Below are 70,352 nucleotides of genomic sequence, written 5' to 3'. Positions count from 1 at the left end.
CTCAAAGATGAAAGTCAAAGTTTAGACTATTGGATGGCCTACGTAAGTGTAAAATTTTCTTTCTGCCAAAGACGTGGATTGCCGGAGACTGGTCTCCGACGCGGGTGCAGAGTTGTCGTACAAGTCGGCAACCCTCGAGTCGTTGGAGTTGGCCGACAACGTCGAAACGAAACCGTCTCAGAAGCCAAGATGACACGGCACCACGTGAGAAGGACAGTCGAAACCCTCCGCCCAATTTGGCTCGTCCACAAAGGGAACATACATTGCCTCAACTTCGGCGAAAGTGACTTTGGCATTTGCGGCCGGGTTGTCCGACTCGTTGTTGGACTATTCAAAACTCATTCATGACTGGGCCGGGTCAACTGCTCCAAAAGCCGAATCTTGAATCCACTCCAATGTCAGAGAGGCGGCAGAACCGTCAACCTCTTGCAATACAACGCTTGACGAAACACAATCCCGAGATGAGTCACCGCCACCAGCCTCGTCGTTGACATCAATCAGCCGCGGCAGTTGGTCAGCGTTGCCGCAGACCGCCAACGGCGTGATCCAAGGGGGAACGAGGGGCGCTTGTGGACCACCAGCCAGACGCAAAGCCTTCCTAGCCAAATAAATTGCTTCAATAACGGTGACGTCCACCAAGAAACATGTTCGCGGAAGTCTGGGGAACATGATCTTACAATGGACGCAAGTCAGGCAGTCATCACACATTAATGTCTTTGTAGATTCGAAAATGCGACAATAGTCAAGCGCGGTGGCTCAAACAGTAGGTGAACGTAAAAAAAAATAAGAAAAAAAATGAAAATGAAAATAAACATATGCATTGGTATTGCAGAGAATGTGAGGAGAAAGATCAACTGAGTGACGGAGAAAACGGTGCCATTTGTGTGTGGTTGGACGTGCCCCGTCCGGAAATCGCCGCTTGGATGGCGAAACACCATTTCCCGCAAGACGAAAGCCTTGCAGCCAAGAACGAAATTGTTGTCGAGGACATCCATCGCCATTTGTAACTCACTGCAAAATGAGAACAAGTGTCAACCAAGTTTGCAGTTATGAGCGACCTAATGTGCAATGCAATGAAATGAAATGACATTACGCTTCATCGGCGAAGGACGCGAAGGCCAGCGCAATGTGATTGCGAGAATCCCCCTGCATCTTGCTGCCGTCGATGTCTGGGGACGTTTGCTACTTGTCCAGTTCGTTTTTTTAAAGTTATTCTCAATACTCATTATTGGCCTTTTTCCCAGGTCATTTTCGATTGGAAAAAAATTTAGATTCCGTATCGGCTGAAGGATTTGCATTGGTCCAAAAAATGCTGAAAGTGGCCCCTTTAGAAAGAGCTACAATAGAGGACATTCTGGAAGACCCTTGGATGCAAGACACCACAGTGGTCAACAAGATGAAGCTAATTGCCTTTGCAGATTACAATGCCATCGATAATCCACCCTTTTCTTTACACAGTAACATCAATGAAAACGAGTCTGTTAAAGAATCGGTGCCAAAACGTCAACGGTTATCTTCCTGCTAGAAAAAAAAGGTTTATTATTTTTTATTTGAGAGATCGATTGTTGTCTCAACAGTTAGATATTTTTGTCATCTCGTTACCCGTAAGTTCTCTTCTTTAAGCAACTCTTTATTTCAAACCTAGTTCCTCATGTTCTCCAACCCACCCTGGTTTACTAATTGGACGTAGCGTTTTGGAAGTTTTCATTGTTGACAATGCACTAAGTTTGATATTTTGCTGCCAGAAGTGAAAGAAGAATTTCAAAATAAGGGAAATAAATAAAACTTGTTTGAAAACAAATTTATTCTCCCATCATGTCATGAAATACTCAATAACAATTAAGAAAACGTAGTGCGTACAAGAAAAGGCTTCAATACATTGAATTTGGTAGTGTTTTGAAATTCATTCAACGTTCAACTTCAACAGACTGTCTTTTATTTAGTTTACTCTTTCGCCTCGTACTACTTTTCCAAATTTTTAAGCAAATCGTTAAAATTTGTTCTGTACTAATCTGGTACATATTGCTGGCGGCTAATGGCAGCTCACACTCCTTGTGGAAAAATAAACTTTGGGTAAACGACGTCCTTCTTACTTTCCCACCTCATCATTTCTGCAGTTGTTTTCTTTCCACACAACGACTTCTAGCTGGTTAAACTACACGAATTCCTCAGAGACATCGTCGACTGGCTCATTGGGTAGTCAATGTTTTATTTATGATTCATTGTTGGCTATGTGTAACTCAATCGCGGCTCACACCGCTCCTATGGCTTTTCATTGTCTTCCTCCCTGTGCCAAGAAACGGTGACAATTTCCCATATGAAGGCCTTTCTGTCCTTCGTCGTGTTCAACTGTTCTTCTACAATCATATTCTGAGTGTGTTTACTATTGGCAAAACTGGGTCTCTCTGCAGTTTTTCTTACACACAACTTATGCATTGGATATGTTTTGTTGTTTTTTAGATATTGCTTTCACCATTAGCGCTGTCTAACCCGTTCCGCAATTTCCTCTCTCTTTCTATTGCCCGCGCTTTCATACGTGCGCGCTTTTCTTCACTGGGAATATATGTGTGTGTGTGTGTGCGTAGTGTAGCGTTTACATTCCGTTCTTACCGTACATTTTGAATAATTATATTTTTAGAATTTATAAACTTAATACTCACTTTTTTGGCATGGGCACTTGCAAGTCTTAAAAACAGAGATCTCCTGCCAGTGTCAGTCTGTCAGTCAGCCAGTTCTATTGTTATTCAAAACATGTAAAAAAACGGGAAACACAAAAACGGAAACGTGTTTGAATAAGCCGTTGTATTTTCATGGGCGTGTTGCTGATTGCCTGTCAGCAATAATAAATGCGAACGGCACACAAAAAACCCACAGAATGAATCGGTTGGGGGGACAAACAATGGCCGCCGAACACGCGACTTTTGCGAGAGAGTTGGGTGGTATCCAGAAAGGAGATCCGGTGACGGGCTCCGAAATCCAGGACTCACAAAACACGAAACACACGCATACACACACACACTCACACACACACACACAATTTACATAAAGACCAGAGTACATACCAATCTCGTCGGAAATTAGCAGAAAAATGGAGGAGACACGGGTAGAGATGTGTGTGGCACGACGCTTAATTGGCGCGAGCCAAATTATATCGGACGCTCTTGGCGGGCTCAGGAACGCCAACATAAGCTATTTGTCTTAGGCATTGTTGACATGACATGGAAAAGTTGACCCTTCCCTCCTAGAGTGAGTAGTGCAGTTCTCGAACGGTTGGCGCAATACCCAACGTAATTTGCTCTAGAATACTGTCTTATCTATATGTTTTAAGGGAATAGTTGGGACGGCAATAGTACGGATATTTTAGGGAATAATTATATGCTTTAAATTCATTCATTCCTTCATCATAATGATGGTGTCAACAAATAGTTGATCGACCAAATCGTAAAGCCTACTACCTTGCATCATAAATGCCACAAGGAATGGATTTCCATACATGCGTTTCTAAGAGTGACTGAATGAATTGTATGTGGCTCTAGTCCACTGAGTTCCAAATTTAGGTACCCATGGTCTGCATCGTTTTCTAGTAAAGTCAACACTCCTCAATTGATTTAGAGGGATTGGGTTTATTTTCCCATTTTGATACAGAATACTTTAACTATTCCCTTGGTCAGTATTGGTTCAGTGACTCTTGCTCGACTTGTCGTTTAACGTGGTTCTATTGCCAAGACTCAAAACCGATAAGAGTAAATGTGAGAGTACTTAACCTAAGATTCCAAGTTCAGGTGATTTAATTATCTTACTATTGTATTTACATTCCTGTCAGTGGATATCGTACAGGTTTACCTACATTGGGCAGCAGCTGACTACGTAACATTGCTAAACTCATCATAGTTAATTCCTTATATTGATTTCACATGTAGTAATTGTTACCTGAAGTATTCCAAGTTCAGCTGTAAAAATAATGTTGCAATATTTTGGAACATTTATGAATGGTTATAATAGACATTAGTGTCAGTGAAGGTTCCCCGTTCCTTACCTGGGAAATTTTAGCACAAGTATTGTAGGTTTTTTGTATTGTTTCTTTCAAAAGATGAGAAGCATCAATAAGTTCAAGCATTAAAATTTTAAGTTTATTCATGCTGTCGGTTGAGGTATTCCAATTTAAAGTTCAGACAAACATGAAATATACAATTTGTCACGTAACACTGCTCAGCTGCTATTTTGTCTTTTATTATCCTTTCATATTCCAAAATTTCAAACTTTAGCATAATGTTTCTAAGGGTATAATCTTCTCGTGGGAAAGTAATTTCTGGGTTAACTTGACGTCGTCGCATAGTTGTTCATAGTTGCACGCAAATAGTTTGCACCATGGTCATTCTGTAAAATGGCAGATTAGGTCTAACCGCCAACTGTTAGAAATTAACCATTAGTAAAAATAGTTTTTTCGTATATGTTAAATAAAACGTTACCTTATTCCAATCGTTGTGCAGGCCTTCGCATTCGTCATTTGTACGTAAAAGCAGGTTGTAGCGCGACCAGTGAGCCGGAGTCCAGAATCGACCTCGATTCCAGTTTCGCTCCATGTAGTCCAGTAGCCTACCCAGTTCTGGTGGTGCCGTAGTCCGCAAGGAGTCGAAAACCGATGGTATCTTCTCAGCTAAGTAATAATAACAAATTCAGAATTATAATCGTGAAAATGTAACTAATTAAATGTTACCTGGAAGATAGGCGAGCCAGAGTAAATGAAATACAAAGTCCCGAACTGGATTAGGGCCTTTTTTTTGTATTCCACTGAAAGTTTGAAGTCGCGGATTTTTTTCATGATTGATTGACACCAATAAAAATTGCATCCCAAGTGGACACAATGGGCGAAAAATTTTCTGAAGCAACAAAGATGGCTCTTCCGAAGTCGGTGACGATGCGTTGAATCCTAGGAAGGGGCATGGTTTCCTAAAACATACGGTAATAACATAGTAGAAGGTTATTAAGAAATTTTTAGGCCTAATGCTTGTTTAATACATTCAGTTTGTCGAACATTGCAACGTAATCAACTGCCCGTCGTCGTGTCATGCAGAAAAACAGCAATGCTTCAAATCGCCTTTTTCATTATTGATCATCCCGTTTATGGAGATCAACTAGGAAAAATTATTGTTAGTAGATACATGGGAAAAATAATTAGATTCTACCTGTTTGATGGGATCACGAATGAAGTGGAAAGGTCCAGAACCCACATTTTGTATTCCTCCATCTGCGTCTTCATTATAGATGTGAACAAAAGCAAGCGGAATGTCCTATTGTTTCCCGTTCCAGAAAATACAGCTCCTTGCAAAAATCAGCAAGGAAGAAGGATACGTCGATATTTAAAAATGGCTCATCGGTCCTTGGGTTTAGGAGGCAAGCGTTTGGATCTTATGTATCTGAAGTAAGTAAACGAGTATTAGACGGATTTAATTTGATTGTTTTAAAAATTAAAAAAAAAACGAGTTACCTTAAACGTCGAGTAACGTTTTCGATGTTCGGCATGTGTCTCCCTGCCAGCTCCTTGTTCTTCTTGATTTCGTCGAATATGATGCGTGTAGGTGGCTTAAAATTTTCCTTCTCTTTTCACACGTCTTTTTTGCGTTCTTGAAGATTGGAATCTACATACAATATTTAATTATTTATTAATTGATTTTCCATTAAATATGCAGATTTACCCGGTGAAGATTCCCGTGGTCTGGCGGATGGTTTTGCTGAACTTCGATGATTGCTTTGTGGGTGTTTTCTGTAAGCTGGTGACATATCAAACCATTTGCGGAAATATCCGAAAAAAATACAAATTAGAATTTTGAATGTTGTGGTCGATACTTACGAACTACTTTTCCGTCTTTTAGAGGTCTCCCTCATCTCCGCCCGGGGCACCAGTTGGTGGGTGTTTGTTAGCACCATGTGGGACAAGCTGGTGGTCGTCAATATCGGGTGTTCTCTGCGTTAAATTCAACATTTCCTGCATGATATTCAGCAGCTTCTCCACATTTATTACGGTGTCCGGTAGAGCTTCTAAAGGTGCTGAAGATTTTGGTGCTGTAGGACCGGTGCTGGTTCCTGTATCCGATGGTGCATCTGCTGAAAAACAGCCCAAAATGGTAAACGTTGGTCTTCTTCCCCAAATAGTAAGTTACCTGAAACTTACCATTTGGACGAGGATGCCAAATATATTTCTTTATGGTTGGCCAAATTAAGTATTTTGCAACAATAATCAGCAAAAGGCCGAATGTGCCTTGCTGATGCATGGGCGTATTATAATTTCTTCTCTCATGCTACATAAAACATACAATGATATTCTCCATTCCTTTTTCTCTAACTCCAAAACACTGGTCTGGGTCGTAATCTTCTTTTTAGAGCAGATTTTAGACGGCCCTTCGGCTTCTAACTGGCTGGGCGGCCCCAGGATCTCATAGGCTGTATCTGAAGTTTAAGTCTCCTCTGATATTGACGTTCCTGCTTACGGTTTTGAGTAGCGGTGATAAAGAACATCAAATTGGTGTCCGTTTTGAATGTAGACTGTGATTAATCTAGCATTTCTTTTCTTTCTTCTTTTTCAGTTACAATCAATACTCCTAATAATTCTATTGTTTGACAAAAAATCCAGAAATATTGACTTATTATAAGTTTTTCCTCGTCTTCTTCCCCGTCTAACCGGCGATTCAGCCTTCGGTTGACGTTCTCGTCTTTTTGTTTCTTCCCGCATTTTGCTAGCTCTTCCTCTTCCTCACTTCTTTTTCGTATTGATCCTCGTCCATCCTCCACTATCCATTCTTCATTAGGCATTCGTCTCCTATTTTTTCATTTCCTTCCTTTTGTCCTTTTGCTGTCTCTTCCTTCTTCCTTCTTCCTCGTACTCTCACTTTTTGCTCCAGTTCCCTTGGAATCTTCCTCTTCTTCTTCCTTGCCCTTCTTTCTTGGTTTCTTCCCTGTCTTCTCCTTTTCTGCTAGTTCTTCTTGGTATCTCGCTCTTCTTATTTCTCGTACTCGTCCTACTTCCACAACCCAGTTTTCCGTAGGACTTTGCCATTTTTTAACCGATGGTCCATCCTCCTAATGACCGTCTTCTCCTTCCTCTAAGAAATACATGTTTACTGGCAGTAAACTTGTGTTTAGCTATAGCTAAACAATTTCGTTATAGAATCCCATTGTATATATACATAAAATAATTGGCGGTAGATAAACTCATTTGTTTACTAAAATCATCTGTTGTCTCTTTCTGGAGTGATTTCATTCCTTTCATTTTGGTTCATATTACACAATCTAAGGTCCGATTACGCCCCTCAAAATGTTTTATAGGTCCTATTGTTCTAACGTTATGTAATAAGAAAACATTACTGCAAATCACGGTTATCATTACTTATCTCTTAGTAAAAACAAAATCACTTTAGATTTAAATAACGTTTACGAGTGAACTCATTCATTTTAATGTCATTAGCTTCATGGTCATGAAGAAATCCGGTTTTGCACCTTTCTGGTAGTACCATTTATATTTTTCACCCATTATCTGTTTTCGTCCATAATAGGAAACACAAACTAAAATTATGAAGTGCAGAAAAAAATTTATATGTGCAACTTCAATTGTATTATTCATTTTCACTGAAGATTTCATTATCACCCAAATATACAATGGAAAACAGTACACGGCCATCTTTAGATGAAACCAACGCCACGAGATTAAAGAGTTTTTCGAAGAAGAGAAAAACGAGGTTCAGAGAATCAGGATACATAGTAATACATAGTGAGATAAGCAAATACCTCCGTCATTGAGGTAACATATATGTGGAGGTAGTTGAATTGCAGTGTCGCCGACTTTGAGAAAATATTACCCGTTAATATCTATAATACTGGAAAGAAGCGTCTTTTCTGCCTCAGCTGCTGCAACTGCTGGCAAGACTACCCTCTGAAATAAAATAAAAATACTATATAATTCAAAAAAATATCGACTTATTAATATGGCAAATATTATAGCAAACTAACATCGTTAAATGAAACAACACTGGTCACGATTCAGATGTCGGGGTTCTAGACTTTCTGTTCTTTTCTTGTCTTATTGAGTAGCAAGTTGTGTAACAACAGTTGGAACTCAAGGGAGGTGACTTTCTTTGTATCTGAAAGTAGATATTTCAAAAAAAAATTTCAAAACTATGAATGAAAATAGAAACTCTTCTAAATCTAAATTTTCCTCTGCCTTGACAAGTTTTTCTAAAGTAATTTTTCCCTCGTGCTTTTTTGTAACTTCTTTCCCCCGAGCTACACTTGTTCTTCAACATTTTTCCACGATTTTCCGGGCAATTGTCAATTGTCTTGGGCGAAGAATTGCTCAAAAACTTAAACTCATCTTCAATCTAAACGAAAAATGATCAATTATAGATGTGTTGTCAAGACTGCTAAAAACTTACAGGTCCATTCATTACAGTAATGAATATTTGTTTAATACTGTAGTTGCTTTGACCTTGCCTTTAGCTATAAACTTCCTATGGCTTTTACGAGTCATAGCCAACTTTTCCAACATCTCTTCTCGGTAGTTTTTCCGTTTAATTGGGGAACCGAGCACCTGCTCACGCAGGAATTTTTCAGCACCAAGAATGTCTTCAAGTGAAACCAGTGTTCCATAGCTAAACAATTGCGTTTTAGAATCCCGTCTGAAACATAGTGCTCAGGTATTTTATACAGACATAAAATGTTTGGCGGTAGAAATACTCATTTGTTTACTGACATAACTGTTTACTGACTTTACTAACATCATCTGTTTTCTCCTGCTAGAGGGATTCCATACCTTGGAAGAAATGCGTTTAACTCGTCTGCAAAGGAAATAAAAACAAAAGATATTTCCAACATTTTTTAAATAGCACAATTTGCTGCTTTTTAAAATTAGGTTAATGAGTACTATTGTTTGAAGGTTTGGCGCTAAATCTTTTCCCACGAACAAAGTAATCCAGTGAACCCTTGATATGTCTGTCCATCAAAAAACGAATCCTGTGCATATACAACAACAAGTTCTATTATAAAATTGAGGGACACCAAAATTATAGTTATATACCCATGGACTTTTTGACGATGTGTTTTCTGTTGAGGGGTACAAATTTTCGATGGACTTGTCCATCTTTAAAAACTCCTGTGTTGTAGGAAATTTTTTTCGAACCTCACATAAACTTACGAGAATCTGCAATTGTACGACAAGATAATTCTAGACTAAAAATTGTGTTGAACATTATGTTCATGAAGAACTTGCCGAAAAAGCAACAAATTCCGTTATATTTAAAGGTATAGCTAGGAAAATTTATATGTTGTAAACAAGAAAAGAATTCCAATTGAAAGAGGAATTTAAAAAATTTGACAGTATAAAGTAACGCCGAAAGGTGTAAAAATATCAGTAAATGAAGAAGCCGACTCAATTAAAATAGAAGATACAAGTCTAGAGATACACAGAGAAAAACAACTAAACTGATAACGCCCACATAACGCTCGCATCCACCTTGCTAAAAACAAAGGAGGAGGACACCGATTTTGTATGGATTTTTGCCAATTAAATCTTTAACGACAAAAGATAAATTCCACTTCCAAGATCTGACGAGACGATTAACTACTATATGGATCACAATTTTTCTCAACACTCGACCTGATAAGAATCCAGATTTCAATAGTTATTTCATCCAAATAGTTATTTTCATGAAGTTTATTCTTATTCAGTTTGGATAAGTTCGTTGACTTTGTTTTCTGGATCAATGAAATTACAAGTCAGCAGTAGTCAGTGTGGGAAACACAGTTGACCTTGAAATGATTCAGCAGATTTTTGGACAAAATTAAATCCATTGTGCAAGTTATTAGCATTTACAAGGGAAAAAAAACATTTAGTCCATTCTTCTTAAAAAAAGTTCAGTCCAATTTTTTCATCTATGCCATTTTGTTTATTTTCATGCCTTTTCATAGCTTTCCATTTCATCTAATAATGTTTAAATTGTTTATGTTTAAATTTTTTTTTAGGAATGGCTTTTATCACTGAAGAGTCAGATAAAGAATTTTATCACCAAATAGCAAACTTAGCCCTTCTTATGGCCGAAGGAATATTTAGAGTTGCGGTTATTGGTGTCGGAAAGATCATACTCTGGCCTCCAATGCAGTTCTACTTACGAGAGCGTTGGAATTGGACTTCCAACGGTAAGTCTCCCCATTTTTTGTTTTAAATTTAAAAAAAATGCTTAAATTTTTTATTTTTTCCTTAAGTAGGGTCACATGATGACACAAAGTCGTCTACCAGTAGTCCACTTGATGAGGACGAGTCCCCTGACGATCCCAGTCCTCCGGACGCGGCTGCTACTGCTAAAGGTTGTGACCACTGTCGCTACCACAGTCACACTACTGAAGCATCCGTGCCAGCCACAAACCAATTAACACCAAGAAACTCTCGGCGAGATCATCATTACGAAGAAAACAGCCCCCACTACAAGGCCAATAGTGTGTCGGGAGAAGGTCGATTGACGACCAATTTCCGCCAATGGATCTCGCGCCGCAGGTGCAGGAGGATAATTCACAATGGGGCAAGAAAATTATCGCCTTCCTAATCCCCCCCTCCCCGAAAAAATTGATTTTCAATTCAAAATTCGATTGATTCATGCAACAGATGGTTTTTCTTGAAGTAGCCGAAAAAATCCGGAATCAACAAGAACAACTGGCCGGCAGTCATTGCTAAAAATTTGTCGTTAATGGATCAGCAAGAAGGATTCTAGAAGAGAAATCCGATTCTCTTCTTGGCAAATTCCTCCGAAATTCTCTTCGTCTCTCTTCTTTAATCCAGTTACGTTCCACTACCCTAATACTATGTAAATTGAATTCATTTCAAATACAATTCAATATTCGCTGTTTCAAGCTGCCGAACAACTGCAGAAACAACAGAGTCATCAGTCGTTTCGTCTAACCTAACTTACTTTAGCCATGCTAAAAATTCGTCCAGTTCGTCGTTAATGGATCCCCAATAAGCAGTCCTACTACCAGACTTGAAATATCAATTTGCTTGATAATCTGGACCACATTCTCAGAATCGACATCTTCTGATCTGGAAGCGGGTATTGGCAAATTGAGATCGAAAAAGCTAGACGACAAACCTAAAACAGCCTTCTCAACAGAAAAGATGGATATTATTAATTTAATAGAATGCCATTCAGTCTAACAAACGCTCCTGCTACTTTCCAGCGTTTTATTAAAGAAATCTTGAAATCAGTAATTGGGAAATTTGCGTTAGTAATACCTTGACGACGTAATCATATATTCAACCACTCTAGAGAAGTGAAGCATGTTAAACATATAGACCAAGTATTAGCAGGGTGTCCTCTCATAACATGTCTTGCTTTTTCAAGAGTTTCAGACTAAAAAAATGAATTCCCTGACTTTGGCTAACGCAGAATATCACAAAATAATTAAGTGACCAGCAATTTCTGTATTGCACTTTAAAACATGAACTTAACTAGGTTAAAGGGTCTGTATTTCCACTTTAATTTTTAATGATTTCGGAGAAATTGAGACAGGTGACTCGATTAGTTTTGGGATGAATCAAGAAGGCTGAAATAAAATCTACATGTGCGATAACTGCGTTTCAAGTAGTCTTCTTTCCATTGATAATTGTTCCAAGTCTAGCTCCGTGAATTTCTGTTTCTTTTTTAATTTCTTTTAACTTTGCAACCAACGACTTTCTTTTCCGCTATTTTTTAGAATAACTGGCATCTTGCCTCTTCTTGTTCTCTTCAAAAGCCTACCGATAGCGGAAAGTAGACATGCCGTCATCATCTTCTTTGAAACCGGAACGTCCAGTACTCTACCATAAAAATTGTTGGTGTCGCTAATTTTTGCTAATTTTTTGCTGCCTTCTTTTGCTGCCTTTTGCAGCTGCCAGGCCAATTGGTAATGGTAAGTCATGCGTGTTTTAAATAAAAAATAAATGTTTATGGGTTTTTTTTATTTAGGAGAGCCAAGATGGGTGGCAATTGATGTGGATGGGTTTGCCGCAGAAGTTGGGGACATTGTGTTGGAAAAGGAACTCCCATTCCTTCAAGGCACGTTCGGCCTTTTGTTTGTGATCGTGGCCAAGTATTGGATATTGCCCTTATTGGGTATTTTGCTGTTTTTTTTTCAGGGAATGGTCGGAATGCCGCTGCCCTCCCCTCTCCCGCAACAGCTTCAGCTCCACCCAACAACTTGGAGCAGCTGCTCATGCAGCAAGTGACGCTGTTGCGGGAAATAAAGGAGTTGTTGGAAGTGGAACCTCCATGTGCAGCCTCCGTCTCAATCAATTTAATCAACTTGCAAGCCGGAAGTCCCAAAATGGCTGGTTGACCCGGTTCATTCACAATGACAAATCTGAGTGCATAAGTAACTCCTTTTCGCACCACCCGGCCTCTGTAAACTCCAAGTACGTCTAAATATCCACGCACCGCCGGCCGATAACGCAGCAAAAGCAGGAGCGGCCCCATTCTTGGTTTGGTTGCTATTTTTTTAGCTGCCTCGTCATTCGGCTAAGGCAAAGATTATCTACGCTACGGTCCCCTCTTGTCATCCGCCCGATTTCGAATTCATCCGCTCTTACCAAAGGAAATTGACAACTTTCTCCAAGTTTCAAGCTTCGAGCTTCTTTTCTTCTTTCAAAATATCATGCTTTGCACTGCAAACATTTCCTTCGATTCCTTCATTCACGACCTTCATATCATTCGCATGAATTGCTGTCACCTTCGATCAAACGTCACGTCCCATGACATGGGGTCCGGTGAGCCAACCGGTTCAACCACCCGGCCTCTGTAAACTCCAAGTACGTCTAAATATCCACGCACCGCCGGCCGATAACGCAGCAAAAGCAGGAGCGGCCCCATTCTTGGTTTGGTTGCTATTTTTTTAGTTGCCTCGTCATTCGGCTAAGGCAAAGATTATCTACGCTACGGTCCCCTCTTGTCATCCGCCCGATTTGGAATTCCTCCGTTCTTACCAAAGGAAATTGTCCAAGTTTCAAGCTTCGAGCTTCTTTTCTTCTTTCAAAATATCATGCTTTGCACTGCAAACATTTCCTTCGATTCCTTCATTCACGACCTTCATATCATTCGCATGAATTGCTGTCACCTTCGATCAAACGTCACGTCCCATGACAAGGGGTCCGGTGAGCCAACCGGTTCAACCACCCGGCCTCTGTAAACTCCAAGTACGTCTAGATATCCACGCACCGCCAGACGATAACGCAGCAAAAGCAGGAGCGGCCTGCTTGTAGCTTCTTATAGCTGCTCTGGCTTCAGGAGCGCAACCAGCTCCGGCAGCGATTGACTTGAAAAGTCTACAGGAATTATTGAAGAAGTTGAATAAAAAAGGAACTCACGTTGAGATGGAGACGGAGTTTTAGAAGTCACCTCGCCTGTTTTTAAGACTTGCAATAGTCTATGCCAAACTAGTAAGTATTAAGTTTAAAAATTCTAAAAATCTAATTATTAATTTTATTTTCCTCAGAGGATCCAGCCGTGGAGAACGCCCAATATATCAAAAGAACCATGCCTTTGGTATGTTTACTGTCATTTCGTTTTTTTATGCCATTTTCTCGTCCCACTAACCCCTAGCCTTGTTTTTGTTGTTAGTTGTTGTTACAAACTATAAGTTAAAAAAGTCTTTTTAAAGGAGAAAGGGCCAAGTAAACTACTTCATCGTCGGATTCAGAAAAAAGAGCGACTTAAAAACCATATCATAGTAGTATGATATCTGGTACGGTACCCGTATGATATCCGTACGTCAAAAATTACACATGCACGGACATGAAAGAGAACCTCTCTAGATGCCGGAGCTAGCCGGAATGAGGTTTGCTTCCTTCGCCTTTGGCGGCCCTCTACCAGACATTTCTACCCATCACTTAACCGTGAAGTGAAAGACAGGAGAAACAACGACGTACTAAGAGTTTGATATCATACTGAAGCCTAGCTGGAACTTATCCGCTTGGCGGTGCTGTGCGGTGTGGTAGGGCAGTTTAATTTTTTGTGTTTTCAACATTTGCAGAAGTTAGCTACTGTAGCAAAGTTTTATTGTGTTTTCAACATAGCTTAAGTGAATTCCTTTCATGAAGCAGTGAATTTATGTTCTCGAAATTCCTATTTTAATCTTTGTTTCCCTTCCCAGTTCCCACTGCTTTGCAAAACTGCCAACCACCGCACAGCGCCACCAAGCGGTTTAGTTCTAGCCAGGCTTTAGCAAGATATCAGATTTTGGTCTGTTAGTCTATTCCGTTGTTTTTCCTAACATTCTTCTTCATGACTTAACACAAACAAACTAAGCACACATGTCAGAGTTGCCAGATTGCAAAATACCCAAAGAGGCTCTTCACATCGTATTTCCTTGACATTTCATTGATAATACTAGACGAATTAGCTTTAAAGCTTATGGGTGTGTTTAAAAGCTTTACAGCTAATAGGATCTTCATCATCATAAAAAATGATAGACTTGTGCCTATGGTTTTGAGATACCATCTTTTGCACCTCTGCTTCAAATATCTGGTCTGAAGACAAAAGTAACTGATTTGCAAGACGAATCAGTTCACGAACTGTATGCATTTGATGTACATGCCGTTAAATTGGAGTATTTTGTACAATAGGATTTTCTGTTTCAATGACGCCATTGCATTTGTTGCTTGAAGTTGTAGTTAAAACTGAAATAATATAAGTCATCAATTTATTAATCAGACTGAGTTTGTAAATTTTTAACAATACATGATCGACTTATCTATAAATACTGTTCAAAGAAAAAGATCCATTGACATCCGGGGTTTTGGAAAATGTTGCAACAACTGACGGTTGAAGTGGTCTTCCGTTCTTGGCTTTTTTTTACCAGCATTCGTCGTGGACTTTTAAAGGCTATCATACTCATGCTACCAAACTGTAAATGTGGTTGTGGCTTTTCGCCAACCCTCTAGCTTTAAAATTTATAAGTATTTATAAAGATAAAGGTTAAAAGTAAAGATTAAAAGTAAAATTAAGACAAATAAAACTTAGTTGTCGTCTGCTGAAGGAGTGCTTAAACAGATGAGAAAATACTAAACACAATTCGACCTCTGAGGTTGTCGTTGTTTTAGTTAACACGGTGAAGAAAATCTCTGCAGTAGTCTCAAATTCCGTGACTCTCCGGTTAATTCATCGAATAACCCTTACATTTAGGGGAGAGGGGTGTTGTGTATTTGTGTTGATCATGTCTGTCAAGTGTGTATGAGTGATTGTGCTGGCGCAAAGAAACGCCGCTAGAGGAGTGGCGAGCGTGGTGGCTGAGGCGGGCATTCGGGCTCGCGTTCTGATGCGAACAAGTTACACTTTCATGTCCGTCTCGTTTACATTCTCGTGTTGATTCTCCGTGTGTCGTTTAATACAGTGGCGATCCTTAAATCGCACCAAGACACAACATGGCGCACTTGGCATAACCTTTTCCTTAGTTTCGGCTTTGTGATTTTTCGTTTGCTGGCGTCCCATCGTTGGCCCTCACGTGTTCAGTGTGTCGGTGGGCGCCGCCATTTTGGTTTTGTGTTCCGTTTCCCCGAGGCATACGTGTGATTGGGCGCATCTCAGTGGCTCTCTGGCAATCGAATAGAAGTCGTGCAGACATTTTTTGTGTGAGAGATTTTCGGCATCTCAGCTCATATATACTGTCGTTTTTCAGTGGCACGCGGTTCATGAGCATTCCCTTTTGACTTGTTAACTTGATGCACACTCCATATTTTCTTCGCTCATCCAGACATCGGCTTTCCCCTACTTCCCCCCGCATTTCTATCCCGGTCAGCATGACGACGGCAGCTGATGCGTTGGCTGCGGCCAATGCGGCGACGGCCGCCATTACGGCCAACGATGCTCGCATGGACACCATGGAACAAGGGCAGACGACCATCGCTAATCAGCTGGCGGCCTTGACGGCGCAACTTCAAGCTCTTTTTGTGGCCGGTGGTGGCGCTGGTGGCGGTGCTGGTGGAGGTGGTGGCGGTGGCGCTGGTGGCGGCGGCGTTGGTGGAGGCGGTGGCGCTGGTGGAGGCGGCGGTGGTGCCGGTGGAGGAGGTGTTGCTGGCGGCGTTATTGGGCATGCTGTTCCACATCAGAGGCGGCGGCTCGATCCATCGGGCATGGATAAACTTCACGGCGACATCACTACTTCGTTACTGCGTTCTTGGAGAAATCGGTGGAACGATTTTGCGGAGTTGAACCAGCTTTTCACCTATCCGGTCACGGAACAGATGGCTGCTTTTCGCATGGCCCTCGACTCCACGATGCAACAGGTGGTAGAAGTGGCACTGGGGATCACACCCGCAACCGTTACGACCCCCGACCAAGTGCTCGACCTCATCGCGGATTATATCCGTGCGAAACGCAATGTGGCACTAGACCGAGTGGCGTTTGAAGAACGTCGTCAAGGTCCGTCTGAATCATTCGATGATTTTTACATCGGCCTGCGTCGTCTAGCAGAAGCCGCAGATTTAAGTGGTGCGTGTTCCGAAACGAGATTGGTGACTCGTATCATTGCCGGGACGCGCGACGCTGAGACGAAGAAGAAACTATTGGCCATCAGTCCTTTCCCCAGTTTGCAGGTGGCGGTCAACATCTGCCGCAGTGAAGAGTCGGCCCGTGCGAACGAGCGCATTCTTAGTGGGCAATCAGGTGTTGCAGCTATTCATCCCAAGAATGGCAAGGTTGACAATCGGTCATCGAACGAGTGCGGCGCGTGTGGCCGCTCGGCTCATGTGAATGGTGCGACATGTCCGGCGGTGGGCAGAAATTGCCATGCGTGTGGAAAACCAGATCATTTCTCTCCCAGATGCCCCAATCGTGACAAAGGGAAGTTCGGCGCAAACGGAGGAATGGGCGGCGGAGCTAAATCCAAAATGGCTCACATCACCATCGGAAATGTCCAGGATACTCATCGACGGCGCTGTTCTCCGACTATATTGTTGGACGTGGTTTGTGACGATGGCAGTGTCGGTACTCAAATCAGTGACGTTATTCCCGATCCAGGCGCTGAGGTCAGTGTCGGCGGCCGTGATGTTATGGCATCTTTAGGCCTCTCTGAAAAGGATCTGGCAGCTTCGTCTTTTGACTTAGTGATGGCCGACAGATCCTCTCCGTTGTTATCCATTGGACAGCACGACATTCACGTCCGGTATGGAGATCGGAGCGCTCATATCACGATTGTGTTCTGCCCGGAGATTCGTGGCATGCTCTTGTGCCGGTTGGATTGCGTTGAATTAAATATTTTGCATCGACAATACCCGAAGCCGCTGTCTCGAGTGCATTCGGTAACATTTTCATCGCCGGATGAAAGTCTACCACGTGATTCAACTTCACCTTCATCGGGCGAGACATTTCTAAAGGATATTTACATCCCTCTGGAGCCTACCGCGGAGCAGATTTCGGCCATCGAGGCGGCTATCAGCGCCGAGTTTGAAGTGGTTTTTGACCAGGAAGAGGGGTTACGCCAAATGACAGGCCCGGACATGTTAATTCAGCTCCGCGACGATGCAGTCCCATTTTACGTCAATGGTGCGCGACCTATTGCTTTCGGGGATCGCGCTGACGTGAAACGTGTGCTCGATGACCTAGTGGCGAAAAACGTGATCGTTCCAGTCAGTGAGGCGTCGGAGTGGGCCGCTCCATTAGTCGTCATTCGGAATGCAAAAACTGGAAAAATTCGTATATACGTGGATCATACACGTCTAAACAAGTTCGTGTTACGCCCTACCCATCCAACGCGTACACCACGCGACGCGGTAGCGGAAGTGGATAGTGAAAGCCGATACTTCACCAGCTTCGATGCGGCCAACGGGTATTATCAGATACCCCTCCATCCCTCCTGCCAACATCTCACTACGTTTATGACCCCCTGGGGTCGCTACAAATTCCTTCGCGCGTCCATGGGATTATGTTGTTCCGGGGACGAGTACAATCGGCGAGCGGATGTCGCGTTTGCAGCGTTGTCTAACACCGTGAGAGTGGTGGACGACTTGCTGCGATTTGACCGGACATTCCCAGCTCACGTCGCGGGAGTATGTGCAGTATTGCAGGCAGCGCGGACGGCAGGAATCACCTTCAGCAAGGAGAAATTTCGGTTTGCTCAACCCCGCATTTCTTGGGTCGGATATGACATCCGGCACGGCGGCATCACCATTGAGGAAGAAAAATTAAAAGCGCTATCGCATTTTCCCAAGCCAACCAACGTATCTGAGCTGCGGTCTTTCATGGGATTGGTCGAGCAATTGGCCGGCTTTTCTACCGAAGTGGCGGCGGCAAAGAGTCCTCTTCGTCCCCTGCTCAGCACGCGCAACCCTTTCGTATGGACCGAGGATCATGATCGGTCTTTCGAGGCTGTAAAGCTGGCCCTTGTCTCTCCGCCAGTGTTGGTGCATTTCGATCCTATGCGTGAGACAACAATCCAGGTCGATGCATCGCGCAAACACGGCATGGGATATGCGCTTCTACAACGCCATGGCGATTCCTGGAAGCTGGTGGATGCTAACTCACGCTGGTGCTCGGATACGGAGTCGAGATATGCAGTGGTGGAACTCGAGTTGGCGGCGGTGGAATGGGCAATCCGGAAGTTCCGACTTTATTTATCCGGATTGCCCAATTTTACATTGGTGGTTGATCATCAAGCATTGGTGGCTATATTGGATCGATACACATTGGACGCTATCGACAATCCCAAGATCCAGCGCCTGAAGGAGCGTCTCTCCCCATACGCATTCACTACGGTATGGCGAAAGGGGAAGGACCACGCTATTCCTGATGCGTTATCGCGGGCGCCGGTGAATGATCCGGCGGCGGACGATGAATGCGTCGGAGCGGAGTTGGCGTATTCTGTGCGTCGCATCACTCTTCAAGGCATCAGCAGCATTTGCAGCCCACCTGACGAGTCGGATTTATCGAGCCATTTGACGGATAGTTTATGTGAAAAATTGCGAGCGACGGCGTCAGCGGACCCCCATTACGTCGATCTTGTGGCCGCCGTGGAATCCGGATTTGCTGTCGACCGTGCGCGCACCCCCGATCACATTCGGCAATTCTGGTCGATTCGAAACCATTTGTCGGTGGATAACGGAATCGTCCTATACGGCTCAAGAATCGTCGTACCTATGGCGGCACGCAAGGACATGTTGAACAGGCTGCATGCGGCTCACCAGGGCATTGTCAGGACAAAGAGGCGTGCCCAGCAGACTATCTACTGGCCTGGGATCACCAATGACGTGACCATGCTCATCGAGCGATGCGCTATATGCCAGGAGCGTTTGCCGAGTCATTGCCAGGAGCCGATGATGTCCGACCCGCCACCAACGTACGTTTTCCAAGACGTGTCGGCAGATCTATTTCAGCACGGGTCGCTGCATGTGTTGGTGTACGCCGACAGGCTATCCGGTTGGCCGGTGGTTCATCAGTGGCGACGCGATCCGACTGCACGTGAAGTGGTGCAAGCCGTCGTAAGTAATTTCGTGGAACTGGGTGTGCCGATGCGCTTCCGATCGGATGGTGGTCCCCAATTCAGCGCCGGAATTTTCCAGGAGGCTCTGAAGCGGTGGGGGGTCGAATGGGGCAATTCGTCGCCACATTATCCCCAAAGCAACGGGCACGCGGAGGCGGCGGTGAAGGCCGTAAAGGAGTTGGTGGCAAAGCTCGCACCGTCCGGCGACTTATCATCGGAAGCCTTCCTCACCGGCCTCCTAGAGTTCCGTAATATGCCGCATGAAAGTGGTTTATAACCGGCTCAAATAGTATTTGGTCATCAACTTCGTTCCATCCTACCAGCGCACCGGTCATCGTACGCGAGTCAATGGAAAGAAGCGATAGCAGCACGGGAGATCCAGGCAGCAGCTGATGCCGCGGTCCGATTTCGTTACGACGCCCGGACGCGCCCTCTCCATCCGCTATCCATCGGTGCGTCGGTGAGAGTGCAAGACCCGGACACAAAATTATGGGACCGTGTTGGCGTAATAGTGGCGATCGGGAGATACCGCTCGTATCGCATAAAATTTGCGAGCGGCAGCGTTTTATGGAGAAACAGGCGATTCCTCCGCTTGTTGGTTCCAGCGACATCGCCGGAGGAGGCGGAATCATCTTCCCCGGGCAATGACGGAGGCGAAACGGCGGCAGGCGATCCCGATTCTACGTCTACTGGGCAGCGACCATTACCGGACCCATCGGCAGCGACGCCTCGCAGAAGCACCCGCACACGCAAGCCACGAGTTATTATTTCTGTTTAATTTGTCATGTGAAGAATGTATTCTTCCCCGCTATTATCTCCATGTTATGTTCCCACTATCCTCCAATCCCGTCGGCGTAAGCGACATTATCCATGTATCTTTGTCGCCTTCATTTATTTTTTTGATTACCTTGGACCCATTTTGCGTCCGGCGCCGCCATCCAATGACGATCGACCATCACCGGAGAGCGGCGGCTCGGGAAGGGTTGTTGTGTATTTGTGTTGATCATGTCTGTCAAGTGTGTATGAGTGACTGTGCTGGCGCAAAGAAACGCCGCTAGAGGAGCGGCGAGCGTGGTGGCTGAGGCGGGCATTCGGGCTCGCGTTCTGATGCGAACAAGTTACACTTTCATGTCCGTCTCGTTTACATTCTCGTGTTGATTCTCCGTGTGTCGTTTAATACAGTGGCGATCCTTAAATCGCACCAAGACACAACAATTTAAGTTATATAGTCCGCTGTACTATGTGAAACAGCAAGTTAAAAAATATTTAATAAAATTCTAAAATTCTAAAATTAATTCATGATGTTGTTCATAGGTATCTACTCTATTCCCTAAAAAATCATTACTTTTGTATAGTAAGTTTTTTAGTTTTTTAAAAAACAAAAAAAGCACTCTAAAATTCTTTAAATAAACAATTTTTTTTTTATTTACTCAAAATTTTAATAGAAAAGTGAGATAACAAAAGTGTAGTTATACCTTTTATCTTTAATCCCCCCCAAAAATAAAATTTCTTACTTCAAAAAAGTGTTTTATAATTCAAATTTTCCGAAAAGCGTTTTTGGGGGGATATTAATTTTCGGTCCCCTCTTGTCAGGCCTCGACAAAGAAGACATCGCTAACTACCGCCCGTTCAGTAATACACCCTTTCTCTCGAAATTGATTGAGAGAGCTGTGGCTTGGCAGCTCCTATAGCAAGCGAACAACTTTCTGCCTGAGCGTCAATCTGCATATAGGGCTAATTACTCAACCGAGACGTCTCTACTGTGCTTATTTGACGATCTTCTGCGGACGGCGGATGACGGCAATGCGACGGCGCTTCTTTTTCTGGATTCAAGCGCCGCTTTCGATACGATTAATCATCGTGTACTACTTGAGAGACTATCTGGCGGAGGAGTCCGTGATATTGCCCTAAAGTGGTTCGAGTCATATCTCTACGAGCGGACCCAGTCCGTTACCATTGGTGGTGAGCTGTCTGAAGCAGTGGCGCTGGAGTGCGGAGTACCTCAAGGATTGGTGCTTGGCCCTCTTCTCTTCTTAGTCTACACTGCTTCCCTGTCAGATGAGACACACACGGATGGCGTGACTCTTGATCAGTTTTCAGATGATACTCAAGCCAGAGCGGCGTTCTCTTTTAAGAGATCGTCTGTTCGAGCGCGAGAGACACTCGCTACACCTACTCACAGTCATCGTCTTTCCCCGGGATCGAATAGGTCGAACCACCGTGGCTCATCTCTCGGTCGTCAAAATCGTAATCGACGACGTAGGAGGCAAGAGACTTCTCAATACGAGTTCTCATCCCAAGCTGACGCGACGGCTGCGCTCTCGACATGGGCTTCTGCGGCCGACAAATGGTTCACGTCAAATCGTGTAAAGTGCAACATTGAGAAGACGGTTGTGATGTGGGTCATTCCATCCCAACTCGAATTTTTTCTTGGCGGAAAAAAATAGAAAATTATGATTTTTTACAGTGTGTTCCTTATGCATCCATCATGCATTCTGCAAAATCTTAGATTTTTAATTCAAACAGGAAGCTCTTTAGATTAAATCAAAGTTTCCGGTTTTGCATAAAATTTTCTTGCAGAAATAGTGGTTTTTCCCGTTTTTCGACCGTTTTTACTTACGGCAACGAAAAACAAAATACATGAAAAAATCGGAAATAATTCAAGCATTCTGAATCTTGTTTTAAAAATTAATTTATGTTTTATTAAGTTACTCTAATGCTAATTTTAAAATTTAAATTTTAAATGCTTTCAGCTAGAATCTCGTTAGCTGTAGAGACTTGAAACTTTTACCGTTTATAGATATTAATAATGTTTATGGTCATAAAAAATTTCAGCGTCCGCCAGACCAGCGTGAATTAGTTATCATTATTTTAAAACTAAAAGTTAGCCCTATCTCTTTACACGGGGAAGGAGTGTCAGGTCAGGGAACTCAATCATCATAGAAGCCGCGACCCCCCTCCCATGGGATATATTTTTCCGGGGAAAGGCGCATGACGTAAATTCGCGGAATGAAGAAACTGAAAATTCCAAGAGCTTGTTAGTTAACTCTTACATCAAGGTTACCATAAAAATGTTTCAGTCTGTGAAGTATTTTGACTCAGTTCAATCGTTTTTTTCTCCACGAAAGTTCATAGTTTTTTGCTCTTGGTTTTGGCATCATGAAGGTGATAAAGTGTTGTGTTGGTGAACATACGAATAGTGACTGTTTCAAACAAAGTTATATTAAGTCTAATCACAAAAAATTAATCGAATTAACTGAGTTGCCCTTAGAAGCCCAGCGAATCATCAAGCTGCGAGTTGGGAGTGAGCTTATTAACACTATTTGTTTGCACCATCAATGCGTTTTTTTTATTTATTTCGAAAGTACAGTTTTAAAGACAAAGTTTTGTTGCGATCCATTCCACAAACACAAAAAGAATGTGGTTGGTGATAAATTAATTAGTCTTAATCTCAGTGATTCCGTTTTTGCGGCAACAACTACTCTGCGTTTGATTCCTGGTTATAAAATTTGTAAACGATGTTTTGAATTCCTGGATTCCAAAATTTTTCAACCGTCTAATCAGGAATCCCCAACGAAAATTAGTTTGGATTCAAGTGAACCTTTATATTTCAACAGCCCAGAAGTCAAAGTTTACACTCCAAGGAGAGTTATTAGTGCTCTCTCTAATGCGTCTATAATCAGTCCAATTGCTGAATTAGATCGGAGTAATTCCGAACGCCGACTTAGAATTTGTAGTGACGTCCTTGATAAAGTGAAGCGTAATGTCCTTGAAACTGAAGATTTGTCGCCATTTTACGCAAATGATTACAAGGAGTTACTAGATGCTGTACGAGTAAAGGTATTTAATTTAAGTTCACTTAAAATTTACATATACTGACAATTATTTCTCCAAATAAGATAAATTTTTTGAGAATCGAAGCGAGCGTCTATCTTTGTTGACGATGGCTCCGAACAACTCGACACACGAAAAAACAAGTGATTTTTTCGGTGTTTCCAAATACTTCGCCAATTGCCAGTCAAGCCGTTGATTTGAAAATAAGCAGTGGTATTTTAGCCCAAGCTCCCAAAAAGAGGAATGTTCATTGTTTGGGTGATGGTAAAAATTCATTTACGTCGAGTCAAATTCATTTTTAAATTATTGTTTTATTTTTCAATAGAGGAAAAAGCGCGAATTATAGATTTTTATAAATCCGATGAATATAGTCACCAATTACCGTGAATGAAAAATGTAAAAAGCGTGAAGCAGCTTAATGGAAAACTAATGAAAATACAGGAGTGAATTTTGCTTGTCAACATCTACGTCAACTCTACGCTGCTCACCAAAAAATATAGCCCCACTTGTGTAGTGTGCAAGCTTTCCGCCTTCTTTGAAAATAGACCAGCCTATGTCATCAATGTTGGTGCTCATTGCATACACTCTGTTTGCGTATGTTTGTACCATCAGAACGTCAATTTCATGCTGGACGCAATTGATTCATTAATGACCCGCTATTCAATATCATATATTAATATTATTGTAATGATTATTAAGGTATGTCCTTCCAAGTAGATATACGTAAAGATATATCCAGTTATCTTTCGATGAAAAACTCTTTAGAATTTCAACTGTTGAATGAGACATATTATTAATAGCTATTTGTCTAGCAGATCAGAGCTACAAAAAAGTGTTCATTTAAGTTGTGTTATTAATTCGACTTTGATTTTCTGTTTAAGTTGTAATTTTTTTTAGTTTCTGATTGTTTTTAAAATTTATTGTTTTCTTCGGTTCTTGTTTTCTTCGGTTACATTTTTTATTTTGGTTGCTTTGCTTAATTTTATGTTAGTTATAATTCATGCTTTCCTTGTTTAGTTATAATTAGTCTTCGTTTGTCAAGTCCTTTTTTGACAATGTCTTTGTTAGACAGTTTACTTGCTGGTAAGAATTTAAGTTAAGATGCATTGGAATTTTCTGACGCTCTCGCAAAAGAGAATAATTTCCCTTTTCAAATTAATGACATTATTACTTTTAAAGCTTTCAACGCTTAAGAATCTATTGGATCCTAAATGTAAATTTTAGTGTATTGTGTACATTACGTCTTCCCAATATGTGCAACGCAAAAAAAAGAGCAACAGGTGCGAGACCAAAATAGTGTGCTTAGGCCGCCAATTGTAAGTTTAGATTTTTTGCCAGATTGGTTTAGATTACTTAATCTTCCTTTGATCATACCAATTGGCGAATAAACCATTTGTAGGACAGAGAGGTACAAGTTATATCCATCGCCAGACTCTGTGTTTGTATCGTGGAAACCCAAGATAGTTATCGGTTCAAACTCGTCGTGTTCCAACTGCTGTGGTAATCGACATTCAGACGCAATTATTCCCCCTTTTCTAAACTCACTTGGTTCTATGCTCTCTCATTCCAAAAACTGTAGTTCCGTGTAGATCTAAAGTCACATTTTGTGAAAAAGAAAAAAAACAGCTGATTTCAATTCCAATTTAATTGGGATACATGTGTGCTGAGAAAACTAGATATCGACCCAGCTGAAAAAGAACTGCAGTATTTTGCCGAAAACTGCAGTTTTTTGCAAAAAAATGTAGTTATTCTACATTTACTTTAGTTTTCCATTACTATATTTATTTTACTGTAGTTTATCCTTGTAAAACTGTAGTTTTACCAAGTCTGTTTTTCCAAAATTAAAACAACTGCAGTTTTTTTATTAATCTGTAGTATAAATTTTAAAAACTGCAGTTCAGCAAAATGTTTTTTTAGTTTTTTATTACTATGTTTAGTTTACTGTAGTATAAATTTTAAAAACTGCAGTTCAGCAAAATTTACTCCAGTTTTTATTACTATGTATCTGTAATACTGCAGTTTAAACAGTTGTTTGATTTATACAAATAGTTAAACGAATATGAAATTGTACGTGAACAATACATTTAATAAAAATTGTTCACATACACATATGACTTGGCAGTTATAAAATTGACAGTGAAAAAAAATTATTAAATATTATACAGCAGGAACACATTTAATCCATTTCAAATCTACAATTATTTGAGACAAATGACAAACTCTTTAAAAATAACCCGTTCCCGAAATGATTCCGGGACAATAATCTTCATAAAATTAACGAGATTAATGTTTCTTGACTTGACAAGTTTAGTTTTTCTCTATATGCAGCAGCGGTACAGAATTATTTAAAGTCTATTTAATAGTTTATAGTAAATCCATTAACCACTTTAGGCCTATTTAGTCAAGTAGATCAATTTCATTTGCACTTAGCCATGCATCACATTTTCCAACTTGAAATATTTTTATGTATCTCCCCTTGCTTATAATTTTACCAATTTCTTAAAACGTAAGTAGTCTAACCTATAATGTTAAGTCTTTGTACTATAATTGTATTTGTGAGTGTTTTCGACAAACACGCCCGCTACCTTCTTACTCCTGTTTTCTAAACTAACAAAGACTAGAAAACTTTCCAAGTCCATAGGTTATAGAAAACAAAAATCATAATCTACTTCATAGATGTCTACCAATTTAATAAGTAAAGTGGTCTAGTGATTAGTGAGATGAGTTGCCAACTTCAGGATTGAAGGTTCGATCCTGACCCACGTCAAATCTTTTTTGGTCGAAGTTTTTTAACAATGATAGTAATAAAACTGCATTTTTTATTGAATAAAAACTACAGTTATTTGAACTAAAAAAACTATAGTTTTGCGGCCAAATTACTCTAGTAATGGAAACTATAGTTAAACTACAGTTAAACTGAAGTTCTTTTTTAGCTGGGGAAGTAATGGAAATCAAAGTTATTAGTATTAGTACAATCATACCCATGCAAGAGATAATTTTATCTTGATCTCGACGTGCTTTGAACACACAACCACTTGATCTGGAGTCAGGCGCGCTATCGTTGCGCCACAAAATCTATTAAGTAATAAAGCCCCGTGGGCACCTTACGGATTTAAAGTTAGTTTATGTTTAGTTGAAAAAGTCGTGATTAAGTGTAGGATCAGTCAGTCTAGTTACTATTGTTTATTTAACAAGTGGTGCCATCTATGTTTGAAATATTGAAATGCTGAAAAAAATACAATATGGACGACTTTTACTTTTTAAAATGCAAATAAAAGATAAGAATGTCACATGGGTTCATGTTTTCAGCATAAAAACGATGCGAACCATCGTTAGTTACATTTGCCATAAATGTAAATCTACCAGTTTTAGCTTTGAAATATGATTAATTCGTCATATTACTGACCATTTTCATTTTCCATGATGCCTATTGGTTGAAAAAAAAATCCCAATCAAGTTTTTCAGGTCGACTGATGGAGGAGGAGCCTATGCTGCTATAAAGACCTATATAAACCCTCGGTTATTTAGTAAACTAAATCCTTCAGGGATAACTTTGCAATTAGTATTGTACCATTTGGGGAACTACAGATGGTTCAGTGGTAGAATGCTCGCCTGCCACGCGAACTGAATTGTCTAGCGCGTTCGACTGGAAATAGACTTGTCTAACTTATCTTCCAAGAGTATCATCTTGTTGTGAGTCTGTTTCTGGTTTTGAGTCTGTGAGTGGTTTCTGTAACCCTTGATTTGATGTTTGTTTTCAGTTCCAAGAAGTAACGTGACAACAAGAGACGGATTATTTCAGCAATTCACTCCAATCAATCGATTCAATGGGTAAGAGCAACGAGTATACAGTTTACCGTGACCAAAATATATGACGAAACCGCGTGATGCAATTTTGCAACAAAGCTTTTGTTGGACCTATCAATCACGTTGATTTTATCAAAAGATATCCTCTCCGGCGGGGAATGGAACGCTCCCGCGTCAGGGATACTCACCAGTATACTACCGATGATCCAATCTTCCGGTCAAATTATGAATTGAAATAAATTATGATTGGAGGAATTTTTTGCACTTTCAACAACAAACCAAATCTCAACCAATTACCGAGTACAGTATCCTGCACAGAAAATTTGAAAACGATTTTTCTGTCTTTAACCACCTAGCGGCTGGTCTGATAAATTTAAGTCGGTTCGGTTTTAGAAAAAGGCTGTATGGTGAAGAAACTGATGCTCTTTCCGGAGCAAGAAAAAAAGTAATTTTGTACAAAATGGAAAAATACTCCTAGTAAGCACTCTTGGCCTCGTCTCATCTAGAAACGATCAGTCTAGACTACTGAAAAAGGCGTTTTTTTTCAATTTTTACCAAGTTTCAATTTTTCTTGGTCTGACAAAACCGGGCATCAGTTTCTTAAGCCTGCTGCTATTTTCTATTCCTGAAAATATTCAAAGTGTTTCTTTCCGATCGCGACAAAAAACATTTAAACGATAAAAAACGCGGGGCTATCATTGCCTATTCAAACGACGGGAAGTCAGTTAGATTTATAAGTTATTGATTTGGGATAGCGGTCCGGACCGTGAGTTTATGGCAAATACGGTTTCTTGACATATTTGACGTAATTATACAAGTTGGTTCCGGTAGACTGAGAAAAGTTACCTCAGAAGAAGAAGATAATGTAGCCCTTTGCTGTTGCTGCCAATCTAAACACGACAGCGCAAGAGATTGTGGGTAAGTTTAAATATTAAGCAATCTCATTATTATATAGAAACGAATTAATTGTTTTCTAGATATTGCTAATGTGGATGTGAATCCCAACACTGTCATCCGCAATCTGAAACGGAAAGAAATTAATCCACGGCGAGCTGCGCACAAATTGTTTTTAACGCCTGCGCAAGCAAATTAACGTTTAGAATTTGCTTTCCACTTCATGAACGAAACGCAAGCGTTCAGGGAAAATGTAATTTTTGGCGGGTGTTACTAAAACGCGAAGCGAAACGGCGGAACGCGAAACTCCTAAAACGCGAAACAGTGGTGCGAAACGGTCCCAAAAATTGGGGACCGTTTCGTGGGCTCAATGGCTTAAGGGCATCCTAAAGTGCGAAACCATTTGCGAAACCTTTGATTTTTGAAATATAAAAAATTTCCTGTTTTTTAATTTCTGAACGCCCAAGGGCATCCTAAATTGCGAAACTACTTGCGAAATATTTTACTTTTGAAATTTAAAAATTATACTATTATTTAATTTAAATAAATAATATGAACATCTTGAATTCCACCGTTTATTGTAGTTTGAACAGATTCAAAGAGTAATTGAATAACAAAGATGGGTTTGGTAACAAATTCTGTTGGTTTCATACATATTTTCGTACAAAGTCAATAATTACAGACTCAGACATAAATAGGTTATAGTTTCTGATATTAAACTGGCGGTATAGCTATTTGAGCATCAATTCTACACAAGATAATTCGCCGTTAATTGATTTTGATAATGAGTAAGGCAATGAATGCATGTATGCCGCTTTGCGCTTTCTCACCCTGGCCATATGGCCGGCAGGTTTTACCTTCTTGCTATAAATACGGACCGTCTCCAAGTCCACTGTCATCAGTTGTTAAATAAATAAACTCAAAAAATAACTTACTTTCAATTTTTTATTAGCTTCTAGTTCGACACTTTGACGACTACTTTTAACAATGCACTGACGTCGACTGTTTCGCGTCTACGGTTTCGCATTTTAGTAAGACCTCTTGCGCCTAAACTGCGAAACGGTCCCGAAAATTTTTGGGACTGTTTCGCAGCACTGTTTCGCGTTTTAGGAGTTTCGCGTTCCGCCGTTTCGCTTCGCGTTTTTGTAACACCCATTTTTTGCGACGAAAAAATATTTGGTTTAATCTTAATGGAGAATGGGACGAATGGGAGAAGAGGAAACGTGGATTCCCTTTTTTTCCGTACGCCCTCCTCTCTCCCATTCGTCCCATTCTCCCTCTTCTCCCCGTTCTTCCCTCAAAAAAACGTAAACAACAGTTTTAAATCATTTCTAATAAATAAACGGGAATTCAAAAAAATAAATTAAATACATAAAAAAATATCCTGTTCAATTCCCTATTTCACTGTTACAACAAAGTTTTACTATTATAAACTAGAGTAAGACTACAGACTAAAATCTAAGGGACCCTCCCAAACCCGTAAGATCTCGACATCGTCCAAAGTGAATGTTCACATAATTAGGCCCCCGCGAGGTTGCCATGGGTGGGGTACGCGTCATTGCATTGATTTGCTCTATTCCGGCGATTCTTAAAAACGCAATTAGGGCTTCACCAGAAATTATTTAGTAGTGTGTGAAAAATAAAAATAAACCAAAACTGCGAAGTTTCCGTTTCTGACAAATATTGTCAAAAGACTAGTCCATCATTCTTTATAAATTCAATCATTGTAAATATTATGGTAAAATCTATTGTACTTCACGTGTGAAGTACTCCAATGTCGAGACTTGCTATTGCACTTCACGGAAGCGTTGCCAATTTAACTTTTATTTCCCAAAATATTCTTCGTCTCAATCGTCTATGCTGTTGCGGGTTGCCCAACTGGTTCGACTGGGTTACAAGTTTCTTAACTAGGTATAAATATAATTTGAATTGAAATATACGAAACATTTCCTATTTTATTTTCTTATACAATATTGACATGACATCCTTAAGACCTTGGGAACAGTTAGATTTTCTCTTGGAGATTCATATTAGGTTCTTTCTTTGAAAAAGATGTTATTATGGCTTAAACAGTCTTGATTCTTTTGATTTCACGCATTGAGTGATAACGGCAATAGGCGCGACAACGGTAGGTTTGCTTAAGTGAACGCGAAAGTGAATCATTGAACATGAACAAGTCGAAGTTTACATTCCAGGTAATTGACCCATCACCTTTTCGAAGAACGATTCGATCCAGTGTTTTATGCAACGCTCGACAACGACAAGGTCAAGTGTTCACTATGCTTTGCTACAGTAAAATGAAAATAAGCTTCATGTTAATGAATGTTAACAGATTTTCATTAACAACATTAAGCAGTTTCTATAATTGTACCGTTTTTTATTAGTAGCTTTGCTACCATTACATTAAGACTGAAGCTACATGCCTTTTAAAATTAAAATAAATCACGCTTGGTTTCAGGTCGGTTTTGGCGCGATCCTCCGCCTTCGTGAAATACACAAGACTGGTTCGACTTTTCACGATGAAATTTTTTGAAACACGAAAAAAATAAAATCTTCTCTCGTCTTTACCGACATACTGTTACGTTTATTAATGTTGCAGCGCCCGGTGACCAGTAGTCCCACAACCTTGGAAAAAACTCACTACACCATTCACTTACATCTCAATACTTGGCAAATTTCAATCATTGACATTAGACCTAGTAATCATATCCTGGCTCGTATCTTATATTTGACTGTCAAACATGATTGAATACAAGAAATATATGATAGGGAACATGTTACGTTGTATTCTTTGTATTGAGTTTTCTTTTAATTTGTCCTTGTTGATCGCCCTTTTCAAGTCGGCCGCTACTTCAATGATGAGTCTTTTTCACCATATTCCGGAGTCCGGAGCAAGGGACGTCTCTCCTGAGAATTACTTGGATCCTTATTGAAGATGAGGTAACCTCCGCTAACAAGCCACTTTTGAGGGGTGCGTGTTTTTGAAAGAAAAGTAAAACAGAATGCAGAAATTTTTATTACAGTTCAGTCTCTCTTACGAGAATGTATCTCTCTAAGTTGATGGTCAAAGAGAAGAGTTTCGATAGTCACAATGAGATTTTGAAGTGCATCAAAGAAATCGGGTTACAGGATCACGTCTATTTGCGCCGCGGCAATTGCCAAACAGTCAAATCATACAATAACCGGAAAACAAGGGAACTCACTTTATTGATCTTTTTGAAAATGTTTCAAAATAATAAATCTCATGCTACAGGTACACAGAAAACTTGACCCAGAAGTTGAGTTTTACAGAGTCGAGTACGTCTGCCCACACAACAATTCCGGCAGTAGATTGCGTCCGACCTTGGATAAACGACCAAATCAGAATACCATGGCATGTGATTGTCAGGTCCGGATTAATTTGGTTTATGATAAAGAGGAAGGAAAGTTTGTAATCAGAAAATCAGTGCTGGAACACAAGAACCACCCGATTTCAGCCGAGCACGTTAAAACTTATGCTAGGAAACGGTACGTTTATACAATTGTAATTTCAATAAGTGCTTGTTAGGGATATATTAAATTTTTTGCTTTATCAGGCACATGGTTGAAGAAAGTCTTGAATTCGCCAAACAAGCTTTGGTCGTCGGTGCGCAGCCCACCAGATTAAGAGGATTGTTGTTGAAAAAATACGATTCCCATCTTATCAGTAAAGATTTGATAAATCTCAAACAAAGTTTGACTGGTAGGCTATGGTAGAAATGACTCATCATATCGATGTCCACTGCTACTGTCGAAGAACTGAGCACCGTACTCCATCAAAAGAGTGGGACATGGTTCAATGTGATACATGCGGAGAATGGTATCAACGAATGTGTCACCGTTACCCCGAAGATACAGAGGGTCAATTCCATTGTTATCCTTGTACGAACAAATTTTAGTATTTTTATTCAAAACTGAAACCCTGAGTTTCACTATTGTGATTGCATTTCCAAATACATATTTTACCTTCTGTGGTCAACTACACAATGTTGAGTTTCACTTATAAAGCTACTTGCACTCCAAGTTCTTTATTACTTCGTTATTCGAAGGCTACTATATACACTATCGTCCCACATGACGACAAAACATTTTGGAGAAATTAGTACAATCTGGCAACGCTGCGTGAGGTGCAATAGCTACTTTGACAGTTGGAGTACTTCACGTGTGAAGTACAATAGGCGCGACCAAATATTATTGTCTCGCTGAATTTGAAGAAAAATTATTAGTTATGGAATTACGGGAGACGAGTACGCCTAATGCTCAATATTCTTATTCAATATTGCCGTTAAACGATCAGCAAACCATTTTCGACTGCCTTCTCGTAATAAACGTAAGACTTGAAGAATGGTATGAATTGTCATGATTTTAGTACACATAAACTGTTCGTTTTTTTTTCTAGGGAAAAGACTATGTGTTACACTTATTACTTCCTAACTATCCATCACATAAGGGATGCACAGTTTATGTGAGCTGGGAGTTAAGGTCAATAATGACGAGTAAAAGTAAAGGTTTCAATCAACATTTGCTTGAAAACTGTTGCAGTGTTGCAGAATTTGTTGAAAAATTGGTCCTCCTAATCGTTGGTTACTTTATTGTGTATAATTTCAATAACAAAAATAACTAATGCCACAATGAAATTTTATTGTTGTATATTTAGAAAGATCACACAACAGATTCCTGTATTATTGACAAGGATAAACTAAGAGCGGTAGATTACTCAAACATTCTGGATGATATTGATAAAATAGGCTGGGAGAAGCTCTCAAGTGTTAATCATGATTTCACTGAGATCAGGCTGAAAATGTATGATTCTTTGAATCGTGAACACATTTTGAATGTCAAATTTAACAATGATTTGCCAGAGTTTTCAACAGAGTTTCCCAGAATCATAAACTTTGAATGGCATGAGGTAATTAATTATTGTTTATGTGTTTTTTGTTTTTGGTGTAATTTTTTTTTTACTTACAACTCAAGTATTCAAAAAATTTTATTTTTTAGAGCACTAGTACACTGATTGAAATGTACAACATATTTTGTGAAGAAACAGAACATTACCAAGATTTCTGGGAAACAATGGATGAGTTGGACAGTAGATGTTGGGTTCTAGAACCTGAAAACCCCTCAAGACGTGATACATACAGGAAAATATCTATTGGTATGTTACTGGATTTTTCAGTATGTCGTTCACGTCATTACAATTAGAATAAAAATAAAAATTTTATATTTTTCCAACAGCTCCAAACGTGTCTCTGAAAATAGAAGTAGATCCAAATCACCCTCGCATTTTCCCCTCTATTACTTGGCTTGGGTCTGAAACGGCTGTGTTTGTTTTCCGAGAGAAAATTTTAGATCGAGTTGAGGTACGTCTCTTATTATTTGATTTTTTTTTTATTTATTGATTTTTTTAATTATAAATGCTTAAATAAGTTTATGTCTAATCATAATGGCGGAAATTTCAGACTTGGAACAGCGATTTCCCAATAACTACCAATCTCGAAAGACTTCTCGAGATATCCCTACCGTCGAAACAAACTTGTGAACAAACAGCAGAGAGTCATGAGGTGACCTGTTGTATTTGCTACTCAGAACGCCTCAATGGCGAAGTTCCATCGCGCACTTGTGACAATTCTCACTGCGGACAATCATTCCACATCTATTGTCTATACGAGGTAATACGAGTGCTTTACTTAATTGAGTTTAATTTATAGCAGCTAGCCATGTATTGTGGTATTTTCTTTTTTGTATACTGTAGCATCTTTCAGCGCAATTATTTAAAAATTCCTGTTTATTTTTATTTTTTCATTCGCAGTGGCTTCGAAGTTTAAGAGAGACGATAAGAAAGCAGGGGAATAAAGTATTTGGAGCGTGTCCATATTGTGACCAAGTAAGACCGTTCTAATTTTGATTATTCATGTTCGTATCTAACACTAGTTCATTTTAATCCAATTGCCTTGTAGCCCATCTCGTGCAATCCTCCAGGACCTTAAAATGTCATGTTCAAGGTAAATTTATATTGAGACTTATGAGGGAGCTTCAACATCTAAATTCAATTATTAACAGAAGTTAACTGGAAATATAAAATGCTAGTAATTTTCAATGTGATTTTCTGTTTCATTCACTATCAAATTAAATCTTGTGTGTTACACTTACACTTCCCCGCTTGAAATTAATCATATGAAAACAAAGAAATGAGTAACCGACATTCGTGCAGTTTTTCCCCATGTTGGTCCTCAAGTTATTACAATTCCAGCAAATTATGTTGATTGCCTTGGTGCCCTTGAAAGACATTTTTTACCACAAGCGTTTTTTCTCGCATTTTTTTGTTTTTTGTTTGGGGGATAGGAGAGACTGAATTCCACCAACCACATGTCTACAGGCAAGTGTGAAAATCCTCGTCTCCTTTAGATGACTTTTAACGGGCTGCTACACTTGTACAGCCCATAAAAGAAAATGTGTTGTTGCAAATGATTAAAAATGAAGGAGACGACAGCTCACGGAGAGTCAGAGACCCCACTACAACAAAGGTATAGTAGTCAAACCTATTCATGCATTATAGTTTATGGTTTGTAGGTACCTCGACGATACAGTCAACAAGGAGAACTTAACGATGTCTTCCGGTGGTCTAGGTTGAAAGATTTTGCATGAATAACAAAATAAGTCATGTACGTCGTCAAACATTTTGTAAATATTGGCAATATTGTCATAAAAGTAGCTGATGAAAGGCGCGACGGCTTAAAGCGAATTCGAGGTTATATAAACAATTCCATAATTAGTTTATATGTGGGAAAAAAACCAAGGTCCTTCTAGTGAACAGGTACACAGTTAAGTATCGTAAAAGAAATTATACGTGTATTTTACTTCACTGCTCAGTTCAAGGTGTTATTTAATTGGAGATGGTATTTTTAATTCATGTAAGTGACCAGTGGATGATGTGTACATAACCTCCAAACGTTTTTGCTGCCACCGTACCGCACATTTTGATAGCGATCCTCCATATGTTTGCTCCAGCTTTTCTGTACTCTCTCTTCTTGCATGTCTTCCCTTTATTGAGGCTATAGCGACGAGTTACGATGTATAATAATAACAAGCTAAAAAAAAATATATAATTTAATGCGTCGCCGACAGCTTCTTGAATGGCGCGCTCCTTTTTTTGCGGAGGCCGCTACTGCTGACGATGGGCGGCAAACAAGCCGGGAGAGAGGTTTGATCGTCCAAACGGAAGAGCATCGATTTTAGACAAGGCCCTGAAAAATATTTCGAAACATCTCTTGAATGATCAAAATTTTGTGGATTAACATTTTTTAAAAAGTGAATTTCAACCTTGAGTCAAATGCTGGTAACACTTTCCATCGGCCGGCCAGTAATTTTGTTTCATCGTGTCTGCCTGACAGTCGCACTTGGATTGGCCAGTGACGGCGTCGGCCGTAATTAATTGACCGAGCGGACATTTATCTTGAGTCAGTTTTTCGACGCAAATTCCTTTTTCTACATCAGGCGCAAAAGCGGTGAAGCAGGTGCATCCGGTCTTTTTGGTGACGGGGTCGAAATTGAAATATTGCCCAGCTGGGCATGGACCAACCGAGTGATGTTCATAACATTTCCCTTCAAATAAATGCGCCAACCAGGAACTCTTACATTGGCAAGACGTTCTGCCCGTCTCTGGATCGAGATAGAAAAGCTCGCCAAATTGGCACGGTCCTGAGTGAAAAATTGTTTTGAATGAATAGAAAAAGTGTGTTGAATTAAAGCACCTTGTCTCCACTGTTTGTAGCAATTGCCGTCCTGCGGCCAGGAGTACCAGTTGTCGAATCGCTGACAGTTCTGTGATTAATCAATTAATGTGTGTTACGGTTCTATCGATATGAAAACAGATTTACTCGAAAAAACATTCGAAAACGTGACGTTGGAAAAATTCGAGACGAAAGAATGTCAAAAGATTATTTGATTGACCAGCACCGCCAATGTCGACGGATTTAGGTCGTTTGGAATCACCGCGCTGTAATCGATGACCCTGTACTTAAAAAATAGAATTCCTGACTGAAAGGACCAGTTTATGACCTTTTTAGGTAGACATTGGGCTGGCTGTTGGGTGCGATCGTAGACGAACCAGTGACCGTATTCACAGGGTCCTAAAGAATTGTAACATTACGAATAAAATGTTGCCTCTATTTTATTAGTTTGACACGAATCGACATCTAACCTTGGTTATAGGCGGCGTAGCAGCGACCGTTGTCCATCAGGGAGGATGCCGGCAAACAAGCACATCTGGCTGAGCTGACAGTCGTACCGTCAGCATCGCTCACGAAACAAGAAATTGGCGTTTCCTATATACAAATCCCCGGACACTTGCCTTATTAGATTGAGGTCACAAAATCTTGTGAATCAATTTAATTTTTCCGTAACTATGAAAGCTGTGCGGAAAAAAAATATAGGTTACCTGAGGACATTGAGTCGCGTTGCATGGCCCTACGCGCTGCGTATTAACTTGGTAACAGTTGCCGTCGTCCCATTCGACGTGTCCTTCTTGGCAAACGCATTCCGGGCGCAATGTGCTGTAGTTAAAATGGAGCACTTTTCCAGACGAACATGGCCTGAATGGAAAACGTTTTGTATATTATTGGCTACTAAACTAGCCCAATCATTTGTATGACGACGACCCGCTGAAAAAAATCTGGTTCATTACCCTCTGGTGTACAGTTCAAAACATTGACCTGAATCGGGGTGGTAGTGCATGGTCAAGTTCTGGCTGCAAGTGCAACGTTCCTGAATCAAGAGTTGACCTTTTTGGCAAGGACCTTGAAACGAGCAAAAAAATAGTACCGCATTCATAACCAAATTCAACGACGATGATGTCATTACAGCTGCTATACACCACGGTCTAATGACGTAAGACTATTGTTAGGGTCATTTCTGCCAGACGGAACCACCCAACCAACTCTTATATCAATTTAAAAATAGAGTACGGCTGTGTACAAATGTTGTAATTAAATGTTTAATTAAACGGATGATTAAACCGATTAAACCTCCACAATTTATTTTTCGCTGCGTAGGTATAATACACCACGACGAAGAGCTTATATTAGAAATTCGCAATTGTTAAACTTAATCTTACATTGCGAGATGTGTATAGCAGAGCATGATTTAGCAAATTTTCTGAATTAGAAAGTCTTACCTTGTGTGTACTCCTCGTAGCACTCGCCATCAGACGTAAGTCGGGTCCAGAACGGTGGGCACTGGCACTCGGATGTCTCGAGTTGGGAATTCCAAATCAGCTTGTGCCCGGGTTTGCAAGGGCCTTGCGTCATTTCACGGTAGCAGATCCCATCCATGGGCCAGTACAGATGATACGGAAGGCAAGCGCATTCGGCTTTACCTGATACAGGATTTTCCACCAACTCGTAACCTTCTGGACAAGTTTTGATCAGCGATCGCTGGCGACCGTCAACCGCGCCCGCACCGACCGTCAATAAAAGCGCACACGCCAATAACCATTTCATGGTCATTCTGATTCAAAGAGAGAATAATTTCCTCGGAGCTGTTGTATATCGAGAATTTGCCGTGTGCAAACTATTGAAAACGGTGGTGGTGACGGTACTAGACCAGCCGATCGACTGAACACTCTAGACTGGAGCTCAGGTACTCCCTTGTTTCTCTCCCGGAGGGCGTGCTTTGAGCTGCTCTGGTGATTGTGTGTATGTGTGTGTGTGTTTGGCGATGAGGGAAAAGACAAAACAATGAAAGTCACGTGACTATTCCCGTTAGGTGTATGGCAATATAAGAGTCTAGGGCGGCAGCTATGTGCGCATTTGAGTCTCTGTTATAGCACCACACCCCTCTCTTTCACGTCGGATATAGCGACACACGAACAATAGTCGGTGTGTGTATAGGTGTTGACCGAGAATAGGTAAAAACAGCAGGATATTGCCTGGAGAGAAAGTGACGGATCAATCAGCTGATATACTTGCTGGTCTTTTGGTAATCATTCACATGCATACATAGTTATTGTTTCACGGAGCCCACAGTCTTGCCGAGCCTCATTTATACACTTTGTTCGTTTCGTTTTGTTACAGTTCGGTGTTCTCTTCCAGTAGAAAACCTTGTCGGTCCCATTTCGATAAAGTTCTAACTTTCCCTTCAAAATCTCTTATTTTCGAAATAAGGAGGAAAACGGGGAGAAAAACAAATCTGGTTCTGGGTAAATAAGACCAGCAGGGAACGGTTCCAATAAAGACGCACGGCTGCCCAATGAAGAAAACCCCAAAACGCAATTTGAATTTGCTCAATGTTTTCAGCGAGCTTGTTATCATCGCAGTATGGGTGGTGCTGGGCAGCTAGCTCTCACTACCTTGCAGAAGCTCTATTCGGTTCTCAGACGTTATATAAAATGAAAATAATGAAAGCGGTAAGTGAGCTAAGGACGAGAATACTCCATTCAGCTTCATAAAGAGAACAGACAAAGAAAAAAAAAAGGGTCGGCACACCTTTGATTGGGTGCGATCGGGACATGGCAGGACTTTCCCTTTCGCCTCTAGACGGGGCTCAGCCTTGAAAATTATTTAATGCCAACCGATTCGGTTGGAATAACGAAATTTCAGAAGAAGAAAAGAAAAAAGAGAGTTTCGCTGAACGGACTCTGTGTACACCAGGTTGTTGAGGTGCGGAATTGAGCAATATAGCCTACTATATTTGAACTAAAAGATCCTGGGGATGATCTCAAAGTTCAATGTCTTCCGGGTAGGACATTGAACTTTTCAAAAGTAACGGTATTCAAGTTTTTTGTTTTTTTGTTTTGTTTTGTTCGTGTCCTGGTATTTTTTTGTTTTTTAACTCAGCACACCCCCTTATTTTCCCACGTAGACTACCTGAGCTGGATGACCCTTTTGTTCATTGCTCTTTAATGTTAATACAATCAATTTTAAAGACATCAAAATAATGCTGATTCATTGTTTGTTGGTCGAAGAAAAGAAAGTGAAAGTAAAAAAAAAAAAAATCTATTTCCGCTGTTTCCGCTGTAGTTTGATCCTTAACTATCATAATAATGCTGCACTAACACCCACCACGAGCGGATGTAACAGAATAAAAAGATGGAAAATCAATTCATTGAATAGGAGGTGGAAATTGACTTTACTTTATCCAGCGTTCAAGTTTATTGCGACATACACTAATACACACATTGTTGAGCTAGAGAAAGTATTTAGAAAAACAAATTATTTCTGAATCAACAATTTTATATATTCAATGCCAATTTTAACCTACCAATTTTGTTGCAAATGCGACCTCTTATTCGCAATTTTCTAAATTCATGTGATATTGCCTATATTACCTTTTCTAACGATGAACCATATTAGTCCATTCAAGCCCCCGAAATAAGTCAAAGTGAGAAAAGGAAAACAAGTGTGACTTTCCAACAGAACTAACGTTTTCTGCATGGTGGATTATTGACACACATAGCACGTATATACGTAGCTCTACTGAATGTGTGGTACCAAAACTTTCTGTTTTCGTGCCTTTGTTCACATCGGATACTGAGAAAGATACTACTCCAGTACCCGGTTTTTCAGTGAGTAAAAGGACCTACACATCGAGAAAACTGATGTAAAAAATAGATTTTTTGGCTAAGCAAGCTGGTAAGTTTTCTTTTAACTATTTATCGTAAACAAAAAAATCTACAAGATTGGGATTCGCGCCAATCGACTTGGCACAATATTCTACTCAAGTTTATTCAATTGATTGTATTTTTAATCTCCTAAGACAGATTTCCGCCAAAAACAAAACAAAACAATTACAGTGTTTCGTTACGGCGTTTAGTTTCACTGAGTGTGTGCGATTTCGTGTTTGCGGTTGAAATTCTCGACGGAGCCGTAAGCTTATCCGTATCCAACCCCCCTTCCCTCCTTTTAAAAATGTTTAAAAAAGATTACAGGCGGTGAATATTTTTTATTTGATTTTATTTGTTCCGTCAGAACGTTGTCCTGAGAAAAAAAAGTAATTAGATGACAACGCTAAAGTGCGAATTTCTACGAACAGAGCTTTATTTTCAATGCATATTGAATTGAGTTAGTCCCGTTATAATTGGTAAAGCAAACAGGACGAGCGAGTCAATTTGATTTATATACTTGAGCTTAGTTATAAGAACAAGGACTAGCGGGAAATTGGCGTTAACTTGAATGAGATTGATAAAGAAAAAAAGCACAATTACGCACTTTCTCAAGAAAATCGAGACACACGTGCTTATTTATCTACAAATATTGATGGACTAATCGACTGATCTATCTAAAACTCTCGTAGAGAGATCGAGATTCACGTCGTTGAGTGTGGGAATTTGGTCTCCAACGGCTTCTAAGCAATTTTTGCGGTTTTCGCTTTACTTTTCACTGCTGTTGGACAATGCTGTGGACTAGTTGCAACTCCTTTCTTAGATGCACCATTGCTGATTGTGAGGGATCTACGTTTGGAGTTAGACGCCACGTGTCCCTTAGTCTAAGAAAGAATATTGATGAAATTGCCAATTTAAACTTGATTTTAAAATAAGATTTGAAACCTTTTTCACTTCTTGCCGGTGATACAGTACGCAACCATAGAGGCAGATCATAGACAAGATAGACTGGATACCCAGCCAGAGAGCGATAGTCAATATCTGAGTATGTTCAAAAATCTCTTTGCCGAATTTGATGCAAATGATTAATTCAGTAAACAAAATGGCACCGAAAACCCAGCACTGAGTGCCAACACGAGTACAGCGAGCGTCCGTCACATAAGTATAGTATTGTCTGATAAAATACGAAAAATGTTAGAGCAATTTAATAATTGGATAGAATAAATGTTTACCTGACTGAAGGAGCGACAATCAGGCCAATAACAACGAGTCGCCATAGATTGAGCATATGACTCGGCGGAAGTTCAAAAATGTGTTTGAGGAAGAACGTGTTCAACTCCGTGATTTGCCAAAAGAACACCAACTGGCAAACGGCGAGGAAGCGCATGTAGGATGAGTAAGGATCGAGCCATCGAACGTTTGTCCACGACTCTGGAGTGAACTGCAATACAGCTCGTTTGATCTTATCCGATGTGGTTGGAATATCTTTGATGGATTCCCATTTATATTCGCGCATTTCAAGGTAATGACACAATTTCATGCCCACCCAAATGCCGAGACCATTGCATAATAGAATATCAAGAATAATCGCATCCCACCTTGAAAATGAATAAGTATTACTAAAGGCGAAAAACACAGTAATTAAAAAACTATTAAACTTACCAGCATTCTACAAAATTGGGAAGAAGATGAGCAAAAGCAATCTGAAAAAAAAATAGCAATGAATCAAGTATAAGAATATGGAATAAGATAAATTGAGATTTTCGTTTCATTATATACCTCGGTAATCTCCCACATCACGCTGATCGTCCACAAAATTCCGTAATGGCGAACCAACAGGGCTTTCATTATCCAACCAAAAAAATGAGAAGCAGCAAATACATCCATATGTGACCAAACCCTTTCTAAACTAATGTCTGAACAATTGACTCCATATTCCTTAAACAAAATGAAAAACATCAGTAAACATTTTGATAAAATGTGACAATTCAGATTTTTTTTTTTACTTTGTCCATATCGATGTGGAAATTTTCAAGAGAAGGATCTGTCCACACCAAAATGCTTCGTACAGTTTGATAATTTTGGAAGAGGAAAAACTGTAAATAAATTAAATGTCATGTTCAAAATTTTCAAATAAAGTTTTTAGTGATGAGAACACTTACCTGAAGAGCAATTAGGTACAAAACTGAAAGACCAAAAACCATCCTCCAAACAGCAGGATGAGGCCGTGTAAAGGGTCCATTTGGGAAGGCAAGGACAGATATAACCAGAAAAATGAATATTACACACCTTACTCCAGCCCAGACATTTTCTCGGAAATCGTCGTCATTTCTAAGAAAACGTTTTTTAAATAAATTAAATTGTAAAACATTGACTGATTTAAGTATTACCTAGTGAAGGCCGAGTATAAAAGCAACGATGAAATAGTTGTCAACAAAGTAATTGTGTGTGGTTTGTAAAAAAAATCGAGTGAAATATCGTCGACTGGTCTTTCATTAATCACATAAAAGTGATCTTCGTCTTGTGAAACATTGGAATATGTCCTTTTTCTACTCACCATCGTAATAAAGCTGCTTGTAAAATTTAAGAAAAAATTGACGAATCGTCGATCGTGTTTGCAGGCTAATTAATGTCTGCTGTTGTTAGTGCCATGGCAACAGAATAAGTAGTGACACCTATGCAATCATAGTGCAATCGATGAGGCAATGTAGATAATTTAAAGATAACAATGAACTTTGTATTTGTTGATAAGAATCACTATTAAATATGGAAGCCCAAAACCGCCACTTTTTCAATATAATAATGATTTTCAAAATATCATTATATAAAACAGAAAAGAATATATAAAAAACAAATTCAATATAAAACTGAAAAAAGTATTATATAAAAACCAAAAAGAGTGTAATATAAAAAACAAAAAGTTGATATAAAAAGCAAAAAAAGTCAATATAAAACCCAAAAAAAAGTCAATATATATAAAAAATATTCAATATATATAAAAAAAAAATTCAGTTTAAAAACTGAAAATGTATTATATTAAAACCAAAAAGAGTATAATATAAAAAACAAAAAGTTGATATAAAAAGCAAAAAAAAGTCAATATAAAACCCCCAAAAAGTTCAATATATAATCCCAAAAAAGTTCAATATAAAAACGGCAGCCACCTAGCGGTCAAAATAATTACTTCATGCCACATCTCCACCCCCTTTATAGCCAGTTTGAATCCAGTAGTACAAACGGGCATTTAATCACAAAATAAAAAAACGAGCAAGCGCTTAAATAACGCTACCTAATGCGCGTCGCTCTAAATTATTATTTTTTTAAATGTCAAGCGAAGTAAAACGACTGCGGCTGACTGCGGCGACTGGTCAGACGAGTAACGTGAGCCCGTCCGATTTTTTAAAGCGCTTATCGCTGGTCCGTCCACTATTTTAGCGCTGTCGCCCGTTCGCTGTTTTCGGCGGCTCATTATAAGCTTGCGAAAAATAAGCCATTCAAATGATTTGCACTAAGCGCGCGTTGCGCTAGCAATTGGTTTGCGATAAACTTGCGCGCGATGCGGTAAATATATATTTAGCGCAATTTATTTCATTGTATTATTTACGAAACGCCCAAGCGCTTCGTTAATAAAAGTAATAAATGCGACAGGTAAAACGATTGCGGCGACTGGACAAGTTGCGCACACCCGTTGATAATTTTAGCGCTTGTCTCGAGTCCGTTTATAACTTACGAAACACGCAAGCGTTAAAATAAATGTTTAACGCTTCTTGCGCGATATGTGCTCAATTTGAGCGTATTATTTAATCCTATATTTAAAAAAGCGAAAGCGCTTAAATAACGCTACTTAATGCGAATGGCTCTAAATTATTTGTTTGTATTGAATGCAAAGGGAAACCACTGCGCTGACTGGTTAGACGAGTAATGCGAGCCCGTCCGCTATTTCCGCTGGTCCTTCCGCTGTTTTCGGCGGATCATTGCGTGAAAAATAATTAATTGAAATGTTTCGCGCTAGATCTAGCGCTATCGAAGCGATCGTGGGACTAGCCATGTGTTTGCGATGAACTTGCGCGTGATTCGTTATATTTAGGGCAATTTATTTCATTGCATTATTTAGGAAACGCGCAAGCGTTTCGTTAATTTTAATAAAATGTTGCGAAAGGGTAAACGATTACCGCAAATGGACGAGACGGGACGAGAAGCGTGCGCCCGTACATGATATTAGCGTTTGTCGCGAGTCCGTTCGCTACCTTATTAGCGCTAATCGTCGCCCGTCCAAAGTTTTACACGGCTCGCGCTCGCTGGGCCAAACATTTTAAATAATTCGCGCTAGATGTAGCGCTTTCTTTCTTAAGCGCCCATTGCGCTAATAATTAACTAAAGATTTACTTGCAGGCAATGCGTCAAATTTAGCGCATTTAAATTCATTAAATAATTTACAAACGCAAATAACTAGCAAAAATAAATATTTAGCGCGAAAAATAATGAAGTCAATATATTTTGCGCTAGATCTAGCGCTAAATATTTATTTTAGCAAATTATATACGCGCTTCGTAATTTATGTGATGAACTTAATCCGACTATTTAGCGCATTCAGCGCAAGTTAATCTTAAGTTTATCATAAGCGAGTTTACGATTTCGCAGCGCTAGAACTTTGACATTGTTTTGCGCAGCGAGCCGCCTTAAACAGCGGACGGACGACGATAAGCGCTACGACAAGCGAACTTACTCGTGATAAGCGCTGAAATAATGGAGCCAGTCACGCAATGGTGTTCTTTTCCTGAACCATTTAGTTAAATTAACGAAACGCTTACGCGTTTCATAAAATGCTACGATTAAATGAATTGCGCTAAATAATTTAGCGCATCGCGCGCAAGTAAATCGCAAATAGATCACTAGCGCCATGCGCGTTTATTTAGCGCTAGATCTAGAATGAAAATGTGTTTTAATTATTTTTCGCATAATGAGCCGCTGAAAACAGCGGACGGGCGATAGCGCTAACACAGCTTGAAGAACCAGAAATAAGCGCTCAAATTATTTAAGCGCTTGTGCGTTTTTTAATTAAAGATTAAATAAAATGCTCAAAATTTAGCGTGTCGCGCGCAAGATGCGTATTATTTACAAAACGCGCATAACCCGTGCACAGCGAGTCGCCTTATTAAACAGCGGACGGGCGACGATAAGCGCTACGACAAGTAAACTGACTCGTGATAAGCGCTGAAATAATGGACGGGCACGCGCTACTAGTCCAGTCGCGCAATGGTTTTCTTTTCCGGAACCATTTACTTTAATTAACGAAGCGCTTGCGCGTTTCGTAAAAAATGAGATGCAATGAATCGCGCTAAATATAGCGCATCGCGCGCAAGTTTATTGCAAACCAATCGCTAGCGCAACGCGCGCTTAGCGCAAAACATTTGAATGGATTATTTTTCGCTTATAATGAGCCACCGAAAACAGCGGACGGGCGGCAGCGCTAAAATAGCAAACGGACCAGCGATAACCGCTGGAAAAAACGGACGGGCTCGCGTTACTCGTCTGACCAGTCGCCGCAGTCAGCCACAGTCGTTTTACTTCGAATTACATTTTAAAAAATAATAATTTAGAGCGACGCGCATTAAGTAGCGTTAGTTAAGCGATTGCTCGTTTTTAATTATGTGATTAAATAAATGCTCAAATACGCGTTTATCGCGCAAGAATCCCCGTTTGTACTACTGGATTCAAACTGGTTATAAAGGGGGTGGAGATGTGGCATGAAGTGATTCTTTTGACCGCTAGGTGGCTGCTGTTTTTATATAGACCTTTTTTGGATTATATATTGAACTTTTTTTGGGTTTTATATTGACTTTTTTTTGCTTTTTATATCAACTTTTTGTTTTTTATATTATACTCTTTTTGGTTTTAATATAATACATTTTCAGTTTTTATATTGAATTTTTTTTATATATATTGAATATTTTTTATATATATTGACTTTTTTTGGGTTTTATATTGACTTTTTTTGCTTTTTATATCAACTTTTTGTTTTTTATATTACACTCTTTTTGGTTTTTATATAATACTTTTTTCAGTTTTATATTGAATTTGTTTTTTATATATTCTTTTCTGTTTTATATAATGATATTTTGAAAATCATTATTATATTGAAAAAGTGGCGGTTTTGGGCTTCCATAATTAAATGTACCTTCCCTACAAATAAACTGTTTTACTTGTGAAAAAATAGAATGTAATTTAAATGTTTTGGGTTCATTATTAACACACACATTGTTTTAACGAAAAAACAGTTTTATAAATTTTTTAACTAATAGCAATAATATTATTTTTTCCTATCCCAAACGGTACTGCAAAATATCAATGCATCTGGTGGACAAACAATTTTCTTGTAAAAAAAATTTTATCAAGGCCTTCACTCACTTAACACGGACTCTGGTCCGTGTCCTGCACGATTCTATGGGGTGCGAAACGAACACTTTTTCCAAAAATTTTTTTCAAAAATCGATTACTAAATTTGATTTAAAAACAAATTGATACTCGATTTGAATATTGAAACCAAGTTGAAAATAAATTCAAAAATTGTAAATGTTTTGAAATTGATTTCATAAATTGAAAATGATTTTGAAAAATGAAAATGAACTTGAAAAATGAAAATTAATTTGAAAAACTAAAATTATTTCGAAAAATGAAAACGAATTTGAAAAATGAAAATGAACTTGAAAAATGAAAATGAACTTGAATATCCATACAATTTCGGGAGTGCGATATGACACCACCCTACTCTATCCCCAGCTCTCTCCATAGCCATCTCCTATAGCCACCCCGAGACAACCGACTAGCCATTGATGGCTATGTCGCTGATTCCAGCCAGCTAGGCCGTCAGCGATACTGTCAGCCCTTGCCGGGCGGTGCTGGCCACCGCTGCCGCCACAACGGCCGCCGCTAAAGTCTCTCTCGACCGCAGGCCGAGTATTCTACACAAAAATAGATTACACGATCCAACGTGAAAAGTTTCATGTTCCTATACGACTACTTTTATTTGAGGCCGGAAATGAAAAAAAAAGCTTTTCTGTTGAAACGGACATGGGCAACATGACCATTTGGATCCCCTTCTTTGGCCTCCACCGCCATGTCCGCTGCCTCCATGATGGTAGAAAAGATAGACGTTGCGCCAATTTTTGGTGTTCAATCCGTCGCTGCAGCTGAGACAGAGCCATCCTTCCAATGAACTCTTCCTTGAAATGGCCCAATTTTATATAAATGCCGTAGAGTATCGGGTAGGTAACACTTCCGGCGCAAGTGGACCACATGGCAAAGACGTAGAGACAATAGAGAAGTCCAGCTCCCCAATCCGCTTAGATAGCGGATAATTTCCAGCAGGGCCAGCACCAACATGAGGATCCACGTCAGCAAGAAGGCGTGTCCGCCTTCTTCTTCTCGTCGGATTGAACGGCAGAGTATCGCAGCAGTACAGGACGCATAGGCCTATCCAGCGAAACGTACCAGAACACTTCTTTCCGGGCAGTTGGCAGTTAGTGGAATGACGAGAACTTCGCGAGAACGTCATACCGAGGCGTGACTGGAACTTTTCTCAGGTGAAAGCCACCCATTCGGCCGTTCCGTCTTCATCGTTGCTGGGTAGGCTGTGTGTCATTTACTGCAGGAACATGAAACTTTTCACGTTGGATCGTGTAATCTATTTTTGTGTAGAATACTCGGCCTGCGGTCGAGAGAGACTTCAGCGGCGGCCGTTGTGGCGGCAGCGGTGGCCAGCACCGCCCGGCAAGGGCTGACAGTATCGCTGACGGCCTAGCTGGCTGGAATCAGCGACATAGCCATCAATGGCTAGTCGGTTGTCTCGGGGTGGCTATAGCATCCGGAGAGAGCTGGGGATAGAGTAGGGTGGTGTCATATCGCACTCCCGAAATTGTATGGATATTCAAGTTCATTTTCATTTTTCAAGTTCATTTTCATTTTTCAAATTCGTTTTCATTTTTCGAAATCATATTAGTTTTTCAAATTCATTTTAGTTTTTCGAAATCATTTACATTTTTCAAAATCATTTTCATTTATCAAAATCATTTTCAATTTATGAATTCATTTTCAAAACGTTTTCAATTTTTGAATTTATTTTCAACTTGATTTCAATATTCAAAACGATTATCAATTTGTTTTTAAATCAAATATGGTAATCGATTTTTGAAAAGTTTTTTTGGAAAAAGTGTTCAATCCGCACCCCATAGATTCCTTAAGGGCTATGGCGGATGGAAATCTATAAGTCTTACAATTTGGCTGTTTATAGTCTATTAAAATAAACAAAGTTACAATTTACAAACTGTAAGGAAATAGACGTAACTCAAGTATGGCTTGGTGCGGAGGAAGAACAAAGTCAATTTGACTTTGAGTAAAACCAAAAGTTTTGCGCGAAATAAAAAAGGGTTGATTATGGGGATGACTCATGTAAATGTAAACGAATGGCGGCGCGTATCGTTGGCGTGCGTTTCATTTTAAAACCTGGAGCTGAAGCCACATTTTGACATTTGCCGATCAGGGTTTTGTAGATAGAAATAAATGCCCTCAGATCATCTTATCGATAACTCATCGGCGAATATGCTAATTTTTATTAATAGATCTCAACAGTAAATAATTCGTTGATTATTTCTTTGCCGGAACCTTTTGTTTTCATCACAACTAGCTAGTTAAAATACGGAGAGTGCAGGTGATACTTACAATGTAAAATTTAAGTGTGGAACCCCATACTTAACTATTTTAGTTTTGATGGGGGGTTTATATCTAAACCTAACATTCCTTTTCAACTGTTAATTTTACATTTTAACTTAAAGGTAATTATTTTAGAAAAAATTTATTTATGAATAAATTAGTTTCGTACTCCGTGGGCGAAATTCGATCAATTCCAATATTTTTAATTTTTGTGAGAAAGGGCAACCATCCACAGTTCCACGTCTCCACACCAACCCACATTGGCACATTGGTGCACTGAAAAGCCCAAAAATCATATATTTTTTAAAAATCCAAACAGTTCAATATTTTAGATCAATTAATAAAATCTCGATGGCCGATACGCAGTAGCGTTTCATTTTTGATTTTTCAAAGAAAAAAGATCCAAATAGGATCGAAATATTTCTCATCCGGCTGGCAGATGGCTGCCTCGCCGCCGGTCTCGCCTCGCTTACCCCACCCCATGTCCCCATCCTTCTCCACAGTACATTATATTCTATATTATGCTGTTTGACAACTCAGCTTTGTTTTCAATACAAAATGGCACCCGCTGTTGAAATTCATAGTGAAAAATTGAATTTGAAAATTATAGAATGTATTCAGGAATTGGGATCATGTTGGAGGTGTGCTATCCGATTTACGAGAGAAAGGAAACCAGAGGCCTATCAACAGAAAAACCTTGTAATTATATCTGTTTAAACTGATCAAATTGAGTTATGTTGTTTTTTAATTGGACAACCCTGACCATGTGAAGGATTTGAAACAGGAACCTGAAGAAAAAGTACAGAAAACTAGTCCATGCGTTATTTGCTTGGGGTTGGTACAGGATCAGTTCATTAAAGAATGTGTTACTGATGAGGTGTGTATAACTTGTCCTACATCTGTGTATTTGTGTTAATCTTTGGCTTTGATTTTTTTCCATTCGCAGATTTCCCAACGTGTTATTGAATCTGATTATGATTCCCCTACATTTTCATGTATGGTTTCATTACCAGTGGCTATTATGCTCAGGGAACAAGCTGTGTGGTTTCTGGTAACTGAGAAGTTTCCAGAACTACTTTCAACTAACTTTAAAATTGATCATGTCACATCTCTCAAAGATGTATGGAAGTTTGTGTTCTCCAAGGCATTGGAACTTAAACTAAAGAAAAAATTGGAATACAGCAGCTCATCATTCCAAATCCAAGTCAATGTACTTTACCAAGATGAAATATCTGAATGTGGTGCCTTGTAATGCTTTATAATTATCTAATTTTATATTTTTATGTATAATTATATGTTTTTATTACAGAGTAGACATGTGCCCTGAAAAATTCAAACATAGATACAATCAGACCAGAGTCTATCGAGAAGGCATTTTCACAAGAAATGCTGCTCATTCTGTGTTGTCAGGAATAAGCTCTTTAAATTTTAAGAAACACTACACATTGAAAGTACCAAATGTTGGCACCCACTATGGTGTGGTACAATGCTCACACACTTCCATTCACATTGCTGGTAATTTTTTTGTTTAAATTTGTCTTGCATTTAAGTATGTCTGTGAAGTTCTAATGTAAACTTTTTTACTGTGTATATTTGCATGATTAGGTCGGTATCAAAAATTCTCCAGAAAACTCTGCCAAACACCATGGCTTATTGAAGGTGAAAAACACATGGACACCTCCATCCAGGAATTGATCTGCAAACACCTTGAGCCATTTTTTAAAACTCAAAGTATGTTGAAATACTTTTAATTTAGACCTACTTACATGTTTATACGTTGAACGCATTGCAAAGTTATAACTCTAATTGAATGTTCTAGGTGTCAAATTTTCATCGTCTGGGCGCGAGGATGTCGATGTAAGAACTCTTGGGCTTGGTAGACCATTTGCCATAGAGCTTCTGGACCCACATAGAACTCTCTTCACACAAGTTGAGATTACCCAAGTGCAGATTATTATCAATAAAAGTACCGATGCCATACAAATTCGCGACCTGCAATTAGTCACAAAAGAACAATTATCTGTACTAAAAGAGGGTGAAGAAGAAAAAACAAAAATCTATCGAGCTTTATGTGTAACGCTTGATGGCTCGACACTAACAGCCGAAGATTTAGATCGTATCAATGGCACTACTGAACTTGTTTTGATGCAGAAAACTCCTCTGCGTGTGTTACATAGGTATTAAATCATCTATTCAATAACCATTGTAATAATAAATATCATTTAATCTAACAGGAGACCTCTGGCTGTGAGACCACGAACTGTCCATCAGATAAATGCTACTTTACTCGACGACTATCCAGGGCATTTCATCATGCGTCTCAAAACGCAAGCTGGAACTTACATAAAAGAATTCGTTCATGGCGACTTCAATCGGACAGTGCCCAACTTATGTATACTATTAGGGCGACCTGTGGATATTGTTGCATTAGATGTTGACGCTGTTGAACTAGATTGGCCTCCGGCTCTTTTCAATTGAAGCAATACAAAATTCAGCAAGAATTGTATTCACTAAAAAGTGATTATGGAACTTTTCTCAATACCAATTTTAGTCAAATACTCGATTATTTTTTTATCAAATGCTTTAGATCCACACAGATAAACGCGTAAACTGTCACTTTGCTTGATAACACTCATCTCCTTCAAGGTTTCCTCGTCTAACTTGTGATAAATAATTTCTTCGTTATGTCTTTTAAGGGTTTCAGCATCTTGATTCTCATCATCACTGAGGAAATAACAGGCCTTGAAATTCCAATAATCTTGCAGTTGATGAAATTCACGTTGGAAAATTATTTCTGAGTACGTTCTGCAACCATAAAGAAGAAAAACGCGCGTTTCGTCATCCGGGTTATCAATAATCAGCTTTGTTATTTGGTACAGTGGGGTAATTCCGGTTCCAGCCGCAATCATCAGTACGTTACGATAACTATTTGGCTTATAGTCACATTGACCAATTGGTCCTCTCCAAGAAACTACCTTTCCTGTCAGCCATTTTCTTTTGATAATGTTGGACATCATTCCGTTGTCATAAAGTTTTATCAAGACAGTAAATTTTTTCACTAGTCCGGGTGAACTGATCAGAGTGTATGGCCTGGAAATGGTTGAGTTGCTCGTACTTTCGCGGGCTATCAAATGCTGGCTCGCACTAAACTCCATACAGTGGTTCTCCGGAAGCTTGAAGTGGAACAAAAAAACACTAGGGCACACTGGTTCGACACTTTCAATAACACAGTCTACATAAGTTTCTGGATTCATTTTAGTATTTTTCTCCAATTGGCAAGTTTCGAGTTCCTTACACTTTCTTTGCCAAATCAACAATTCTTGCTTGTAAGTGTCAAAGACGCAAAACTGACATCCTTGGCCGCAGCACTGGGATTCCTCCGGTTTGAGCGGTTCAGGTGGCAGGTTCACAAGGCGATCCATTTTCAGCTTTACATCACGTCCATGGATTCCATTATGGAGGCATCCATTTTCTGATGACCATCACTTTCCACAATTTGTTCACCTTTCGAGGTGCCGCTCTTATTCGTATCGTCCCAATCCACTTTGAATCGTGTGACACGAGGATTGGTGGCTAGAATATTTCGCATTAGTTTGTCAAACTGCGGAATTGCGGGAGGATTCTCTTTCAGTTCAGCATCGCCATATTCATTATTTACGTAATACCTATACAAAACCATGTATAATTGAGTATAGGGTTCATTGTGGTTTGATGCAACATTATTACCCAACACGAATAAATTCTTGGCTGCGATAGGAACAGGTAAGCAGGACAACTGTTACGCCCACAGCATCTGCAACCGGAATTTTAGAGGGTTGTGGAGGCTCAGCTTGAAATACAAACATGTGTCTTCCTTCAGGCACAGGACCAACATAAACAGTATCAAGAACTTGGTCATAAGTTTCACTTTCAGCTGGAAAAGAAAACAATGCATGATATAACTTTAAATATATGTTGTGTGTGTATACAATACCTGAACCAACATATATAATTTTCCACTCCAAATCCTCATAATTAAAAATATTATTAGTTTTATTATTATTATCGAATGTATATAAATAGCAAGTACTTCCTGAAGATCTTCCAAACATTCGAAGGTGATTTCAAACTGGAAGGGATTGGAGAAATTGGAGGGGTTGTCAAGAACTACAACATTCTGAACATGAACCTTTGCCATGATGGCCCAAGTTTCTTCTGCTGTTCACACTCTTCTTATTAAACACTTGATAACTACAATTAAACAGTTAGCCAATTGGTATTATTGCAACTTAAATTTAACTTATTTACTCTATTAGTGGTCAAAAATGTATAAAAATGGTTAATTATAACGAAAGGGTAAAACCATATGCATTAACATCACATTTTAGATATATTTTACCTGGAGTTTGGAATCTCGGTGATCAATGTCTATTCAAAATACTTGTTGAAATATCTAGATGATTCTTGGTAACTACCATACACAAATTCCTGAACAATGCAGAAAAAATATCCATTAACTAGAATACATGTAACTTTTATCATGAAGTAGTTGTGAAAAGGGAGATTCATCAAAGATTTGAATTTGAACTGCAAGATGAAAAGAGAAAAAGAAACATATATTAATGTAAGTTATGAATTTACCTTCATAGCACAACAGATATTATCCATACACTATTGAACAGCAATATCCCTTTTTGATTTGGTAAGGAAAAAAGGTACAACGCAACAGAATAAATTTAGGTATTTCCGACCCAAAAATATTAAAACAAGAAAAATTGAAATGGTAAGCGAAGAAGTAGCGGACTCAACAATAGAAAAGATATACTGCGTTGCCATATAATAGAAAAAAAACATGAATCGACTAAATAAACTATTATCTAGGCATAGGCTAATTATTAGTGGAGTCAAAACTTTTTTTAGCACGGGTGAAACTTGAAAATTTTATACGAGATGCGCACACTCAAGAGCTATCGATGAGTAAAATAAAAATTTCAAATCGAAGTTAACTTATTTTCGCTAAGGCCTTTTTGAAAAAAAATGTTTAAACCCCGATATTCTAACTTTGTATTGTCTATTGATTAAATTTCAAATCCAAATAGATGATGAAAAAGAAAAAAAAATCTCTATCTTTTCTTTTTTTTTAAACCTATAGCGCAAACAGTATTGGAAAAAATTGAATTTAAACGACAAAAATCAATTTTTTAAATTAAAAAAACCAAAACTTTTGGATTTTTTATCTCTCATTTGGTAAACGGGAAATTTTTTCCCGAAACAGAGTATTTTATACACCAGCAATAAATACACCGTTAAAAAATTGGGAATATCGGTGATGTTGAGCGCCGAAAATAATTCAATTTCAGCGGAATGACCCCCCTTATTGGCTCTGGTTAGATACAGGCGCAGTGTATTATTTTATGTGTCGCAACGTCGCCAAAATGTAGAAATAGCAGAAAAAATGCTGAAACCAATGAGAAATACAGAAAAAATCACGTGACTAATTCACACACTCAGCAACTTAACCGTTCTAGCTTTTTTGTACTTTAGACACGCCCCAGTTGACCAAGGTCAGCTGACGTCAGACAAAGCGAGGCGGGCTCTTGTAGCAGACGGATTCTTTCGTCAACTACTGCGTTGCCATGATGGAATCAAATGCGAAACAAAGATGTCGAACAGCCCTATAACCAGAGCTATAGACTCCTGGTCGCTTCACGGCTGTGTTGGCTTCCCCATCCCGGTTTCAGGGTAAACGTAAGCCGATTTTCAGAGATTTTAGGGCGAGGCCTGTCAGAATTGTGAAGTGGAAACTGGAAACAGCGCCATCTAGGCTCTCAAAAGTAGCTGGACGTTGTAGCTGACACACTCACTAGAGGCGCTCATTCCAGTTTCCAAATCGGCTTACGTTTACCTTACCTTAAGTTTAAGAATGGTTACTAGAGAACGGCATTCGACATGAGACGACGGTTGCCTACACGCTGGAGCAGAACAGAGTTGCCGAAAGAGTGAACCGCACCATCCTGGAGTCTGCTCGAAGCATGATTCATTTTGCCGACCTTCCTCTGAAATTATGGGCTAAGGCATGCAACACGGCCGTATATCTCATGAATCGAGTGGCAACAAAGTCCATCAAAGGGAAGACCCCCTATGAAATTTGGAAAGGTGTGAAGCCGAATTTATCTCACATCCGGGTGTTTGGCTGAAACGTCTACGAAGGAGAAGCGAAAAAAACTAGAACCGAAGTCCATCAAATGCTGTCATGTTGGGTATTGTGAACTTCAAAAGGGATTCCGAGCATTGAACCAAGGAAGCGGAAAGGTGCTCATCAGTCGTGATGTCATTTTTCAAGAATTTGAAAGAGGATTGCCTGGTGGGCCACCCTGTGGAATCTCAGACCTGATTGATGACATTTTTGATCGGTAAACTCGATCAAATGACACACAGCCATCAAGCAACTCACTGAGGTCGCCAACAAAAACAAACAGAATTTTTGACCTCGTTCCTGCTATATACCATGATGATGAGGCTGACTCGGTCTCTAGTCATGAATCAGCAGCTGATTCTGTCTTCGTTCCTGAGTCAACGAATGATTCTGTCTTCGTTCCTGATTCAACGACTGATTCTGTCTTGGTTCCTGAGCCAATAGCCGATCCTGTCTTCATTCTTGAGCAAGTAGCTGACCCTGTCTTCGCTCCTGACCCTGCACTGGGGCAGGGAGCCTGAGCCTATCATAGAACCCATAATTCAGCCGGGCATGAGACCAAGAAGAATAGGACTTCCAGACCAAGATTTGATCATTCATGGGCCGAGGATCAGGACTCCAGTTGTCAGATGGATAGAAGAATCGACAACTCCTCAGTATGCTGGCTTGGCTGCAGTGGGTGACATCAAACCGACAACCCTAGAGGAAGCTCTGGTGTCACCACAAGCTGATCAATGGAATCTGGCCATGGAAGATGAAATTCGATCCTTGGAACAGAATGAGACGTGGACCTTCACCAAACTTCACACGGGCATACAACCCATCACGAACCGTTGCGTCTTTAAACTCAAGCTGGATGGAGATTGAGCAGTTTGGCGCTACAAGGCACGACTGGTTGTGAAGGGATTCACGCAGTGAGCTGGAATGGATTTCGAGGAGACCTTTTCACCAGTCTTAAAGCATGATTCTTAGCGTGCTGTGCTCGCCGAGGCTGCCAAAAAGGACCTGAACATGTTGCAACTTGATGTCAAGACCGCGTTTTTGAATGGTGATTTACACGAGGAATTATACATGACGCAGCCAACTGGTTTTGTCGTATCTGGTAGAGAAGGAGAAGTCTGCAAGCTCAACAGAAGTATATATTGAAGTATATGGAGTAAGCAGTAAGTAGTAATATATGGATTGAAGCAGGCCTTCCGAGCCTAGAATATTAAATTCCACGGTTTCCTCACCAAGTTTGGATTCGTCAGGAGCTGTGCGGACCCATGTGTGCACATCAAGGAAGAAGAAGATTGCCTAACAATCATTGCAATCTGGGTGGACGACGGCCTGATTTGCAATAGCGATATCAAGAGACTTGACAGTGTCGTGGAGTATCTATCACAGAACTTCAAGATGACGTCCCTAGTAGAACACGATATCTTGTAGATAGCTTATAGATATCAACATGTCTAACTTGTGTATTGTGTTAACTAAGATATCTAAAAGCTTATAGTTAGAAATCTCACATACTAGTTTTTTTACTGCTGTCACAAAGAGATCTATGAGATATGTTCGGATATGTTGTAAAAAGACAAGTTGTGCGCATTTATAAGCACATATTAGCATGGTACTCGCAAACGCGCACCTATCTATCAAATGTACACATGATAGCAAATGAAATCATTTTATTTATGTTTATTTACACGCTGATGAAAACACGCTTACAATTTAAATGAAAATGAAAATTATAAATGTAAAGACTGCTGTGCTGTGTCTTATTCATGATGCAGTTACCCCATGGATATTTTCTGTAAAATAAATGAGAATTAATTTATTACAATCTTTACAAAAAGTATGATAAAATTACCTGGAAAGATGTCAAGTAATTTCATTGCAAATCAAAGTTCATTAATACCACAATTCCGAAACTTTCAATTGGTGCAATAACCGGAATTTTCATAGCCTTAAATAACACATGATTGAATGGCCAACTTTCAATGACTCTAGAAAGAGTATTGACAACTTCAATGCCGAGTGATGTAGAATGCAACCCATTTAAGTCGTACAAATTCTCCCCATTCAAGAATCGTCTCCCAATTAAAAAAACATTCCCATTATTTTTTTCAATGAAATTCTAAATAATAACTGTGGCTCCACCTTCTATTACAACGCAATTATTCGGGCTTTTACGACTTAATTTTAGACCCCGATATAATACTCTTTCAAATTGTAGCCCAGTCAAACCAAGAATCACTGGGCCACTGAAGTGTTCTGAAATAAGTTTTGTACAGCCGGCATTTTTTGTGCTATTGGTTTCACTAATAACAGGTGTGTTGCATCCCAGCTCAGTAACCAGATTCACTAGTTGTTCAAGAGGCAACGCACTGCTACGAACCAAGTTTTTCAATTTACCCAGATGATTCTCAAATGAGAAGCAGCTGAATGTTTCCAATGGGCCTAACCTTCTACATTCGTCTGCCAAATGTATAAGATTATGAATATTGTAGCTGAAAAACTTATCCCCGTATATTGAAGGGGATTGTTGAACAAAACGAATCAAAAGGTTATTTGCGTATTCGATGTTATCTTCTTCTTTAATCTTCTCATCACATGACAAAATTCTAATGGCTACGTGGAGAAGCATGAAATGGTTATAAACTTCTTCTGGCAGTCTGTTTTTTAAGATGACAGGTAAAACATAAAGCAATTTTAACCTACATTCTGTTGCTTTCAATCGAGAAACTTCGTCCAAAGACCTCGTTTTTCGGCTAAATTCAAAAGGAATTAATTTTGAAATAGCTTCTAAAATCACAGAAATTTCTGAAATAATCTGCTTTGAAATTATTACTTTCATGCTTCTCCTTTGATTGCACCAAATATGAAGTAATTTACGCATTGCACCCAAATAAACCAGATGCATTGGATCAACGGGAAAATCATTCGTCATATTTATCGGCAAATTTCCTAGAATAGATAGTCCCGTGTGATGTGTTTGTTGCTCACGACTACGGAAAGATTCGTCTGATCTGAGAATTGCGTCGATTTCTGGCAAAGTAACCCTCCCTCCCCTTCCACTTTCGTTATGTACATACTCCCCTTCTGTCTCGCATTTACTGCAACCAAAAAAGGATCCACAAGGTTTGACGCATTTAATAAAACTAAGCGCTGGCGCGTCACAACAAAATGCTTCAATTTCAATTTTTATAAGACTGCCATTGTACTGAAATCCTTCCACCATTAATTCTGAAATTTCAGTATAAAAATGATGCAAGTACTCATTAGCATTTTCAGGTTTGGAAGTGCCATGATAAAAACCGATCTCAAATACATCTGCTCCTTTCAGTTTCAATTTCCCAAGAACAGGCCAAAATTGACTGTTCGTTCTTTTACTAGGAGGCAACCCATCGCAACCAACATACATTTTAAAAACAACTTCTCCAGATTGAAATTGTACATTCAAACTGTCAAGAGAAGACGTAATCCCTTTCAATAAATTAAATCCGTAGTAACGACCAGGGTTTACTGGAATTGTACTAACCTTACGAGGAGTTCCTAATAACGTTTTATAAGATTTAGGAAGAAACGAAAAATGTAGTTCAGTTCTTAAAACGGACAACAATTTGTCGACACTACTCCTTGAAACATTAGTAACTACGGCCCAATGAGAAAGACAACGTTTAAATAGAACTTGACGCTGCTTTTCACTAATATCATCGTTTTCTTCGTAATAATCCCAATCCCAATTTCTGTCTTGACCGTCGCCGTCCACTGAATCAACGTCTACATCACTTTCATCGAGTTGAAAATCGTCCAAGCTAAAATCAAATAAATCTTCGAAATCACTTAAATCAGAAGCTATTGTGTCGTTCTCAGAGGAAGAACTGCCATCAAGTTCAGGTGACAAACTATCGTCCAATACCTCGGAATCGGAATAATGTTCGGCCTCAGTATCGGAATTACAATCCTCATTATCTTGAACCTCAATATCTGCTATCTGGGCATCTACATTTTCTAAACAATGAGCTACAAAGGGGTTCAATGGCTGAACATTATTCCGTCCGATTTCCTGATCGTTGTTGGTTACTTCGTCATAATATTCATTTAATCCTCTATTGATTGCTAATCTAATTCTTCGTGCTCTCTGTCTTGGACCCACAAAATCTTTCACCTTTCGCTTATCCATGGTGATTAAGGCGTTTAAAGTGTAGTAATAACCTAAAGTTTCTCTACGAATTCCGGCCTAACAAATAAAATTATCAAAAGTCGTGACAGTACCGTACGAAATCTCCTGAAGTGTTAGCTTGGAAACAGCTAGAAGAGTGATGTAGGGGGCTATAGACTTTTATCCACGCCGTCGTGATCCTTGTGTTCTGCTGGTGATTCCCTGCGTCCTTTTAATTGCTGATGAATTCGTCTGTTCCAGTCCGTCTTGCATATATGTGAAAACAACGACCTAATAAATTACTTATCGGAAATCATGGAAAAAATACTTAATAATAGTTAAGAAGGGAATACTCACAGTACAGTTAAGAACTTGTGAGAATAGGCCTACTTCACAAGAGTTGGTATAGCCCATACTGATTACCAAAACCTCATTGACAACAAATAGTGAGTTGGCAGCCGTTCTCTAAAAGTGAAACAGCAACAGCCTAAAATCAAAACAAGAAAATGTCAATCTAGTATTTGATGTGAGAACGGAATACTCACAATAGACTTTATGAACAAGTGACAAGAACAAGAGTTGGTATTGCCCGTTCTGATTACCAAAACCCCATTGATAACAACTAGTGAGTTGGTAGCCGTTCTCTAAAAGTTTACCAGTAACAGCCTATAATCAAAACAAGAACATGTCAATCTGGTATTTGATGTAAGAAGTTAAGATCGGATGGAATACTCTCAATAGACTTATTAAGCACTTCACAAAAGTTGGTATCCTTGTGTTGACTATAACACTACCTATTTGTTAATCACTGGTGGCGAGCTTCAGCAATCCAATAGGCTTGGAATATCAATTTTATGTAGAAATTAAATTGACGTAAAAAGAAATTCACTTATTGTTTGATCGCGTGGTTTGAGCAAATCAGCAGACTAAAGCTGTAAAGGTTTCTCAATCGATTCATTAGTAACAACGTTGCAATTACACTTGCCTGGTCACTATAATAATTTATTCGCACTTCACTTTCAGTTACTGAACAACCAGCAAAGCAAACTGTGGACACCGGTAAGCATAATTCCCACTTGTTATTGTAAATTCATGTGCCTACTTATTTACACATTTGTGATATGCTTATAGGAAACATCATCTGCTGCAGAACATCACGAACCTCAAAAGACGATGATTCCTATGGAACCTAAGACCATGGTAAAATTCGAAACAAATTTTTTTCTGTTGTTGTTATATATTAAATGCATGTGTAATATTTTTCAGAATCCATGGAACCACAACCCAATTATTCAGGATATTGCAACTTGGGAATGCCACCATTTTGGGATCATAATTCGAATCATTCAAATTCATTTCCCCAAAGTTATACACCACCTCCTTCGTATGATTTTTCCACCCAGTCTATGGGTTATGGCTCAAGCAGTGGCCATTCATCTCAATTTGGTAACTTTCATGTTTTATTTTTCCTTAATGTAATACTTATTCCATATTTTATTGCAGTTGCTCAATCTTATGGAATGCCGTCAACCTCTGTTCAGGGAATGCGTGAATCCCCGTCCACTGCTCATGAATTCCCCGTCAGTGCACCAAACATTTCTCAGTCAGTGCACCAAAGGTATCAACATCAAGGCATGTCAACCTCTGTTCAGGGAATGCGTTACTTAACGCCCGCACCATCACCGTCCCCTGGACATGAATCTCCTGTCAGTGCACCAAACATTGCTCAGTCAGTACACCAAAGGTATCAACATCAAGGCATGTCAACCTCTGTTTAGGGAATGCATTACTTAACGCCCGCACCATCACCGTCCCCTGGACATGATCTCCCGTCAGTGCACCTATAATCCCCCAGTCAGCTCTCCAAAGGTATCGAAATCCACATCCACCCAGTAATACCAGGACAAATGAGTTTGATGATCACACAGCTGATGGGGTTGTTCCATTGCATGGTAATAATTTAACTTAAAAATGATTTGTTGTATATATAGTAATGTCTAACAATTTTTACAGGGAAAGTTTCTCAAAAAAAGGAAATGTTCATGTCGGCTTTAGCCAAAATTAACGACAAGCTGTCAGTCATAGAAAAGTCGATGAAGCCAATAAGCGAAGAAGAATCAAGTGACATTGGTGATGAATTTAAGGCTCTTCCTTTAAAGACTTTTGAAGAATTTCATAGTTTTCAAAAACAAATTAAGAAAGATGCCGTTATTTACAAGAAGCTCGTTATATTTGACTAATTCACGAAAACCATACTAATTTCTGTAATTCTATCTAACCTAATGCTCTATGTTTACATCAGTGCTGTTTTTAAATATTCTAATAATTCTTATTCCACCTAAATATGAAGATAAATGTGAATTAAGATTCGACTAAATATGTTAATTAATAGAGAAAAAGTAGACATACTTAACACAAGAAGTAAGCAGGGATAATGTGTTTGCAATTTCGCATGGGGGAAGATAGGTACGAAAGCCAGAATCAGTAGACGAAATAACAGAAGAAGTAAGGTGTAAAACAAACATTTCCAAAACCAGCAAAATCAACGGCAACAGCCGGCTAAGATGATGAATTAACCATAGGTAATGAAAAATGAATTTTCAAACATCAGAATCAACTGACAGGAAAGCATTGGATTGTGGCAGAGATATAATGGCCTATTCAAAACCAAAATGCTTTATTTGCACTGTAAAAAAATATTTCAATATAAAAAAATATGACTCTCTATAAGCCGAATCACTTACTTTTGGAAGAAGCTGTCTACTAAGGTTGAAAAAACAACAGGAGTTTGTATTTTATTACTTGAACCTTGTTGACAGAAGTCTCCCTCTTTACTGCTTCCAATGATGTCAGGGCTGGGTGAATGAGTTGTTCTTTGACGTTTGTGCCTTCTACCTTTTTCTAATTGTTCTTGCTCTGATTCACTGTTAAAATCGCCGTGTTTCTGAGCATGAATGATCCTTGTCTTGTCATCCTTGTAAGATTCTAACACAACATTTTTCAAATTAGATTTTACCCATTACAATGCGAATATAAATAGGGACCAACCAAATTCAGCTCGTTTGAAGCAAGAGTAATGAAACCATTTCTCTTCACCCCGTGGCTTCCTTCCCTGTACGCTGTATCCCCCCTTAACTTTGGGTACACACAAAATGTACCAGTGCTAGTGTTAAGATTCACGATACAATTAATTCGTCCTTCTTGTAAAAAACAATTGTTCCAAACACGTGGTTAAAAATATGGTTATGGTTATAAATAATTTAATAGTTGAACAACTTACAGGTGAAAAAAGCATTTTTTGGTGCAATTTTGAAAGAGTAATGAAGGGGAATTGTCTGAATTACAAAATACGTAAAAATACTTAAGATTGAAGAAAATAAGTAGTAAAATTGCTTGAGGAAAATTATAAATGACTGAAAAATTGACAACGACGCCAGACATACCAAACATTCCCCTATCCTAATCTGAAATCTTAGAACATCAACGGGGTATACCGAAACCATCAAGCTAGTATTAAAGTTCTTTCTGCAATGAAGACTTTGATCGAAAACATTATAGATGTCAAAACTAAAAACGCTGTTCCACATTATTCTTCATTTTTTTCTCACTCATTTTCAAGCTAAAGTTTACATTAAACATGTCTGAGGTGACTGGTGAAACCAAAGATGTTTTGAACGACGCCTCCACAGTATTTGAAATTCAAATATATATCACAATAGTTTAAAACAAGAAATTTTTTTTTGATACGGAACGGTAAGAAATAAATATTTTAGCTTGAAATGAACCAAAAAGCCAATCTAATTTTTCTAGTAATGTATATTGTCAGCCAAATTATAATTCTTTTGTATAATCCTATTATTCTTCATAAAGATCTAATGAAAAAGAACTATTCCAAACTATGTGATAAATCACAAAGATCGTTTGATGTCTTCTCAAACATTGATTAAGACATGTGATATTTGGGTTACCAGTTTGGTACGCCAAGTGAGTCAGACAGCAAGTTAATTGTTAAATGTAGAAATATGGTCACCAAGCGTAAACAGTATACTGTTAAGATATCAGCAACTGGTTCTGATGTAGAAGTTTCAAACAAGAAACCATTTATTATTAGGATTTGGAACTTATTATATGTGAGTATGTGTGATTTAATGTACACAATTTATTGTAATGTACAATCGTTCTTAAATTATAGGAAAGTCACGTACTATTTACCCAGCATATGTTGCAGGTGATAGTATTTACAAGATTCTCAAAAACTGTACAAAGAGGCAGCTAAAAAAGTTGAGGAAAGTGAAGACATGAATAAGAATTATGATAAAGTGGATAGCTCAAGCCATTCAGACTCTGGCTAGGTTATACTTCGCTTCTCCAAAAACGAAAAAGAACGAGAAATAGATTCTCGAAAGTAGAAATTTTGTTTCATGTGACGAAAGCGACAGCTGAAAGGAGAAAGAAGGAAAAGTCAGAAAAAAAAATTCTGCAAAAAAAACGGCATGAAGATCAAATGGCTCTTAAAAATCCCCAAAATCGATGAAAAACTCAAAACAAAACAACTGGAAACGAATTCGGAGTGGTTCTCTTTTAGCATTACCAGCTCTATTATTATCAGCTTTGTAACGCAAAGAGAGGTTTACATTACGGTTGATTGGGGCATTTGCATGTAACTTGTGGTTCAGATTACCATTGTGAATACATAAATTGTGTGGGGCGGCTCCAGTATAACTACAATATCATCTGCATTTCCTATAGTAGCGTCCACATCCAGGCACCTTCTAGTTATGTTTTTGACATTACCAAAAACATTTCTAGTAGTTCACCCCAAATGATTTTCACTATGATTTTGATGTAGCGCTGTTCGCTACTTCCGGCGATGATGGTTTCACGGCTGTCACGATCCATGGCGTAATTCCTGTAATCCAAACATGTTGGGTCCATTAAAAAAATTTTGAAATCCAATCAAGATCAGACGAAAAAATACTTGTGAAAACTGTTGTGGTAAATGTTGTGTTACTGTTCCCTTCCTTCCGTGACCGCCAGATGGCGCGCGGTTCACAAAGCCATTGGAAGCAGCGGGCCGAAATAAGGGCAGTCTCGTTTCGGCTAAGCTGGCAGTTTGGCGAGCGGCAGGTTTTCATACATTAACAAATTGTAAACATTTGCTTGTAGAGACATGAAATATGTACACATACACATACACTGAAAATTGAATATAAATTTTTAGAAATATACAAACACACATACACTCAAATTGAATGTACAATAGGGCATATGATAGTTATATTTTCGAAATAAGTAATCCAGTCCAATTACTTCATTTCCTGACATTGTGTTACACAGATTCTTTTGGGTCCGTTTTTAATTTTTCGCACTTCCAGTGCATCTATTGTTGGCATGAATTACAATGGACTGATGGTTCATTGTTAGAAGCGTCGTCAATTATCTTGTCACATTTTTGGCATTTATAATCCAGCTGGTTCTGGGTCTATCAAACAGATAGCATTAATAAGGAAGTTAAAGTGAATTTAACTTAGCATTTTATACTGAAGACTTACAATTTCTTAATCTTTTTCATCACCTTCTGAATGATTGTCAACTTCAGCCGTAGGGCAAATTTCCAATTTTTCGCAAAGACTGTAATTCTCTTGGGAAGAGCTGGCGGCATCTCGCACTTCGTCTTCCAATACTTTTTTTCCTCAAAAGACCTGAAAAATCAATTTTCACACTTGACTGGATTTTTTTTTCATTTATTGTTCTTACCGAGCCAACACAGCCTTCAGATTTTATATTCCTTGTTCAAGTTTCTCTTTTATTTCTTGATGGTTTTTAAGAGCTAGAGCAAGAATTTAAATTATAAGTCACCTACGACATGGTCATTCAAAAAATAATGTTTCCGTTAAAACAATTTTCTTCTTTTTCTTTCGAGTATCGCCAGTTGACTTGACTTTAACACATTCAAGATGCTTAATGAGTTTATGACGCATTTCTTTCAGTCGGTTCATGCTTTTGATCGGAAATATTTTGAGCGATAAAAAAATAAATAGATCAATCAATTAGCAATAGTTTAAAAATAGGAAAACAATAAATGGCTTACAAGGGCTTGTTCGGCGAATTCATTTTCCTGTGCCAATTTTTACAGCAAATATTGTTGTCCTTCTCTGAGGTTAGACTCACTTTCTGCGCATTTCACCAATTCAGCATTCACCATCTCGATGAAATGATCCATTAAATTTTCTATAGTAGATTTATTCTCAGCCATCTTAAAATTGCAACGCGCGAGAAAAAAATCGGGACTAAATATAGAATATATTTAGAATAGTTAGGCAACTCTCCTTCTACTTTGTCAACCACGAAGAGCAGATGCGAAAAGAGAAGTCGGTAGGATGAGGCAAACCAACATATACAACTTGCGAAGTTAGATGGAATTTTGTACTCTCCCGACTTCGAAGACACCACATATGACGTAGGGCCCTGCGTCTAAGAAATTGTTAAACTTTAGCAACACATTATTTATCTTTACATATTGTAAAATGTTTAATACTGTTATAGCGTAGGTTGTTGTGAGTTTTTTTCTGATTGTTTCTGTACTATCGATAAATTGTTAAATATTCTCTTAGCGCGGCCAATCTCAGTGGTAAAATAGAAATTGGGAACTTAATGTCGGATTCCAGAGACTTGACATCGCGATCAAGGAATCTAGTTGCAGCAAAATGTCCAACAACGCTTCTATGGCAGAATTCAGCTAGCGGCCTGAAGGTGCAATAGCGCAAAACCTTATTCGAGCACCGTCAGGCCGATGGTACGAATAGACCTGACCTTTGTAGACGGAAGCATTCAATAGTTGCGATGGATGGATTCACCAAATGGTAACAGTATTTTGTTCGATCAAATTTGGGAGAAAGTTCCTGCTTACAGGGCAAGAGAATCAATTGGAAACTAAAAATGAGATTTTTGTTGTTGATGGGCAAACTTCCACTCCACCCTTTTCCCTGCATCCATCAATTGTTTTTTATTCTTTCCTTTCGGTCTCTGGTTCCCTTGGGTGAAAGTGAGTGTTGTTGTGGAAAAATCGTCTTCCCACTGCCAAAGGTTTTTTTCTTCCTTTTCATTTCCTTCCCCTTTTATTTGTTTAAATTTTGTTTTTTCCTCTTCTTTTTCCTTCCGAAGAAATGGTGCTCAAGCGGTTGGTGAACTCCCAATAGGAATCGATCAAAGTAAAATGTCATCATAAATGCTACAGATCAAATCGAGAAGAAGATTTGCCCATCAAATCAACCCATAAAGTATATTATTCTCGTTAAAAAAACGCTATGAAATTTGTTATTCAACGCCAGTTGTTTACTAGTTTGAAAGAAAGCGGAGAAACTGCTTTTACAATAAAAGTCATTCGATTGATTCAGATCGAATTTTGGGGAAAGTAGAGTATCACAAGACATTGGCGGGACGTTGGAATACGTTTGAATGAACCCGGAAAAGGCCATGGTGTTTGGTAGTGGAAATAGGATTCAACAAAGACCCGTTTTGCCCTCACATTTGGTTCAATATAATTTGAATTTAATCTGCCCAGCAGGTAATTAATGAAACAATTTTGTTGTGTCGATACTGATTATAAGGGAAAACGTAGATTTTATTGATTCGGTTGTTGAATTATTTCACCGTCACTTCCGCGAAGGCATCATAAGCTCCAAACATTCTAGGTTCACTAGGTTGGTTTTCAGTACAATTTGGAAGGATGCCAAATGAAATATTTTAATTTTTAACTCTACCTTCCGAGTCAATCACGAAACAATCCCTTCGTTTTCCATCCTCTTTAAAGGTTCTAACTGTGTAAACACAGATGTGTACAAAAATGGTACCAACATTGGAAGGATCCGTAGCTAGACGACTAGCCAAGATTTTCCCGAATTTTCTGAACAATTTAAACAGTTCATCTTTGTAGACATTGTGGAGAATATTGCAACACAAGAAAATGTTATAAAATTTTTATCATTTCAATTATGTTCGGCAAATTTACATCACAACGGTTGCGACTGTTGTTTGTCAAGTTAAGTGATGGTCGTTCTGCAGAGGAGTCAAGTTTAACCATGCTGACCAATTTCATTGTCTGGATGTTGCTCGTGTCTTGTGATTGAACATTAATTGAGATGAATGAATCGACTTCCACTTTTACGTTTTCCGACCCAAGTTCAGTGATGTCGGTTCCGGTCGTATACTCTGCCGATTCTTCATACTCGTCACTGGCTTCTTGGTATTCCTCGAAGGTGGTAGAAATGGCCGATTTCTGTTCGGGTTGAAGAATTCAGTATTCGTTACATAAGTGAAAACACCCAATTCTTATTTCTTAAAATGGTAATGGTGACAAATCTGATCCATTTTGTGATACAAAAATAAGGAGAATGGTGATGCCTTTTTGAGTGGATATTTGGGTAAATATGATGGTGGGTTGTTAGAAGAGGAAGAATCTAAAAATTACTGGACTTTTCCTCGAATCTTCCCTCAACATGCAAGATGCATAGAGGGGTTGGGAGATAACCGGGTATACAGATTTAACCAGAGACATAGGGGAGACTGGGGTTAAATGTGTAAGGTGGGATATATGGTTCGGCGATACATTCAAAAACTTCCCTTTTTTAAAATATTATTCTGAAATTGGAACTTTGAAGACGAACACTTCATCTTTAAAATTTGGAACTAAGAATCGTGTTTTAAACAAGGAAAGCTAAACAAATTCATGATGCCGTTTTGACGTGGGAATTGTAGGGGGTCGGCCAACTGCGTTTCATATCCAACCATCATTTCCCACAGGCAGCACATATCCCAACAGTAACAACCCCACAAAGAAATGGTGAGTGACTTGGAACGAATCGGATATTCATCGGATGAATCTTGCTTTCTTTAGACTCTTTTACATATCTCTCCAGAGGGAAATGGCGTCTTTTTATGTCTTTTACATTTTCTCCCCGTTATAAGTTTTCCGTTTTTTTTTTTAAATTCCCAACTCGATTGGCCTTTGGGGTAGAGACAAATATATCCCGTAAGTGGGAAAATCACCTGTCGGAAAGTAAAGAGACAAGTGAAGGCGCAATGATGTTTCTCTTTGATATATTTTTTTCACTCTCAACTTCATTATGAAAAGTCTTTTTGTAATTGATTCAAACTCCGATCACGATTTTTCCCGTTCTCAAACGTAGCCATCCGTCAAAAGTTGTCGGCGTCGAGCTAGAATTGAAAATTATTCTTGACGACAATCTATCCAGTAGACCTGTTCCCTCTTTTCAAAATAAAATCAACCAAACAACGACGAGTCACAAGTTCTTTTGCTGATTATCTGATTTTTCCAAAGAAACTGGTCTGGTGTTATTTTATTTCTTGGGTATTTTATTTTTTTCCGATTGCCAAAATGAAAAGAGATAGAAGCAACACACACCAAACACTCCCATCGCTCATGGTGATTTTTTCTTAAATAAAAAAGAAGAGGAGAGTGCCTTCCCTTGTATATATTTTTGTATGTATATACAGGCCAGGGACGGGCTAAAGAGACCAGCTGTTCAATTGCCATCGTAAAATTATTTTAGCATATGGAAAAGGGAAGAAGTAGAAAAAGAGCCCTCGAGTTTTTTTTCTTCTTTTGGGATCACCTTCTTTTCTTCGTATCTGTTTGTGTACACCTTGTGATTTATGATTCAAATGACTAAGATTCAGTGGGTCCAGCCACACCCGGACTTTCTGATTGTGCCTCATCTTGTATGAAAACATGCATCCAAAAGCACTCGTGGAAACTGGTGCAATATATTAAAGGTGAGAGAGATTGTTGTTGTACGTCTCGTTTGACACAGCCGGGTTTTTGCTCGTTCGTAGCGCATCACCGATTTCTGTCCGTTTGGGTAAAATAAAATGTTGGTGTTAGGGGGGGGGGGGTCTGCTCAAGAAAAACAAGACGGTCGCAACTGTTGCGGAAACCTCGCGAAAAATGGGTAAAGAGGGTTGACTTCTTTTAACAAGGTCCAAGTAATAACATACAAACTCCTGTTGTACCACCATCCTTAGTAGACAACTACATCCAGCAGATTGAATTTTTATATTCGGATTTTTTTGTAGGATACTGTACGTTAAATTGTTATTCATGCATTATTTTCCATGTTTCCATTGTGCTGTTCGAATATATATATTCTATCTATTCCCAATTTAAAGTTTAGGCTTATGGGGTTGCAATATTTGAAAAAACCATAATAAGTTTTGGTCTCTCTATCAAGTTTTCATTTTGATATTATTCTTCTTTTCTGTCTTTAGGTTTAATTGTCCATCTATTGTAGCCTTGTAACATTGTGCTTTCCTTATTACCTTTTGAAAAAAATTGAGTGTGTGCTGGGGTCGCAAACTTTCACTACGTTAGCAAATTACCTGGTTTTAAAACCTGTAGTGATTTGCTGGTACTTTTCGTTTGTTTGTTTGCGCACCGGGCAACAAGATTTTTCAAGAAGATATACAGCCATCAGAATATTTCCTCGTGAGGGTGTCATTATTCTTAATTCCACCTTGGCTGAAAGCCACTGGTATTTTTTCCCCATTTTGATTTCACGTAAACCAATAGGGGTTTCCTTGTTTAGAGGTTTACTTTCTCGGCAGTTTTTTACAAAATTCATCTGACATCGTTGGCCGTTTGTTTCGTCTGGAACTTTTCCTCTGGCTATTAGTCATTTTCCTCTTTTCTAAGGAAGGACCTGCTCCAATTCCATTACCGGCAGCCAATGTCTTGTAAATGATGTTTATATCAGAAATATAGTTCAGCTGGACTGCAGTATTTTTATATTTATTTGGCTGATTCGGTTCTGATATTCAACTAAATTGGTTTTGTTTTGAAATAAATCCAAATCCACATTTCTTTGTAAGCCTTTAAGATCATTTTAAAGTTCATGGCTCAATCCACCAGCCACGTTTACTGTTCACAGAAGTTTCTTCTTGGTAAAACCCTATATGACTTGTCAAAGAAACTGTTGGAGTTACTCTTTGGGATTAGAAGTTCATACGCAAAGAAGACGTCACTTACGCTTCCCAAATCCGGTATTTTGCATGTAATATACAATAAAATTTCAATAGATCTTCATTCATAATTACGAATATTTTTTTGCGGACACTTTTCAGGAATTTCGTAGAAAATGTACTATGTATCCTCTGATTCCTAATGAAATATCAAGAACGGCTATTAATATGGTAATACAGTGGATAATACGGTTCTATTAATATGCAAATAAAATACGCAATTAAAATATGAACAATTGTTGCCCATACAAAATGATTCTTAACTTCGGTAAACATATCTTCAACATGGCAGTATTTAAAATTTGCTGAATTTTCATCTTTTTCAGTCATTATTTCCATTTTCTACTTTGCTTAAGCATAATTTTTTTTCCGCCCACTCAACCAGAGGAGCGGCCACGTCACTTGCCGTGGCTCGGGGTATCCCGATAGACTCGGTTCTGAGATCAGGCAATTGGGCCACGGAATAAACATTTACGCGTTTTTATAGACGGGAAGTGACCCATACCATCGCTTTGACAGAAGCTGTTTTGTCGCAAACTCCATCGCTTTGAATTCACTTTTAAAGTCGAGTGGGAGTTTTTGTCTCATAATTGCTACAATTGCTCGAGGGATCGCGAAGCAATCCCGCTGATCTATTCGAATTATGATAAAAA

General features: G+C 39.1%; 6 protein-coding genes across 7 annotated transcripts; 2 read left to right on the top strand and 4 right to left on the bottom strand.

Moving 5' to 3' along the window:
• The first annotated feature begins 29,529 nt into the window (after window positions 1–29,529).
• LOC124338512 (E3 ubiquitin-protein ligase FANCL-like) lies at window positions 29,530–34,135 on the top strand. Its single transcript, XM_046792592.1, has 9 exons — window positions 29,530–29,750; window positions 32,227–32,368; window positions 32,438–32,617; window positions 32,696–32,947; window positions 33,037–33,193; window positions 33,274–33,398; window positions 33,498–33,707; window positions 33,848–33,922; window positions 33,996–34,135. The coding sequence occupies exons 2-9, from the start codon at window positions 32,267–32,269 to the stop codon at window positions 34,023–34,025; spliced, it is 1,131 nt and encodes a 376-aa protein (XP_046648548.1). The 5' UTR covers window positions 29,530–29,750; window positions 32,227–32,266; the 3' UTR covers window positions 34,026–34,135.
• A 730-nt stretch (window positions 34,136–34,865) lies between these two features.
• LOC124338511 (platelet endothelial aggregation receptor 1-like) lies at window positions 34,866–37,672 on the bottom strand. The gene is made up of 8 exons (XM_046792591.1): window positions 37,211–37,672; window positions 36,722–36,833; window positions 36,476–36,629; window positions 36,239–36,362; window positions 36,097–36,167; window positions 35,790–35,859; window positions 35,359–35,736; window positions 34,866–35,282 (listed from the first exon to the last, which is right to left on the bottom strand). Exons 1-8 carry the CDS (start codon window positions 37,539–37,541, stop codon window positions 35,146–35,148), a joined length of 1,377 nt encoding a protein of 458 aa, XP_046648547.1. The 5' UTR covers window positions 37,542–37,672; the 3' UTR covers window positions 34,866–35,145.
• A 2,380-nt stretch (window positions 37,673–40,052) lies between these two features.
• On the bottom strand, window positions 40,053–42,302 carry LOC124335890 (phosphatidylserine synthase-like). The gene is made up of 8 exons (XM_046789385.1): window positions 42,025–42,302; window positions 41,797–41,965; window positions 41,641–41,730; window positions 41,414–41,572; window positions 41,297–41,337; window positions 40,867–41,232; window positions 40,580–40,808; window positions 40,053–40,518 (listed from the first exon to the last, which is right to left on the bottom strand). Exons 1-8 carry the CDS (start codon window positions 42,192–42,194, stop codon window positions 40,378–40,380), a joined length of 1,365 nt encoding a protein of 454 aa, XP_046645341.1. The 5' UTR covers window positions 42,195–42,302; the 3' UTR covers window positions 40,053–40,377.
• A 6,516-nt stretch (window positions 42,303–48,818) lies between these two features.
• On the top strand, window positions 48,819–50,888 carry LOC124338653 (tRNA pseudouridine synthase Pus10-like). 2 transcript variants are annotated; one of them, XM_046792803.1, is made up of 7 exons: window positions 48,819–49,042; window positions 49,128–49,220; window positions 49,290–49,591; window positions 49,653–49,858; window positions 49,949–50,074; window positions 50,163–50,520; window positions 50,578–50,888. In XM_046792803.1, exons 1-7 carry the CDS (start codon window positions 48,902–48,904, stop codon window positions 50,819–50,821), a joined length of 1,470 nt encoding a protein of 489 aa, XP_046648759.1. In that variant the 5' UTR covers window positions 48,819–48,901; the 3' UTR covers window positions 50,822–50,888. The 2 variants fall into 2 exon arrangements, with proteins under 2 accessions (XP_046648759.1, XP_046648758.1); XM_046792802.1 differs by having other exon boundaries at window positions 48,821–49,042; window positions 49,116–49,220.
• On the bottom strand, window positions 50,833–51,765 carry LOC124338654 (NADH-cytochrome b5 reductase-like). The gene has a single exon (XM_046792804.1). The coding sequence runs from the start codon at window positions 51,763–51,765 to the stop codon at window positions 50,854–50,856; it is 912 nt and encodes a 303-aa protein (XP_046648760.1). The 3' UTR covers window positions 50,833–50,853.
• Window positions 51,585–53,161, bottom strand: LOC124338656 (histone chaperone asf1-like). The gene is made up of 6 exons (XM_046792805.1): window positions 52,964–53,161; window positions 52,722–52,810; window positions 52,413–52,573; window positions 52,317–52,350; window positions 52,070–52,256; window positions 51,585–52,008 (listed from the first exon to the last, which is right to left on the bottom strand). Exons 3-6 carry the CDS (start codon window positions 52,518–52,520, stop codon window positions 51,774–51,776), a joined length of 564 nt encoding a protein of 187 aa, XP_046648761.1. The 5' UTR covers window positions 52,521–52,573; window positions 52,722–52,810; window positions 52,964–53,161; the 3' UTR covers window positions 51,585–51,773.
• Window positions 53,162–70,352: the final 17,191 nt, after the last annotated feature.

Source organism: Daphnia pulicaria, chromosome 4 (assembly GCF_021234035.1).
Source record: "Daphnia pulicaria isolate SC F1-1A chromosome 4, SC_F0-13Bv2, whole genome shotgun sequence".
Lineage (NCBI taxonomy): Eukaryota > Metazoa > Arthropoda > Branchiopoda > Diplostraca > Daphniidae > Daphnia > Daphnia pulicaria.
Note: the sequence above shows the minus strand (reverse complement) of the source record. Positions and strands in the feature narration are given on the sequence as shown.

What these genes read in the sequence shown, in the direction of transcription:
- LOC124338512 (XM_046792592.1), top strand. Translation starts at nt 32,267, where the DNA reads ATGGAATTACGGGAGACGAGTACGCCTAATGCTCAATATTCTTATTCA. An exon ending in AAATTTTAGATCGAGTTGAG is followed by an intron (nt 33,399 to 33,497) that starts GTACGTCTCTTA and finishes CGGAAATTTCAG; the next exon opens with ACTTGGAACAGCGATTTCCC. An exon ending in ACATCTATTGTCTATACGAG is followed by an intron (nt 33,708 to 33,847) that starts GTAATACGAGTG and finishes TTTCATTCGCAG; the next exon opens with TGGCTTCGAAGTTTAAGAGA.
- LOC124338511 (XM_046792591.1), bottom strand. Translation starts at nt 37,541, where the DNA reads ATGACCATGAAATGGTTATTGGCGTGTGCGCTTTTATTGACGGTCGGT. An exon ending in TTTGAACTGTACACCAGAGG is followed by an intron (nt 36,630 to 36,721) that starts GTAATGAACCAG and finishes TTTTCCATTCAG; the next exon opens with GCCATGTTCGTCTGGAAAAG. An exon ending in TTACCAGCATTTGACTCAAG is followed by an intron (nt 35,283 to 35,358) that starts GTTGAAATTCAC and finishes AATATTTTTCAG; the next exon opens with GGCCTTGTCTAAAATCGATG.
- LOC124335890 (XM_046789385.1), bottom strand. Translation starts at nt 42,194, where the DNA reads ATGGTGAGTAGAAAAAGGACATATTCCAATGTTTCACAAGACGAAGAT. An exon ending in TGATGTGGGAGATTACCGAG is followed by an intron (nt 41,338 to 41,413) that starts GTATATAATGAA and finishes TTTTTTTTTCAG; the next exon opens with ATTGCTTTTGCTCATCTTCT. An exon ending in CCCAATTTTGTAGAATGCTG is followed by an intron (nt 41,233 to 41,296) that starts GTAAGTTTAATA and finishes TTCATTTTCAAG; the next exon opens with GTGGGATGCGATTATTCTTG.
- LOC124338653 (XM_046792802.1), top strand. Translation starts at nt 48,902, where the DNA reads ATGGCACCCGCTGTTGAAATTCATAGTGAAAAATTGAATTTGAAAATT. An exon ending in AAGAATGTGTTACTGATGAG is followed by an intron (nt 49,221 to 49,289) that starts GTGTGTATAACT and finishes TTCCATTCGCAG; the next exon opens with ATTTCCCAACGTGTTATTGA. An exon ending in CCTCTGCGTGTGTTACATAG is followed by an intron (nt 50,521 to 50,577) that starts GTATTAAATCAT and finishes TTAATCTAACAG; the next exon opens with GAGACCTCTGGCTGTGAGAC.
- LOC124338654 (XM_046792804.1), bottom strand. Translation starts at nt 51,765, where the DNA reads ATGGATCGCCTTGTGAACCTGCCACCTGAACCGCTCAAACCGGAGGAA.
- LOC124338656 (XM_046792805.1), bottom strand. Translation starts at nt 52,520, where the DNA reads ATGGCAAAGGTTCATGTTCAGAATGTTGTAGTTCTTGACAACCCCTCC. An exon ending in AATTATATATGTTGGTTCAG is followed by an intron (nt 52,257 to 52,316) that starts GTATTGTATACA and finishes TTTCTTTTCCAG; the next exon opens with CTGAAAGTGAAACTTATGAC. An exon ending in CAAGAATTTATTCGTGTTGG is followed by an intron (nt 52,009 to 52,069) that starts GTAATAATGTTG and finishes GGTTTTGTATAG; the next exon opens with GTATTACGTAAATAATGAAT.